Source organism: Grampus griseus, assembly GCF_964374135.1.
Source record: "Grampus griseus genome assembly, chromosome: 15".
Taxonomy (NCBI): Eukaryota; Metazoa; Chordata; class Mammalia; order Artiodactyla; family Delphinidae; genus Grampus; species Grampus griseus.
The window spans coordinates 73,441,596-73,513,684 of record NC_139009.1 but is presented as its reverse complement, the minus strand read 5'-3'; the positions used below and the strand labels follow the sequence as shown (position 1 = coordinate 73,513,684).

Below are 72,089 nucleotides of genomic sequence, written 5' to 3'. Positions count from 1 at the left end.
GGTTTACGAGAACTAGATTAAGAAAACAGTAATACTAAGTAAAAATGGTTAAAACTTAGTGAACATGAAGTTAAGATTTATATGCCGGATCCTTTGTGAAGTTTTCTTCACCATTATACTATTCATTGCAACAGCTTCATATTATTTTAGAGGTATTATTGTACCTACTCCACCACTAAGGAAATTGAGGCTTAAAGAGGTTATGTAATTTACCCAAGATCAGTCCAGAAGTGGCAAATGGCAGAGCTAAGATACAAATTGAGATCCATCAACTTTATTTTTTTAAATTAATTAATTAATTAATTTTTGGCTGTGTTGCTGCGCATGGGCTTTCTTTAGTTGCGGAGAGCTGGGCTACTCTTCATTGCGGTGCGCGGGCTTCTCATTGTAGTGGCTTCTCTAGTTGCGGAGCATGGGCACTAGGGTGTGCGGAGGCTCAGTAGTTGTGGCACATGGGCTTAGCTACTCCGTGGCATGTGGGATCTTCCTGGACCGGGGCTAGAACCTGTGTCTCCTGCATTGGAAGGCAGATTCTTAACCACTGCGCCACCAGGGAAGCCCTGAGATCCATCAACTTTAATAGTTAAAATTCCATAATATTAATCATGGAATTCTGCTACTGGATGTACGGTGGACTATATTCTGAAAAATTCCTGAAGCGAAACACCTATATGTTTGGATAAACTCCAAGGCACATTATTTTAACTGTATTGCTGAACTCACAGGAATTAAGAGAATCATAAAAATATAGCACTGTTGATGGGAATGTAAATTGGTGCAGCCGCCATGAAAAATAGTATAGACATTCCTCAAAAAATTGAGAATAAAAATACCATATGATCCAGCTATTCCACTTCTGGTTATTTATCCAAAGAATACAAAAACACTTATTAGAAAAAAATATATGCACCCTTATGTTCATCACAGCATTGTTTACAATAGCCCAAATATGGAAACATCCTAAGTGCCCATCAATAGATGAATGGATAAAGAAGATGTGGTATTTATGCACAATGGAATATTACTCAGCCATATAAAATATAAAATATAAAATCTTTGAGACAACATGGATGGATCTTGAGGGTACTATGCTAAATGAAATGACAGAAAAAGACAAATACCATATTATTTCACTCATATATGGAATATAAAATAGTAATAATAAATGAACAAACCTAACCAAACAAAACCAAAAAGATAGATACAGAGAACAGAGAAGCGATTTTCAGAGGGGACTGGAGATGGTGGGGAGGAGGAAATGGGGGTTAACTCTATGGTGATGGGTGGAAACTAAACTTCTGGTGGTGAGCATGCTGTAGTGTATACAGAAGTTGGAATATAATGTTATACACATGAAATTTCTATGTCATAAACCAATGTTATTGCAATAAATTTAAAAAATGTATACATAAAATGGGTGTAGCTAATTGTATTTAAGTTATACTTTAGTAAAGTTTATCCAAGAAATAATAAAATTGTCTTTATGCACAAACATTTTTTTTAAAGTAACAATCGTACTCCTAGAATTATACTTCAAAATCACGTGAGGCTTTTCTAAACATACAGATTTCTAGGCTCATGTCAGACCTGGTAAATAAGAATCTTTGGAATTGGCATTTAGGCAAATATCTGCTTAAAAATTTCTATAGATGAATCAAATGAACATCTCTGGTTAAGGGCAGGTGAAAATATATGAAGATTAAAAGATGTTAGATTAAGTAGGTCATAAAACAGTTTGCATAACAAAGCACAAGTGTATGTAAACTCAGCAAACTCTATGGAAGAAAAACATAAGTGTTTATGAGATTCATGCGTATTTTATGTTATATCCTTTGTTTTTCTGTATATTTAAAAATAAAAGCCATATACCACTTTTGTATTGAGAAAAGTGAGTTATTTTTAAATTAGCACAAGAAAATATATAAGAGCATAAAATAGAGAGGCCATGAACTTGGTGGAGGCCAGGGTGAAGGGATCAGGAACACGGGTGGAGGATTTAGCCTTCAGTGTAAAGAAGAGCCACCCTGTTCCGTGTGGAGGGAAGGAAGGTCGAAGTGGATTAGGTAAATGGGTAGACTTGGACCAGATTTCTTCTTTCTTCTCTGTGAAGCAGTAGGTAAGGTCAGCTGCTCCTAAGGATGGAGGTGCTCAGGCTCCATATAATTTATACTGGGGTGGGGGGGTAACTCATCTTTAGGCTTGACTGTTCACAGTTTAATTTCAGGGTCTGTGAACTGCTTAAAATTGTATTCATGTTTGTGGGTGTACATTTGTCTATAGCTGTTAAATTCTCAAAGGAGCCTGTGACCAATCACCCCTCAGAGTTGGGAATTATACCTGGTCTGCAAGTGTTCTGGCCTTAAGTATAGGTCACATAGCTCAACTTTCTGGGGTGAAGGTGGTGGTGGTGGATGTGGTTGTGGTATCATGTTTTGTTGCTCTATCACCGCCTTGTGGTCAAATGAATGTACAGTCAAAGGAGGTTTTGAGTCACATATGTTGAATCAGGGCAATAGCTTCTCATCTCAGCTATTTGGAGGGGGCGTGGGACATTCTATGGTCTAATGTCCTACACATTATGAGATTTAATGATGATTACAAAGTTTTCCTCAAAAATGTTGAATCGATGTTAATTATTCATGAATGAGATGACCTGCCCAAGCCCAGATAATTTTATTCCAATTAAAGGTCTTTGCAGAAGTGATCTCTGATCCAGTGTTGAATGTTTTGAAAGACCATAGAGCAGTGCTCCTTAAACTTAACTTTGTGTTAGGGGTAACTTAGAGAGTTTTGAAAACCCTGACACCCAGACCACATACCATGCTAATTAAACTAAGAGTGAGAGACCCAGACATCAGGGTTTTTTCTAGCGTCCCCTTCCCCAGGTGATTCCAATGTCCAACCAAGTCCAAGGGCCTCAGCCACAGGGTCCTGCTATTCAAGATGTGCTGTATAAGCCAGCAGCATTAGCATTCCCTGGGAGCCTGTTAGACTGCAGAATATCAGATCCTGCCCCAGACCTCCTGAATCAGTCTGCATTTTAATAATTCTCAGGTGGCTCATTGCATATTAAATTTAAGAAATGCTATTAAAGAGAACAGAATGGGTGTCCAGTAGGTCTGCTGGATACACAAGGCAGGAATGGTGCTCAAAAGGTAGGCTTCTCATGTTTGATCACTGCCAGTTACAGGAAATGTGTGACTTCTATGCCACTGCTGGACAGTTCTAATTGTCAGAAAGTTCTTTTTTTTGGTAGATGTCAAAATCTACTTTCTTGTCAGTTCTGCAAATTGCCCCCATGATCTCTTTTTAAATATTTGAAGGCAGAAATGTCTTTCCCTTAATCTTCCTTCTTTGAATCCCTCCCTCCCGACATTCCAGTTTCTTTAGTCTATGTATGATAGTTTTGCAGAACTCCTACTAATTCTATGCTAAAATGGCTCTCAGAACTGAAGGTGAGAGTCTAGATGTGGTGTGATGCAATGAGAATAGTAGGAAAATGACTTTCCTTTATTTAGAAATTCTACTAAAGACTCCTTTTTCTTCCTGAAAATATTAGTCAGGATCTCTGTCAAATGCTACATTGTAAAGAACCTGTATCCAGTAAACAAATCAACACTGATGGTCTCAGAGCCTCAGGTCATTCACATGTGACCACTGATGGTCCCCTGAGCTCAGAGAGACCATGGGAACTTCCATTCTATAGCTGATTGGGTTTGTGCCTAGTGTCTAAAGTGGGGGAGAGGGGGAAGTCTTGTGGGACTGAACCCTTAAACTGTGGGATCTGACACAATCTCCAGGTAAATCCTTGTCAGAATTGAGTTGAATTGTAGACACTTTGCTGGTGTCTGAGAATTTCGTGTTGGGATGAGAACCACCCTTCCCTCTGCCACAGGTTGGAACTGGGATCAGAATCTTAATAGCATAGAGTAGGAGTTAGTGAATACTATCCTATGGGTCAAATCCAGACTGCTGCCTGTTTTTTTAAATAAAGCTTTATTGGGATACAGCCATGACCATTTCTTTAGATATTTTCTATAGCTGTTTTTTGCACCAAATAGAGTTGTGTAGTTTTGATAGAGACTATTCAACCCAGGATATTTACTATCTGGTCTTTAAGGAAAAAGTTTGCTGACTCCTGTGATAGTAAATATATATAATGTGGTAAATATAAAAAGTAGTCACTGACAGAGGGCCCTCAAATGACCGAGAAGTAAGACGTGGAGATCACCTTCCTCCCCACAAATACATCAAAAATATATCTACATGTGGAACAACTCCTACAGAACACCTACTAAATGCTGGCAGAAGACCTCAGACTTCCCAAAAGGCAAGAAACTCCCCACGTAACTGGGTAGGGTAAAAGGAAAAAGCAGAGACAAAACATAGGGAAGGGACCTACACCTCTGGGAGGGAGCTGTGAAGGAGGAAAAGTTTCCACACACTAGGAAGACCCTTCACTGGCAGAGACGGGGGAGGGGTGGGGGGAAAACTTTGGGGCCACGGAGGAGAGCACGGCAAGAGGGGTGCAGAGGGCAAAGTGGAGAGATTCCCGCACAGAGGATCGGTGCCAACCAGCACCCACCTGCCTGAGAGGCTTGTCTACTCAACTGTCGGGGAGGGTGGGGGCTGGGAGCTGAGGCTTCGGCTGGCTTCGGATGTCAGATCCCAGGGAGAGGACTGGGGTTGGCTGTGTGAACACAGCCTGAAGGGGGCTAGTGCACCACAGCTAGCCGGAAGCGGGTCCGGGAAAAAGTCTGGAACTGCCTAAGAGGCAAGAGAAAATTGTTTTGGGGTGCGCGAGGAGAGGGGATCCAGAGCACCACCTAAATGAGCTCCAGAAATGGGCACAAGCTGCAGCTATCAGCACAGACCCCAGAGACGGGCATGAGACGCTAAGGCTGCTGCTGCAGCCACCAAGAAGACTGTGTGCGAGCACAGGTCACTATCCACACCTCCCCACCCGCCTGTGCAGCCTGGCACTACTAGGGTCCCATGATCCAGGGACAACTTCCCTGGGACAACACACGGTGCACCTCAGGCTGTTGCAATGTCACACCAGCCTCTGCCACCACAGGCTTGCTCCGCATCCCGTACCCGACCCACCCCTGAGCCTGAGTGAGCCAGAGCCCCCTAATCAGCTGCTACTTTAACCCCATCCTATCTGAGCAGGAACAGACGCCTTCAGGCGACCTACATGCAGAGGCGGTGCCAAATCCAAAGCTGAACCCCAGGAGCTGTGCGAACAAAGAAGAGAAAGGGAAATCTCTCCCAGCAGCCTCAGGAGCAGCAGATTAAAGCTCCACAATCAACCTGATGTACCCTGCATCTTTGGAATACATGAATAGACAACAAATCATCCCAAAACTGAGGCTGTGGATGGTGGGAGCAACAGTAGACTTGGGGTTTGCTCTATGTGACTGAATACTTTCTGATTCTTATGTGTATCTTAGTATACTTTTTAGTGCTTGTTATCATTGATGGATTTGTTTATTGGTTTGGTCGCTCTCTTCTTTTATTTTATTACTTTTAAATTATTTATTTTAATAATTTTTTATTTTAATAACTTTATTTTACTTTATTACTATTTTCTTTCTTTTCTCCCTTTTCTTCTGAACAGTGTGGCTGACAGGGTCTTTGTGCTCCAACTTGGTGTAAGGCCTGAGCCTCTGAGTTGGGAGAGCCGAGTTCAGGACACTGGACCGCCAGAGACCTCCTGGACCCATGTAATATCAAGCAGCAAGAGCTCTCCCAGAGATCTCCATGTCAATGCTAAGACCCAGCACCAATAAATGACCAGCAAGCTCCAGTGCTGGACATCCCATGCCAGACAACAAGCAAGATAGGAACACAACCCCACCCACAAGCAGAGAGGCTGCTTAAAATCATTTTAAGTTCACAGACACCAAAAAACACAACACTGGATGCAGTCCTGCCCACCAGAAAGACAAGATACAGCCTCATCCACCAGAACACAGGCACCAGTACCCTCCACCAGGAAGCCTACACAACCCACTGAACCAACCTTACCCAATGGGGGCACACACCAAAAACAATGGGAACTATGAACCTGCAGCCTGTGAAAAGGAGACCCCAAACACAGCAAGTTAGGCAAAATGAGAAGACAGAGAAATACACAGCCAAATAAGGAGCAAAGTAAAAACCCACGAGACCAAAAAAATGAAGAGGAAAGAGGCAGTCTACCTGAAAAATAATTCAGAGTAATGATAGTAAAGATGATCCAAAATCTTGGAAATAGAATGGAGAAAAAACAAGAAACGTTTAACAAGGACCTAGAAGAACAATAAAGAAAACAAACAGAGATGAACAACACAATAAATGAAATTTAAAATTCTCTAAAAGGGATCAATAGCAGAATAATTAAGGCAGAAGAACGGAAAAATGACCTGGAAGATAAAATAGTGGAAATAACTACTGTAGAGCAGAATAAAGAAAAAAGGATGAAAAGAATTGAGGAGAGTCTCAGAGACTTCTGGGACAACACTAAATGCATCAACATTCGAATTATAGGGGTCTCAGAAGAAGAAGAGAAAAAGAAAAGGAATGAGAAAATATTTGAAGAGATTATAGTTGAAAACTTCCCTAATATGGGAAAGAAAATAGTCAATCAAGTCCAGGAAGTGCAGAGAGTCCCATACAGGACAAATCCAAGGAGAAACACTTCAAGACACATATTAATCAAACTATCAAAAATTAAATACAAAGAAAAAATATTAAAAGCAGCAAGCAAAAAGCAACAAATAACATAAAAGGGAATGCCCATTAGGTTAACAGATGATCTTTCAGCAGAAAATCTGCAAGCCAGAAGGGAGTGGAAGGACATATTTAAAGTGATGAAAGGGAAAAACCTAAAAAGAAGATTACTCTACCCAGCAAGGAACTCATTCAGATTCGACGGAGAAATTAAAGTCTTTACAGACAGATGGAGAGATATACCATGTTCTTGGATTGGAAGAATCAACATTGTGAAAATGATTATACTACCCAAAGCGATCTACAGATTCAATGCAATCCCTATCAAACAACCAACGGAATTGTTCACAGACCTAGAACAAAACATTTCACAATTTGTATGGAAACACAAAAGACCATGAATAGCCAAATCAATCTTGAGAAAGAAAAGTGGAGCTGGAGGAATCAGGCTCCTTGACTTCAGACTATACTACAAAGCTACAGTAATCAGGACAGTATGGTACTGGCACAAAAACAGAAATATAGATCAATGGAACAGGATAGAAAGCCCAGAGATAAACCCACGCACATATGGTCACCTTATCTTTGATAAAGAGGAGAGAAAGACAGCTTCTTCAATAAGTGGTGCCTGGAAAACTGGACAGCTACAGATAAAAGGATGAAATTAGAACATTCACTAACACCATGCACAAAAATAAACTCAAAATAGATTTAAAACCTAAATGTAAGGCTAGACAGTAAAAAACTCTTAGAGGAAACATAGGGAGAACACTCTATGACATAAATCACAGCAAGATTCTTTTTGACCCACCTCCTAGAGAAATGGAAATAAAACCAAAAATACACAAATGGAACCTAAGGAAACTTAAAAGCTTTTGCACAGCAAAAGAAACCATAAAGACAAAAAGACAACCCTCAGTGGGAGAAAATATTTGCAAATGAAGCAACTGACAAAGGATTAATCTCCAAAATATCTCCAAGCAGCTCATGCAGCTCAATATCACAAAAACAACCCAATCCAAAAATGGGCAGAAGACCTAAATAGACATTTCTCCAAAGAAGATATACAGATTGCCAACAAACACATGAAAGAATGCTCAACATCACTAATTATTAGAGAAAGGCAAATCAAAACTACAATGAAGTATCACCTCACAGCAGTCAGAATGGCCATCATCAAAAAATCTACAAACAGTAAATGCTGGAGAGGGTGTGGAAGAAAGGGAACCCTCTTGCACTGTTGGTGGGAATATAAATTGACACAGCCACTATGGAGAACAGTACGGAGATTCCTCAAAAAACTAAAAATAGAACTACCATATGACCCAGCAATCCCACTCCTGGGCATATACCCTGAGAAAACCATAATTCAAAAAGAGTCATGTACCACAATGTTCAATGCATTTCAATGTTCAATGTTCAATGTTCTATTTACAATAGCCAGGACATGGAAGCAACCTAAGTGTCCATCAACAGATGAATGGATAAAGAAGATGTGGCACATATATACAATGGAATATTAGCCATAAAAGAAAGAAAATTGAGTTATTTGTAGGGAGGTGGATGGACCTAGAGTCTGTCCTACAGAGTGAAGTAAGTCAGAAAGAGAAAAACAAACACCGTATGCTAACACATATATATGGAATAAAACAAAATGGTTTTGAAGAACCTAGGGGCAGGACAGGAATAAAGACGCAGATGTAGAGAATGGACTTGAGGACACGGGGAGGGGGAAGGGTAAGATGGGACGAAGTGAGAGAGTGGCATTGACATATATACATTACCAAATATAAAATAGATAGCTAGTGGGAAGCTGCTGCATCACACAGGGAAATCAGCTCAGTGTTTAGTGACCACCTAGAGGGGTGGGATAGGGAGGGTGGGAGGGAGATGCAAGAGGGAGGAGATATGGGGATATATGTATATGTATAGCCGATTCACTTTGTTATACAGCTGAAACGTACACATCATTGTAAAGTAATTATACTCTAATAAAGATGTAAAAAAAAATGTAGTCACCAAGTCAAGATAAATTAAAATTCTAACTTCAGTAGATTGTCTCCTAGGAAATTTCTTACTGCTGTCAATTTTTGCCTCTGTCGAGATTTTGTAGTCTATGTCATTATTTTTTGTTGTCTTAAGACATGTTGTAAATCAATAAACTAATACCAGAATGTAGAAATTGTTTTCAAATGGTAAGAAGATAGTGCCACACAGTGGACAACAGCAGGAAGTTCTGAAACTTACATTGCCCAAAGCACTGAGGTATTTGAATAAAAAGTGTTTGAATAGATTATTTCTGTAGACTCTTGGGCAAGTGTGGCATTTTTAATATGCCAAACTACTTTTATTCCTCCCTACAACCCTACAGAAGGGATTTTTTTTTAAGTTATAAACTCAGAGACATTAGGAGAATGGGAGAAGAGACAATAGCTATAAAAATGTGGATTCAGGAAGGCGGAAATATAAGTGGTAAGTGATTAAACAGACACAAAAAAGAGTCTAAGCAATGGTGGGGAAGGATAATATCCAACCTGATATACACTACAGAATCCCCAAAGACTCTGGTGTCAGTGGTATCAGACATCTCTTGAATAAGGGTTTAAATAAGGAGCATGGCTCTCTGTCCAAGAAGTGGTCAGGTCTTCACATCTGGTCCATCCTCCCCAATCGTAGTAGAAGACTGGAAACTTATACTCTGGTGTGAGTAAAACAGTCTCTAGACTGATGGATGCTAAGCGCATTTGAGGGTGGATCACCATACTGAAAACAGTGGGATGACCTGAATGTGTGCATAAAAGATTATGAGATCACCTAACCATCTTTCTCTACTTAGCTTCCAGAATAGTAGCATAGGGTGTCCTACCATCTCAATTTTCCTGGAACTGTAGGTGTTCCCAGGATGGAGACTTGCAGTTTTAAAACTGGGACAGTCTTGATCAAACGAGGATGAGTTAGTCGCCCTAGTCTCAAAACATTGGCAGTTAGACCCTTCTGTGCAGGAGACTGGGAGAATCTTCTCTGGGGAATCTGACCAGCCCAAGGGGAACAATCTGAATGTATGGATGACAGAGGTTCTAAAACTAAGTGGTCCAGCCAGATCAACCTTGTAGAGATTCTCATTGAAGAAGCTCCATCTGGGTGCGTGGAGGTTCCAGTAGAGTTTTTAGATCCTCTCTCTCAAAAATAAGCAGACAACTAAGAATTACTAGACAATTCAAGGAAAGATTCACACGAAAGACAGATACTAAAACATTCAAACAGGATAAACAACTTGAGAGGTAAGAATGTGATTCAAGTTGGGATGATCAGAGACTTTCTCTTAGATTTCAAAAAGTGGATCTGGGAGGGAGAATCCTCTCTTCCTCACTAGTCATGGTGGTTTTAGAATGTATCTGGAGCTCCTGGAAGACCTGTCCTCTTCTGTAAAGGGAAGACCACAGCTGGCCACATAGAGATGCATTAATGGGAAATGGACTCAGTCTAGAGTCCCCATGGCTTTTCATGCCAAGATCCATTACCTCTAAAGCTATTTGTGTTTTCCAAAGTTTGGTTGTGTGAGCCAAAAAATGCCAACACTTTTTCAAAAAGGCATAAGTTTGAACAGATTTTTGTCATTTGAAATCAACTTGTCCTGGTATGCCTCATGAATGACATTGCCTCTTCTACATGTCTGCCTTTTAAATCCATACTCTATATCCAGAAAGTTTTTAAGTCAGCTTTTTCCCCTGTTTAAAATAGGGATTGCCCAACTCATGGAGGTAAAAATACATGAGATTTCAATGAGCATTGGGTGCTTTCAGCAGACCCAACACACACTAACTTTTCTTGGCCTCTCACAATGGCATCCTCCCCAAAATAAAATCTAGACGAATATGTCTGAAATACAAATATCTGGGCATAAAGCAAAGATGAAGAAAAGAAAGAAAAATCCTGTGCATTAACTAACAGCAGTAGCCTTCCAAGCAGTAGGGAGGAAAAAGACTGTATCCATTAGCGTTGTGTTCGATATCAAGTAACAGAACACCCAATTAACAGTGGCTTAATTAAACAGGGTTGTTGGTGTTTTTATGATTCTCTTGGCCTTTTCATTATGATGGCAATAGGGTTGTTGCAGTCCCAGCCATCATGTCATTCAAGCGAGAAATAAGGGAATAAGGACAAAGGATATATTTGCCTCTTTATAGCAGAAAAGCAAAAGCTCTCTCAGAAGCCTCTACAACAGATTAGATTTCTTCTTATGTCTCATTGGCCAGAATAGGGTCCAAAGGTTACATCTAGCTGAAAGGAAGGCTGAAGAGGTAGGGAACAGGATTGTCATAAATGACTAGGAACCATCATGATCCATTACCTAGGACTAGACACATATGCCTACCCCCACCCCCGCCAAATTAAGGCTCTATTGACCAAGAGGGATAGGCAAAAAGATGCTGTGTGGGAAAGTATGCCCGGCACAGGAACCAAAGTAAGCAGGTTACGATGTTAAAAATACAGCTGAAACTGGAACTTTCACACATTGCTGATGGGACTCCAAAAAGGTACAGTCACTTTGAAAAATAGTTTGGCAGTTTTTTACACGTCTAAATGGATTTCACAGATGTGATTAAGGATCTTGAGATGGGGGGAGATTATCCTGGATTATCCAGATGGGCCCTATGTAATCGTAAGCATCCTTATAAGAGGGAGGCAGGAGAATTAAAGAAAAAGAAGTGAGATGAAGGAGGCAGAGGTTGGAGTGATGCACTTTGAAGATGAGGGAAGGGTCCATGAGCCCAGGAACGTGGGCGGCCTCTAGAAGTTGGAAAAGAAAATGATTCTCTTCTAGAGCCTCTAGTAGGGATGCAGCGGTACCAACACCTTGCTGTTAGACTTCTGACCATGTAGTTCAAGAGTCAACCATGTAAATATAAAAAGTAGCTCCTGTCCTATGACTAGTTGGGGAAGGCAGACTAAGCTTTTAAGAACTATTTAAATAACTAATTGTAATCATCTGAATTATTTTCTTAGGACAAGTTTCTTTTCATGTCTAAGAACGAAGTACCCAATTTATATTCCCGAATCTGAGTATAAAAGTGGGCTGGTGTCTTTAGAGTATGTCAATGAACATAGAACACAAGAGACAGAACCCTTTAAAAAGACAGCTTTGACCCATACAAATATCCCACGGGATCATGATGTCCTAGAGTAGGGTGTCTGTCTCCAGAGATGTACTTTCCTGTCTTTACAGCTTTCCTTATAGACAGGGACTGGGTACCAGGTCCAAAGAGTGTTGTCAGCAACAGGCTGGCAGCGCTGACTTTGTTCCCTTGCTGACCTGGGAAAGGGGTCCAGTCCTTGCCCTCTGGCTGCTTCTTTCAGTGGGACCCAAATCACGTTTGTGAAAGTCTAGCAGGAATTCATCAAGGGCAGACCCTGAAGGCCTCTAATCCATACCCAGCATCGTTACCATCATTTGGTGAGTGTTGGCAAGAGCTTGGGATTTAGCAACAAATCTTTCCTATGTTGTCTATGGCTGTAATGCAGGAAATAAACTTTGGTTCTGTCTCCTTCATTTCAAGAACAGAGGCGACGGCTCATTGGTGTTGCAGGAATTACTTTTTGTCATCCAGGGATACAATCTGAGCCAGACGCTGTGTGGCTACGGGGCACTGAACAACACTGCAGTTTCTCAAGCTGTCAGGGATAAGCTGGGTTTTCATTCATTCATTTTCCAGCCCAGCCCTTGCCACTTATAATTTGGATGCTGGAATTTGAGGCATTCAGATAATATGATCATAACCTACATTTACAGAGCACCTTCTATTATTGTCCACATTTGATCCTCAAAATAGTTCTGGACAACAGGAGGGGCAGGAATGCATGTTGCCATTTGAGAGACAGGGAAATTTAATACATAAAGTAGTTGTACCTTTAAAAGTCTTAATCAGTACCAGGACCAAAATCCCGGGCCTCCTGACTTCCAGACCATATCCACCACTTCTGTCCATGGTGATCAAGTAATAAAGAGAAGTAAATACCTGGGTGACACTAAACGTCAGACCTGTGGCCTGGCTGTTCTCTGGTGCCCCCAGCTGGAGGCCTCTCAGTATCAGGAAGCCTCGTTTGCTCACCATCATGGGCTGGTCCAGACCCACAGGTGATCCTGAATCAGTATTTGTTGAGTGAACGAGTGATTCATTGGTTCTAGTCATTAAATTCCTTCTTAACCACTGGGTCCAGGGAACACTGCAGATAGTTTTGTAGAGCAGGTTTCCTTTAGTATCTTTGTCTCCTGTCTGTTCAATGTTTTGTTCTTCTACTGCCTTTGCAGTGAAAGGAAACTCCTCCTTTCTTGACATGGGAAAGGCTAACAGTCAGGCAAACCTGGAAGATAGCTGAGTCTGTACCGGTAATAAAGGAGGCAGGCCAGTTAGCTATTAACCAGCAGAAAAGATAATTCAGCTCCTTATCAAGCTCTAGGCACCTCCCTTTGGAGGCAGTTTCCTGACTTTTTCCAGGCCTAGGTGGAAAAGCAGATTAGGGCCTTGGGCAATCACAGTGTCCATTTGCTCTCCCACCCCTCCCCCAGCTATATCCAGGTGGCAGCAGGTCAGAATAAACAGCAGGCAGCTTGAGGTGGATGGAGGACGGCACAGATTGGCAGGAAGTCTGCGGGCTGAAGGGTGAGTGAAGCTGGAAAGGGGCAGACAGACTCAGGAGTTGATGATGGGGAGGGGCTTTTTATATTTTCCCGGAACTTCGAATTTACTTTGGCACCATTTAAGTCTTATTCCCCACTGGTGGCCCCTCAAGGCATTGGGATCCTTATATTTTATGATTAAAGTAGAGGTACAAAATGGTGGAAAATGTTAAGCTATGTTTGAGAAAGAAGTAGTGTAAGGATGTGTGTAGGATAAACTAATATCACAGAAGACTTCAGAGATAAGTATTAGTAGCCATTAAAATAAAATGTTTTCCACCTTATCTCACAAAGTTAATATCATTGTATAAAGTCACAGTTTTAACCTCCTTTTTAAAACTTAGTATCTCACAAACATTTATCCTATGGTGATGGAGCATTTTTGAACATGAAGACACATGAGTCTGTGAACCAGGAAGTGACCCCTCATCAAATACTGAATCTGTTAGCGCCTTGATCTCGGACTTCCCAGCCTCCAGAACTGTGAGAAGTAAATTTCTCTTGTTTATAAGCCACGCTGTCTATGGTATTCTTTTATAGCAGCCTGAATGGACTAAGACACCACCCTACTCCAGTCAAACACCATGGAAAAAACATGACCCCAGCCCCACGCCTGTCAACAAAGGTCAAGTGGGTAGCCTAAATTTCCATCCTTGCTCAAGGTGCCCCCTATCCTCAAAGAAGACCTGTGGGGAGTTGGCATTTCCATCCCTACTCATTAATAATAAAGCCCTCCCGCAAGGGTATCAGTGGAGGCCACGTGGGATGCTGAACTTCCACCCCCACCCAGCAGTAATGAGGCACCCTTCCTCCTTTCTTCCTGGGTGGTGTCAGAGTTGGCCAAATGGGAAGCAGAACTTTCACCATCATTCAATGTAACAAGGCATCCTCCACCTCCCGAATGATCATTGCATTTCCTATAAATCTATCATTCTTAAAAAAAAACCCAAAACTAAAAACTTTGTTTTCTTTCTCATCTTCTCATGGTTATGCTAGGTGATTGTATATTCTCAACCTGGGGGGCAGGGTGGAGGGGGCGGATAAAAACAGAGAGAACCACCCAACATGACTGAGCTCATTTCTAATTGTTTCCCAATTGGTAAATAGTGTGAAACACTGTCTCTTTGCAACATTCTGTCAATACCTGCTGGCAGGGCTGGCATGTATGTAACAGGCATTCAGAGGATAAGCAATTGTGAACTCCTAAGTACTACTGGCCAAAGGCAGGGAGTCGCCAAATGCCAGGGCTACATGAGGATCAGCTGCGGAGCTTTTTAAAAATACAAATTCCTGAGATGCTTCCCTTGGGAGGTTCTGATTGCTTAGATCCTGCAGAAGCATCACTGAGCCAATGCTGCAGTGGTTCCTACTGGCTCCAACTGTTGCTCTGACTCAGCGCTGAGCCTAGGTGTCAAGGGATGCGGGTGATAATCTTTGATTTGTTTCATTCTAAATATATGACCTAGGGCGTGTCAGTTTTCTTTTCTCTCATTAGTATATTGGTTTGGATGACAGAGGGGTTTTGCTTCCCCAGTTTGGGGATTAATTATCGGAGTAAAATAAAATGCAAGAAAAACCTGGAGTTAAATAAAACGTGCTGCCCTCATTGCCATCTCCCACTTGTGTGACACCTGGGTTTTTAACTGCCTCCTTCTGGGGGCCTGAGTCCTGCTGGCAGGAAAGCAAGCCCGGGAGGCTTGGAAAGTCTCCCAGGCCCCCTCTACAGAAACTGTGCTCAGAACATTACGATTGCCTCTGACAATGAGAACAAACTGATTGCAAAACCTGGAGTGTCATTCAGAGCCACGTCTGCCAGGCCCTGATAAGTGAGGTTCAAGTCTGCCTCAAGGAGCTATCTCCTGAATAGTGGTGGTGGTGAAAACAGAGCCGTGAATCTGGGGTTGCTGCCTCTCATGAGTGAGATGGTGAATACTGGGCTTGACAGAGCCCAGGTTGGTTTACAGGTCTGGGAAAACAACCTGCTCTCAACTCCTCACTTGAGGTGATGCTATTCAGTAGCTTGATACATTAAGTGCCTGTCTGGTTCTATTTCACTTTCAGGAAGATTCAAAACTTTTGGCCATCTATTTTACCTGGAGGCATTCCTTAAATGTCAGTTCCAATACCAATAGGTATTGGACTAACGTTGACCAAGGACCTTCCACGTGCCAGGAAGTATGCAATGTACTTTTTGTGTGCAGTTGTTCTTTCTATTCCTTATAATAACCCTGTGAGGTAGGTGTTATGATCCATATTTTATATATAGTTATAAAAAGTATATGGTTTGTGAAAGCCATACAAGAGGGATACTCTCTGGAGATTAAATTTGTGAAGGTATATGTGTCTGTGTGTTGGAGGGGGGTTCCCTTTTCTTTAGGAAAAGAAATTGCCACCTATGTCACAGTACAGGAAATCCCCTGGGATCCTTTGAAAACAGCTGGGACAGAGATCTGAGCTCCAGGTGAGACAGTCTGGGACCTGGGACCCTTTGCTACAGTGTTTGCACCTGGACAAATGTCTCCACAAGCAACAAAATACAAAGAAACTATAAGGGACTAAAAATAACTGTGTGCATACGCAGTTGGGGCAAATATGGACAATAAGATACAAAAAGACCAAAAAAAACCTCAACTGCCACTTCTGAAGAGCTGGGAGCAAAAGCAGGGTACTGTGCATGCCCCCTGCACACAACACCATCAAAGGGGTGGGCAAATCACCTAAGCCACCCCTCTGGCCTGACCCCTGGACCCGCCCCTACCCTCACCCATATAAGGAACCAGCTCCCCCTTCCTCAGTGAGCCAGAAAGCAAGCGAACATGTTATTCGTTCTCATTGCCCCCTGCTGCAGGAGGGCCCCCAATAAAGCCTTGCCTGAATTTCTAGTCTGGCCTCTGATAAATTTCTATTGATTAAGGAGACCAAGAACCCTGTTTGGTAACATGGGTTTTCTGATGGTGAAATCCATGTATATTCTGTTCCATATATTTGTGAGCTGTGTCCCTTTCACCAGCACTGGGTGGACAAGCAGAGGATATTTTCATTTGTTTTTCAATTTAAATATTGCCTCTTTCCTATTTACCATTTCATCCTGTGTCTCTTAGGGCTAAATTCATAGGGAATCATTTTTAAGGAAAGATACCATGTTAATTGTTACTAGTTAAGCATTTGAAAGTCACAGGCTAAAATTACAAAGTAGGCATAAGCAGAGATATTGGGGTTGGTGCATGACTTTAGGGCCTTGAGCCATGACAGCAGGACACAGATTCCAGGGCGCAGAGTCACTTCTGTGGCCTTGCCTCTGCCAGGGATGCCTGCTGCCCATCTCTGCCCACCCCACTGACACCTGCACCTACAAGTGCATGCAAGTCTTTCCAATCAGTTAGTCCCAATGCGCTTGCTAGAGGAACCAAGATGGAAGCATTCTCTCAGTGAAGGATTTTATTGGAGTTGTGAGGAGGTAAGTTTGGAGTGAGACAAGTCCTCATGACTTATTTGAGTTATGCCTGAAGGATATGCCCTGGATTTTTCAGTTAAATGAGCCTGTGATAATAATGGGTAACATTTACTGAGTGTTTACTATCTACTATTCTCTTTTCTTAGTGTTTTACATGGAATATCTCATTTCATCCACACAACAACCCTACTTATAAGTGAGGAAACTGAGGCACAGATATTTCCAAGTGACATATAAAACTGGGAATTATCCAGCAGGGCAATAAAACTTGAGGCGGAGGGGGTTCAAAACTTTGGAGTTACTTTTTCTGCTGGATAGAAACAATTTGCATCTCTGCCAGACAAAAATCTATAAGCTAACATAGAGCGTCACAGAGCCTGGGTCCTAATCACATCATTTCATCCATAAAAACCCAAACTATTGATTATTCTTTCTGGTTAGAAAAGTAATGTGTTAACCTTGGAAGGTATGTGGAAGATATTGAAAAGCATAAATCCAAAAGTAGAAATTATCTGTGAAATGTAATATAATGAACAAGTATATTACCTTTGTATGAAACATGAAGCAAAGCTAAATATAGGTTCATCCTTCTAGAGAATGAAGTAACAATCTGGTGGGCATGTTAGACAGTGTTCCAGAATGGAATTGGAAGGGTGTGCATCCTCTTGGGTACATGCAGAGCCTTTCAACTTCTGTCAGGTGATATCGTTCTTCAAAGCCCGACACTCTCATTCACTTCACAAATATATAAAGCCTCAGTGAAAAGGCCATTTTCAGAGCCCTGGGCTATGAAAATGCTGCATACAGATGAGTGATGAGCCTGAGCCAGAGCCTCCATGACCTAGTAGCCTTTGGAGTCGTTTTCTGTGGAATCCTTTGTCTTCCAAGAATATGGGTCATTCTCCTCCAGGTTGGGGTCCTCTCTCAGGCTATAACCAGCTTCTCAAGAACTCTCTTCTTCCCTCTGCAAGGCCTCAGGGCCTTGCTTTTCTCTCCTTTTAGTACTAATTCTTGCAGGCTCTTCTTGCCCCTCCACTAGGCTGCAGAGTAGGACACAATGTTACGTCTTGAGCTACATCCTAGATTCTCAAGGAAACTTGCTCTTTCCTTGTGTCTTGGATTTTCATCTACTACAAAAAAAATAAATAAATGAGAAAGTAAACACAGACACACATGTACAGACATACACACACATATATATATACACATATATATGCATACACACATACACATACATATGGAGAAAGAGAGAGAGAGAAAGAGAGAAAACTTTTAAAGATGTTTTCTTGATGAAGACAGAAAGTTATCCTAGAAGAATCAGAGAGTTGTGAGAAAACAGCTTTCCCAGCTATAATTCCAGAAATTCTCAACATGAATCACTCATTTGTGTGAAGACATTGGCGATCTTTGTTAAAATGCGAATGTATAATTTGGGAGGGACTATCTATTAAACTAGGCCATAGTCCTAGAGTATCTAATACCTAGGAGACAGCATTGCTGCGCTTCTCAAGGCGATGAGAAACCTTGTGATGGAATGGCTGGCCCAGTGCTGGATAGTACAGGAGAGTGCTGGTTATCTTGGGAAAAGGAAAGGAGTCCCCCTTCAGTAGGAGATCGTCACAGAGTGGGCAAAGGAGTGACACCCAAACCAAGCTGTCTTCTTTATGGTTTTGCTGAGGATCCTTGCTTTTTCACCGGGCTTTCTCCTGGAAGGGACATCTGGTTGATACCGTGATGGGCCACCCAGATGCCCCTTCACTGGAGGACGTGCTGACCCCCTCCTACTGGGAGTGCTGTCGGTAGAGAGACTTCAGCTGTCTCCCCGGCCACCACCGCCCTTTTGAGAATTTCCTGGATCCACGATCATGCCCCTCCCAGGGCTGCTCACACGTGGTGATGACGCATGTGGTGGGTATAGAGGCCTGACCATCTTGCCCAGTTCAGGGCAGTTCTGAAGTCCACTGGTCAAGACTGGCATTGGGCCTGCACTGCAGCTGGACCTCTCCCTCTCTGCCCAGTCTTTCTCTCTTCTCTTCCCTTCCATAAGACCTGGTCCCCAGGGTACTCTTGCACAGGGTATTCAGAGTCTCCTTCCTAAGGGACCAAATTTGCAACAGGGCTCAAGTACGGGGAAAAGAAATTATATTTGGAAACCATTTCTTCTAAAGAAGAGGTCAAAGCTCTTGACATTTCTGTAAGTGTACAATGCAGATGAAACCTCCACTTCAGAGGTGCTATAACCCTTCAAGGAACTATAACAGGCTTTGAGGAGGGTCCTGTGAGTGCATGTCAGAAAGATCTTTGTCCTCATTCTTAGGCAAAGGCAGCTGAGTTAGCTGTACCAGTCCCTGCAAGGAGAGAGGGGAAAGAGCCTGCCTTTGCTCACATCAGCCAGTGATGTTAGCTGGTTATTTCTTAAAATTGTGCTGTGTGATTATGTCCCTGTTTTGAAGCTGTACTTGAGAGAAAAATAATCCCCAGCCCTTCTCCCAATTTTCCAAAAGCTGAAGCTTTCTCTGAGGCTAAGGGTTTCTGATTTGTGTCTCCCATAAACAAGACCAGGGATACAAGCTCCCTATTCTCAACATTGTTTTATGAAAGGATTAGTGATACTTACAATGGGACCTGAGGGTTTAGGCTGGCTCATCAGCCCCAGAGGCACTAGCTTCTCTTGGCTACAATACAGTTCTAAGTGTACATTTATCACTAGAGATAAAGCAGTCATTTTTCCCTTTAGAGGGTAGTTTTCTTTCCAGGAAGAAGTTGGCAGAATTGGGACTAGATGCAATGTTTTGAATGTCTGGGTCTCCCCAAAATTCATATGTTGAAAACTTAAACTCCAGTGTGATGGTATTAGGAGGTGGGGGCCTTTGGGAAGTGATTAGGTCACAAGGATGATACTCTCATGAATGGGATTAGTGCCCTCATAGAGGGGACTCCAGAGAGCTCTCTCATCCTCTTACTGCCATGTGAGGCTATAAGAACTGGGTGGTGGGGAGACAAGTGGAAGGAAGATTTATCATTATATAAATTTTTGTACCTTTTGAATTTTGATCCATGGGGATAAATAACCTATTTTAAAAATGAATAATGATAAGTCCCATTCAATCCAATTTTAAACTTCAATAGTATACCTAATTCAAAGCTCTTTCCCCCCTTACAGGTCTGGCATGATCTATGGCTCCCCAATCTGCAGCTAAAAGGAGTAAGGTCTCTTTTCTTCTCTTTTTACTCCTCCTCCCCTTTACTCCCTTGCTCTTGGCCTGCAGGGGTGGGGTGATGTTTGGATAAAATCTCTTTGATGGCACTATTTGTGGTTCTATCCTGAGGGTCCACATGCTCTAGGTTTCTGGCTCTTTGTGGATTTTTCAATAGCTCCTCTCCTCCTTCCCTGACTAGGGAACTCCATCTGCATAGTATCCTGATGTGAGTTGTGTGCTCTTTGGCTGACCTCTTGTAACTCCCTCTGTGCCCTCCTGCTCCAGGTGGTGAGGGTCTTCCATGGTCTTTTATTCTAGAGTTCATTGTCTCAGCAGATGATCCTCTTAGAGGGAAGCTCAGCTTTCTTTCCTAACATCCATTTCAGCCACAGGAATATTACACACCTTGCCACACCAAATACTGCCCTGCCTGTCAATGAAGGCTGCTCCACCAGCCTCCTGCCTAGAGTTCTCCAGGCAGGAAGCAGACAATAATCTCTGGGTTAGGTTGGCCAACCAAACTCAAGTTTTTTGAGCATTCTTTGACCTGATCTACTCTAGGGCACAATGGTGCGCTCATAAATTTCTTCAAGGAGTTAGCCTGGGATTTAACGTCTGTTATTTTTTGTTGTTGTTGTTGTTAGGAGCCCTTTCCCACCAACTTGCCTGGAAGTGGGAAAAAAGAATATTAAATTGACAACTCATGACTCAGAAGAACTCCCTTTTGATAACTACCTTAATGTAAATGGATTAAATGCTCCAACAAAAAGACATAGACTATCTGAATGGATAAAAAAACAAGACGTATATATATATGCTGTCTACAAAAGACCCACTTCAGACCTAGGGACACGTACAGACTGACAGTGAGGGGATGGAAAAACATATTCCATGCAAATGGAAATCAAAAGAAAGCTGGGGTAGCAATTCTCATATCAGACAAAATAGACTTTAAAACAAAGACTATTACAAGAGACAAAGAAGGACACTATATAATGATCAAGGGATCAATCCAAGAAGAAGATATAACAATTGTAAATATTTATGCACCCAACATATGAGCACCTCAATACATAAGGCAACTGCTAACAGCTATAAAAGAGGAAATCGACAGTAACACAATAATAGTGGGGGGGGGGCTTCCCTGGTGGCACAGTGGTTGAGAGTCCGCCTGCCGATGCAGGGGATGTGGGTTTGTGCCCCGGTCCGGGAAGATCCCACAGCCATAAAAGGAAAAATCGACAGTAACACAGTCATAGTAGGAGACTTTAACACCGCACTTTCACCAATGGACAGATCATTCAAAATGAAAATAAATAAGGAAACACAAGCTTTAAATGATACATTAAACAAGATAGACTTAATTGATATTTATAGGACATTCCATGCAAAAAAAAGAGAATACACATTCTTCTCAAGTACTCATGGAACATTCTCTAGGATAGATCATATCTTGGGTCACAAATCAAGACTTGGTAAACTTAAGAAAATTGAAATCATATGAAGTATCTTTTCTGACCACAACGCTATGAGACTAGATATCAATTACAGGAAAAAATATGTAAGAAATACAAACACATGGAGGCTAAACAACACACTACTTAATAACGAAGAGATCACTGAAGAAATCAAAGAGGAAATCAAAAAATACCTAGAAACAAATGACAATGAAAACACGACTACCCAAAACCTATGGGATGCAGCAAAAGCCGTTCTAAGAGGGAAGTTTATAGCAATACAATCCTACCTTAAAGAACAAGAAACATCTCAAATAAACAACCTAACCTTACACCTAAAGCAATTAGAGAAAGAAGAACAAAAATACCCCAAAGTTAGCAGAAGGAAAGAAATGATAAAGATCAGATCAGAAATAAATGAAAAAGAAATGAAGGCAATGATAGCAAAGATCAATAAAACTAAAAGCTGGTTCTTTGAGAAGATAAACAAAATTGATAAACCATTAGTCAGAATTATCAAGAAAAAAAGGGAGAAGACTCAAATCAATAGAATTAGAAATGAAAAAGGAGAAGTAACAACGGACACAGCAGAAATACAAAGGATCATGAAAATTTACTACAAGCGACTATATGCCACTAAAACGGACAACCTGGAAGAAATGGACAAGTTCTTAGAAATGCACAACCTTCCAAGACTGAACCAGGAAGAAATAGAAAATATGAACAAGCCAATCACAAACACTGAAATTGAAACTGTGATTAAAAATCTTCCAACAAACAAAAGCCCAGGAACAGATGGCTTCACAGGCGAATTCTATCAAACATTTACAGAAGAGCTAACACCTATCCTTCTCAAACTCTTCCAAAATATAGCAGAGGGAGGAACACTCCCAAACTCATTCTATGAGGCCACCATCACTTTGTGACACAAAGGTGTCACAAAGAAAGAAAACTACAGGCCAATATCACTGATGAACATAGATGTAAAAATCCTCAACAAAATACTAGCAAAGAGAATCCAACAGCACATTAAAACGGATCATACACTATGATCAAGTGGGGTTTATCCCAGGAATGCAAGGATTCTTCAATATATGCAAATCAATCAACGTGATACACCATATCAACAGACTGAAGAATAAAAAGCACATGATGATCTCAATAGATGTAGAAAAAGCTTTTGACAAAATTTAAGACCCATTTATGAAAAAAACTCTCCAGAAGTGGGCATAGAGGGAACCACCTCAATATATACAACATTTGGCCATATATGACAAACCCACAGCAAACATCATTCTCAATGGTGAAAAACTAAAAGCATTGTCTCTAAGATCAGGAACAAGACAAGGGTGTCCACTGTTGCCATTATTATTCAACATAGTTTTGGAAGTCCTAGCCACAGCAATCAGAGAAGAAAAAGAAATAAAAGGAATCCAATAGGAAAAAAAGAAGTAAAGCAGTCACTGTTTACAGATGACATGATACTATACATAGAGAATCCTAAAGATGCGACCAGAAGACTACTAGAGCTAATCAATGAATTTAGTAAAGTAGCAGGATACCAAATTAATGCACAGAAATTTCTTGCATTCCTATACACTAATGATGAAAAATCTGAAAGTGAAATTAAGAAAACACTCCCATTTACCATTGCAACAAAAAGATTAAAATATCTAGGAATAAACCTACCTAAGAAGACAAAAGACCTCTATACAGAAAATTATAAGACACTGATGAAAGAAATTAAAGATGACACAAATAGATGGAGAGATATACCATGTTCTTGGACTGGAAGAATCAACATTGTGAAAATGACTCTACTACCCAAAGCAATCTACAGATTCAATGCAATCCCTATCAAACTACCACTGGAATTTTTCACAGAACTAGAGCAAAAAAATTCACAATTTGTATGGAAACACAAAGGATCCCAAATAGCCAAAGCAATCTTGAGAAAGAAAAACGGAGCTAGAGGAATCAGGCTCCCTGACTTCAGACTATACTACAAAGCTACAGTAAACAAGACAGTACGGTACTGGCACAAAAACAGAAATATAGATCAATGGAACAGGATATAAAGCCCAGAGATAAACCCACACACATATGGTCACCTTATCTGTGATAAAGGAGGCAAAAATATACAGTGGAGAAAAGACAGCCTCTTCAATAAGTGGTGTTGGGAAAACTGGACAGCTACATGTAAAAGTATGAAATTAGAACACTCCCTAACACCATACTAAAAAATAAACTCAAAATGGGTTAAAGACCTAAATGTAAGGTCAGACACCATCAAACTCTTAGAGGAAAACATAGGCAGAACACTGTATGACATAAATCACAGCAAGATCCTTTTTGACCCACCTCCTGGAGAAATGGAAATAAAACCAAAAATAAACAAATGGGACCAAATGAAACATAAAAGCTTTTGCACAGCAAAGGAAACCATATAAACCAGATGAAAAGACAACACTCAGAATGGGAGAAACTATTGGCAAATGAAACAAATAACAAAGGATTAATCTCCAAAACATACAAGCAACTCATGCAGCTCAATATCACAAAAACAAACAACCCAATCCAAAAATGGGCAGAAGACCTAAATAGACATCTCTCCAAGGAAGATATACAGATTGCTAACAAACACATGAAAGAATGCTCAACATCATTAATCATTACAGAAATTCAAATCAAAACTCCAATGAGATATCATCTCACACCGGTTAGAATGGCCATCATCGAAAAATCTACAAGCAATAAATGCTGGAGAGGGTGTGGAGAAAAGGGAACCCTCTTGCACTGTTGGTGGGAATGTAAATTGATACAGCCACTATGGAGAACAGTATGGAGGTTCCTTAAAAAACTAAAAATAGAACTACAATACGACCCAGCAATCCCACTACAGGGCATATACCCTGAGAAAACCATAATTCAAAAAGAGTCATGTACCAAAATATTCATTGCAGCTCTATTTACAATAGCCAGGACATGGAAGCAACCTAGGTGTCCATCAACAGATGAATGGATAAAGAAGATGTGGCACATATATACAATGGAATATTACTCAGCCATAAAAGGAACAAAACTGAGTTATTTGTCGTGAGGTGGATGGACCTAGAGATTGTCATACAGAGTGAAGTAAGTCAGAAAGGGAAAAACAAATACCGTATGCTAACATATATATGGAATCTAAAAGAAAAAAAAAAGAAAAAAAAATGTCAGAAGAACCTAGGGGCAAGAGGGGAATAAAGATGCAGACCTACTAGAGAATGCGCTTGAGGATATGGGGAGGGGGAAGTGTAAGCTGGGAGAAAGTGAGAGCATGGCATGGACATATATACAGTACCAAACATAAAATAGATAGCTAGTGGGAAGCAGCCACATAGCACAGGGAGATCAGCTCGGTGCTTTGTGACCACCTAGAGTGGTGGGATAGAGAGGGTGGGAGGGAGATGCAAGAGGGAGGAGATATGGGGATATATGTATATGTGTAGCTGATTCACTTCGTTATAAAGCAGAAACTAAGACACCATTGTAAAGCAATTATACTCCAATAAAGATGTTAAAAAAAAAAAGAAGTCTCTTATTCAATGAATTCCAGTCTTTTTCTTATTAGAGGTGCCAAGGAGTGAGAATGAGAATCCAAAGAGAAGTCTGGGCACCTCTTAAGGAAATTTGGAGAGAGGTAGCTTCTAGGCTCCTTTTCATAGGATGTGGAGGTAATTATGGCTTGTTGCCAAATGGAAATATCCTATTCCACATCTGGTTACTGACATCAGTAAAAACTTCAAAATATCATCCTGTCATGTGAAGAAGAAAGTTCTTATCTTTAATAGCTACTACTATTTATTGAATGCTTACAAGGTACTAAAAACTTTACATATTAATGCATTAATTGGTCATAAACCTATTATGAGTTAGAGAGTTTCATCCCCATCTCAGTGAGAAAACCTGAGACCCAGAGGTCACATAGCCAGTGGCAGAGCTGGAATTTGAATCCAGACCTGTCTGACTCCAAAATCAATCTGCATATAAAGATAAATGGTATAGTTAGTGTCTAGTGCAATAGCCTCCCACCAATGAGCTATGGAATTGGGGTGGAGGTGTAGTTATTACAAGGGATTGAAATATCCTTAGGTCCATCAAACATTGTGTGTAGATTCTATACATAATGTATATGGTATTTCTTTTATATGTCAATTCAGTTCAATTCAATAAATACTGAGTTCTCTCTTTGTACCAGGCATTGTTCTAGGTGCTGATGATACCGTCAGTGTACAAAACAAACTAAAATCCTGGTCCTTGCGGAAGTAAAAATTCATTAAAATCATGCCAAAATTATATATTTTTTGTCATCATGCATTTAATTAATGAAATGAAATAAAAAATATAACTATTATCATGTGAAAGCTCAGAAGAACATTGCTATTTAAAATAATTCTTCATACCGGACATATCTGGAAACCACTGAGAGTATTTAAATGATAGCAAGGACATGATCCCTTAGATGAGGGAGGGATTTTGTGCGCAGTCAAGTCCAAGCAGGGATGGCAATATCTGGGTCATAGAGGAAATACTGGGCAATCTCCCTGGGTAATCCCACTCCTACACCACGTATCTCCGTGTAAATTATCATGACTAAAGTGAGTTAGAATCATAACTTCATTGATGATAATGATGAGGACTCTCAGAAGCATGGCTGGAGGCAGGGAGTTGGATTCCTTTATCTCTTGTTAACCCTTTGACTCTAGAACTCTCGGAGGCTCCTTCCGAACAAGGAGCGGTCACGCTTGACCTGTAACTTCAGTCCTCCAGGATCCCCAGGGAAGAGGCACTCACTCGCTTAGTGCTAGCCGAAGGCTGCGTGATAGCTTGTTTAACCAAAAGATCCATATTCCAAGAAGTTAGGTGCCAGGAAAGTAGCTTTTGGTCTTTCTCTTCACATCCTCATCTTCACTGCGCGAGTTCAGAGTCACTGTTCCCTTTGGTAATTCTTCCCGGTCCTCGCAAGGGTAGGGGGTGAGGAGTATGATCCTCTCTATATGGTAGACGGGGAAATGAAGAAAGGTCGGCACCTTGGCTTTGGAAGGGCCTTGGAAAGTTCTGCATTGCTCTTTGCACCTCGCCTCACTGTTTCCTCACTCCTTTTGACACCGCATCCCCTGGGTTTGACTCTCCCTTTTCTCCTTCTATTCCCTTCCCGCAGGCCCCCGTTTAAACTACTAACAAATTGAGGCCATCGAACTACATTTCCCACAATACCCCGCGCCGGCCGGCCTCAGTGGGGTTTCCCTTGAGCTGCCGTTGTTATTAATGTTGAATCAAATCCACGTTTCCGGGGAAGAGACGAGCTATTGTCTACTTCTTCGTTAAGATGCCCTTTTTCTCCTCCACCTGCAAGAACCAGTGTTGGGTGAAGACGTCTCTGCGGAGGGACATTCGTTCCGGCGAACGCTCTGGCTACCCACTTCCTCCTCGCGCCTCGGCTCCTGTCTGGTTTCCAGGGGGCCTGGGAGTGTCATTGGTGGATGACCGCAGCCCTAGCTGCTGCCCCTGCTGCTGCGACCATGACTTCTGGCAGCAGCGGCCTCGCCGCCGCCCGCCTCCTGTCCCGCGCTTTCCTCCGTGAGTCCGATCGGGGCTCTCTCCTCCAAGCCTCCGCGAGTTCCCGACCCCCTGGGCCCGGCGTCCTAGTCTAGGACGCGGCTGGGCCCTCCGGGGCCGGACCTCGGCGGGGGTCCCAAGTCGGGGACCCTCTGGGATGGAGGGAGCTTTGCTGGATATGTGGGGCGGGGGCCTGGCTTAGGCAGCTGGCGGGCAGGGACCTTGAGTGGCTGAACCAGGATTCGGGTCTGGAGTCCTGCAGATCCGGGGGCACACCTTTGATCCCACGGTGATGAGTGGCGGCGGGATGGGGGCGGCATCTAGACAGGCTCTTTTGGGGCGTGAGAGGTGAGGTGGTCCAGGATGAACTAAGCTGGGAGGGTGAGTGGGTTGAGAGGTAGGGGGAGGATATCAGTAGGAAATTTGAGGATGAGGCTGAGCCTTGAACAGGACTGTCGTACACTTTTAATTGTCTTTTCTGTAGACTGTAGGGTGATTCTCCAGAAGGGTGCACAGCCCAGAAAACTCCTAGAAGCTTAGGGTTGGCTGAGACCTTAACCAACTTATTTGTAATGTCTCCATCAGGCGGTGTGAATTCTTCAGTTCCTGAAAACTTAACACCCAAGGTTGCTAGTAACGCTGACTGCTGAAAATTCTTGCTGTGTTCAAAGTCTCTGTGTTTGTTAGGTAGGTTGTGTAGGAAAAGACTTTGGAACCAGCCACATCAGGGTTTGAAGTCTGGCTAGTCCTGTACAGTCTATGTAATAACTCTGGGGGATGTTTCTAAATCTATTTCTCAATTTCTGTTTCACGTACCATGAAAACATTACCATATTTTAATGAATCTGAGACACCATCACGTGTAAGATGCACTGCTGTTTGGTCTACCACTAAAAGTGGGAAATGATTGCTAATTAAAATTATGACACACACCATTGGTTATCAGTTGCATCCAGATTTAAGAAATGTTTACAAAAATGAAACAAATGTGCATCCTAGAAATGATGAAGTACAGGATGATCTGGGTTCACCATGCAGAATAAGTGAAACAATTTATATAAAGCACCTGGAATGCGATAGACGCTCAACCGAAGTTAGTTTTCTTCTCTCTCCCTTTCTTCTGCTTTGCTTCTAATTCTACTGCTGCTACTGAATATTGGATGAGACTTAGTTCATTTCTTGAGAAGATTACATTTTGAAAGTGTACAATGATGACTGTACACTCTGTAGCTACACTTAGTTACCAGATCACTTGAGGACAAACCTTAGCAAGTAGGAAGAAGTTGGGTTTATTTGGGAATGTTTTCTGGAGATTTTTATTATATAATTTAAAGGATAATTTAGTAGGCAGAAGGCGAAAAGGGATTTGTTATACCCATGTCTTTTTCTTCTGGGGTCTTGCTTGTCTGAATTTCTGAAAAATCCTTTGCTGTCTTAGGAGCAGAGTCTAGAGAAGAAAGAGTGTCTAAAAGATCAGGATCTTGAATCCACCCTTAGCGATACTTAACAGTCCTGTTCTCACATAGCTGGAACTTCTTTATTCCTAGACTCTCAGGATCCTGAGGGCTTAAGAGGTTATCTAGTTTAGCTTCTCTTGCTGCAGTGGCCTTGAATTATCCTAGTCACGTGATTACTCTGTCACTAATGGTTTGAGAGGTCTGAGATCTAAAACCAAGGTATCTCTTATATTAGAGAGGTTACAAACTCTAGGGTTAATGTTTAAAAACCTTTAATCTCCCAAATCTTTTTCCCATGCCACATTTCTAAGCCCATTTCCACTCACACTAGAAAAACCGCAGCCACAACAGTATCACATTGCAAACTTCTTTTAAAGGCAGTCACAAATTATTTAGGCTCTGAGGTTAGTAATAGAACTAGAGCTGCTAGGGAGTGCTGAAGGTCTTGAGTGTTGCAATGTTGATTTGAGTTAGGAAAAAACCCCAAACACTTGTAGATGCCTTCCAGAGACCTGTTGGGGGGCAGCTTAGAATATTTATCAATAGAAATTACTGAGCCAAAAAAAAAACAGTTCTTAGGAAAAAAGAGAAAGAACCCAGTTGAAGTGGGGAGAGAAAAAAAATGAAAAATAAGAAAGATTTCTTCCATGAGAAAGCTTAAGGATTTTATAAGCACCTTTGAAACTGAAATAGTGAAACTTTTCAAGAAGTATGAGGTAGTGCAAGGTTGCTTTAAACATAAGCCAGTAGTTCCTGTAGGTTGGATCTTTGAGAATAGGGAACAAGAGCTAGTGTTTTTTATTTTTATTGAGGTATAATTGATGTAAAACATTATATTAGTTTTAGGTGTATAACCTAATATTTTGATATTTGTATATATTGTAATGTCTCTCTGTCTATTGTGATATCTATCACCATACATAATTATACATTTTTACTTCTTGTGATGAGAACTTTTAAGATCTGCTCTCTTTTAGCTACTTTCAAATGTGCAATATAGTATTATTAACTATAGTCTCCATGCTGTACATTACATCCTTATGACTTATTTTATAAGTGGAAGTTTGTACCTTTTGACCCCCTTTAGCACTTGTCCCCTCCCCCTCAACTTTGGCACCACCAATCTGTTTTCTTTACATGTGAGCTCAGGTTTCTGTTTTTCTTTCTTTCTTTCTTTTTTTAGATTCCACATATAAGTGAGATCATACAGTATTTGTCTTTCTCTGCCTGACTTATTTTACTTTGGGTAATGCCCCCAAGGTCCATGTGTGTTGTCACAAATGGCAAGATTTTCTCTTTTTATGGCTGAATAATATTCCATATTGTGTGCCCATGTGTGCATATTAATAAATATACCACGTTTTCTTTATCCATTCTTCTATCGATGGACACTTAGGTTGTTTCCATATCTTGGCTATTGTAAATAGTGCTGCAATGAACGTGGCTTCTTTTCAAGTTAGGGTTTTCATTTCCTTCAGATAAATACTTGGAAGTGGAATTGCTGGATCATATGACAGTTTTATTTTTAGTATTTTGAGGAACCTCAGTACTGTTTTCCATAGTGACTGCACCAATAACATTCCTACTAAAGGCGCACAGGGGTTTCCTTTCTCCATATCCTCACCAACACTTATTATTTCTCGTCTTTTTGATAATAGCCATTCTAACAGGTGTGAAGTGAAATCTCAGTGTGGTTTTGATTTGTGTTTCCCTGATGATTAGTGATGTTGAGCACCTCTTCATGTACCTGTTGGCCATCTGTATGTATTCTTTGGGAAAATGTCTATTCAAGAGCCAGTATTTTTTTTTTTTTTTTGTGGTACGCGGGCCTCTCACTGTTGTGGCCTCTCCCGTTGCGGAGCACAGGCTCCACACGCGCAGGCTCAGCGGCCATGGCTTACGAGCCCAGCCGCTCCACGGCATGTGGGATCCTCCCGGACCGGGGCACGAACCCGTGTCCCCTGCATCGGCAGGCGGACTCTCAACCACTGCGCCACCAGGGAAGCCATGAGCGTTCTTTTTTTGAAGCTCTGATTTTTCTTTTTCTTTGGCAACTTCACTGGTTCGTTGAGAAGGTTACTACTCCGCTCAAAGGTGTCACCTGCCTTTTCCATGTGTTTGCCAAGTTGTGTAAGACTGTTTTTGGAATCTGGAAGACATTTAGAAGTGTAGCTTGGAAAAGGGGACCCTCAATAGTGATGTTTCTGATACCTAGTGTCTCTTGTCATTGCATCCAAGAACCAAATCTTTATTTCAGAAGTACAAAATGGCCTCGATCTAAATGTATCAATGTAGCCATGAGAAAGTGACTTGATTTTCTGACCTCAAACTTGTTTTTCCATAAAAACTTAATTGAGGATGTTAAAAATAATTTCTCTAAGTATAGGGGAAGAATCTCATTTCACCAAAGGACAGGCATTTTGTTGCCATAGACCCACATTTTTGTACATTATAACATTTCTAAAATTGGGATGTATCTTATAATTGATAGTATCTTACAGTAAATTGGCAGCATTTTTTTCATACTGGTGCTTAATAGTGCTTCTTAAAATCAGTGGTGTTTTAGATTTGATGAAATATGATACTTAGAGCCAATTACACTTCATTTGTAAGTAAATACTGAATGAATATATAATTTCGCATCTGAACGGTGGATTGTTTGGGGTTTGGAAGTAAGCGGCTGCTGAGCTACTCTGCTATACTTTAAGGTCCTGTAGGTAGGGACCCCAATAGCCTGCAGATTATATATGCATAATACATATGATTAATAAATATACATTTGTTAAAATCAGGAATACATGCAGGAATAAATGAGTAACAAGGACATAGTTTGAGAGGGGAGTTGGAGGAGTATTTTCATCAACAGTCTCGGGTTACTGGTTAGGAGCACAGTACTGGTCACACAATGCCATCTGTGGTTTGAGTCCCATTGGGCAGGTGGTTTTTGGCCGCAGCTTGCATCCACCCTGCAGCCATCTTGTAAATGATGTGGTTGCTCTCTGCAGGGGAGAGGACTCTGCATGTGACTGACCGATACAGATTTCTCTCTCAGATTACTCAGTCCCATTACTTCACAGCCTTTATTACAGTGGGCACTTTTGTGGTTTTGTGTTTCTTTGTTTAATGTTTAGCTGTCTTACAGGGCAGGAAGCTTCACGTGGTCCTCAGTCCATCTTGTTTACCCCTGAGCCCCTTGTGTCTGGCAGACATCCTGGCACAGTGAACATCTCAAAGCAGTTTGGTCTTTTCATTCTGTGTCAGTAATAAATAGCTAATAGTGAAATAGCTAATTATTATTCTGCATGCTCTATATATTATTAACTCATCTAATTCTCATATTGCCTGTGAGGTACATAATATTATTATCCCCATTTTTACAGTGAGGATGCACCTTTAAAAATGTTTTAGATGGTAAAAATTTACTAATATACGTGTACCTACTATATGTTATATGTAGACATGGATTAGTATATTTATACATAAACATGTATAGGATATGCATGAGACATAAAACACTTCTGATTGGACTTATGTGATTTTAAAATATGAATTATATATTCTCTTTTTAGAAATGATTGACTTTTGTGCTTAGGTAGGATGTGAACCCAGTTTAGGGAGTGTACCAGACCCTTTGTTACCCAATTGACAGGTGTCATCTCATATCAACATCACAGCCTCCTCGTGAGCAGCTGTTATTCCACTTACAGAAGGGAAGACTAAGGCCAAGGGAGATCACAAGACCTTCCCCGTAAACTCGAGCCCAGGCCTGTCTGGTTCCTGGGCTATGCTTTCAGCTGCTTGGGATGCAGTCCCAAGGTTAGGCTAGCTTATTTCTAAGAACCTGAAGAGAAAGCGACTCCACCCACATTCTCTGGAGATGACCTAAGGCCTTCACCACTGGGAAATTCTGCCTGGTGGCCGACTTCAGGCCTCTCCGCTGCCCTAATATTTAATTAACAATACTCATTTTCTTAATATTAGTGAAGTCAGATATCACATCATATGTCGATTTACCATTTATCCGTCACCAATTGTGTTTCTTGTTTATGGCCTTTGTCCATTTTTCTGTTCGACTTTGGTCCCCTCCATCCTGTTGGCCCCTGGTGTTGCTCAGGTTGCTAAGGTTGTCCTCCTTGCCTGTTAGGTGTTATGAAACCACTCTCCTGGTCTGTCACTGCCTTTACCTCTGACTATGCTGTGTTTTGCTTTAGGTTCTTTTCTTCTGTAGTGAAATAGTCCATTTGTATTACATTACTGCTTCCTGGATTTCATTTGTTGAAAAAAAAAAAAGCTTAGCATGGAATTTGTACTACATTGATACAACTTTGAGGATTGCTAGTAGCATTTAGGGCTGGACTCTTTGTATGAATTTTTGGGAAACCAAGAATCTCTGCATGTACAAAAATAGACGTAGGTTTTGTTCCCCTTTCCTGGTAATGGGAGTTCAAGATGGACATTTTTCCAGTTCACACAGAAAGAGATGGAACTTCTGATATTTATATGTGTTTCTTCTCATAGATCCTATCTTGTCCTGAAATTCAGTCAAACATTTCCTGTGCACGTACTCTGTAAGGCACTGTACCGTATGCCATGGGAGGCACCAAGGTGTACAAGACATGGTCCTTACACTCATGGAATTTATAGTTAGAAGTTCTGAAAGTATTTAAATGAGACTTAAAATAATCTTGAAAGAAAACTTAGCCTGAAAAAATTTTACTTAGAAATAACGCAGTAAAGAATGTAACAGAATGTGTGCGCTCTCCAGTGGGCAGGTGTGGTGCTTATGATTAGATACCGCATGAAAGTGTTCACAGTTTCCATTCTTCTTAATCTCAGATCCCCTACAAACCCCCCATTATATTCACAAGTCATGAATGTGATGTGGAGATTTAAAGATTCCTCACTGTGCAATGTTTTATTTAAATGTGAACTTATATGAATTAATGCAAGAGAAATTCTCAGGAGATTGAGTACATTGACTCTGATTGAAAGGTGAGAAATATTTATAAGATGGTTTGGCCACTAACGTATGTCCTGTGTTCAAGGTTTTTTTTAGGAAATAGCTTACTGTAGTTACTTGGTGGTTTTGTCATAGAGATCAGGTTTGTGTTTAAAACCAAAATATGATTGGGCTTCTTTAAGCAGTGGACGGACAATTGAAGATTTGTACTTAAACCTCTTTACATTCTTCAGCAGAGGTAGAATAGGCTTTTTGTTTTTTTAAATTAAGGCATTTAATTGATAATTTGGATGGAGAAGAAATCAAACAGGGAAAGAAAGTGACCAGTCTGACAGATTTAATATTTATAGCAGCTGGTAGTTTGCTAGATTAGAGAGTGGTGGGATTGTGGGAGGGAAGGTGAAGCGGTGCAGAGGTGGAGATGAGGAGAGGCTGCTTTCGCTGGGGAGCCTCCAACCTGTGATTCTGGGCTTGGATTGTCTGTGGTGGGGAAGAATAAGGAAAATGACATAAGTGACTTAAAATTTGGTGAGTTTTACTTGGAGTATAAACATATTTTGCATTATTTCTGTCTGAATGGAAACAAATGGCAAAAGAGAAAGAATTTCCTTGATTCTCTGATGTCACCAATGGTAAGACTTATCATTGATTTGATAACAGTATTACCTTAAATAGGGCCACCAGTTGTTACCTGTGTCATGGTGGCATGGAGTGGCAGGTATCTGGGGTCCTCCTCACAGCCATGGCAACTGGGAGAGTGTGCATGGTGTAAAGGGCCAGAGATCGGGCAGATTCGTCTTCCAGTGTCTGGAATTAAAAAGGCATGTATGGTGATTATGGAGCACCGCGGCTTGCTGGGCGCCTCAGGTTTTTCTCTGGGTTTCGTAAGTGCTTGATTCTAGCATCCCCTCATTTCGGTACCAGTGTTACCTTGTCTGGCATTGTACAGGTTTCTTGTTGGGACAGAATGTGGTCAGGAATTTCATTTCCTTATCTTTGAACATGTATTTTGGGGTTGGCTCAAAGGTGATGATAGTCTATTAGTTCTAGCTTACCTGAAGCCTAGGTATGGGCTCATACCGTAGATGGGAAGATCACATGCACACACATATGCACGATAAATCTCCCAAGATCCATTTCACTAGATGCTGTAGAACAGCAGGGTCATTGCACAAGTTGACAAAGGGCCACAAGGGTGTGGCCCTTTGTCAACTTGGGCCACAAGGCTGTCTGGTAGGTGAGCTGCTCTTCATCGTACTTGGTGGATGTAGTTTTTGTGAGCACCAGAATTCTGGCGCTGTGAAGTCTTGAGCTCCATAGAGTTGATCCAGGAGGTCTGGAGTAGGGGAAGGAATAGGAGAAGGTAGTGATAGGAGTTGTTTGGGTATTGAGACGATGCTTTATGAATGTAGACAGACCTGTGCTTTCTCAGGGTGACAGGGCCACTTCTGCCCCATGGAAGGAGACTTGAACTGTCTGATGTCTCCTTTGTTAAGGTAGAGTGTAAGAGTACTTGTGGAGGACTAAACTTTACCTTCAAAAAGCAAGTATTTCCTTTTATCAAGTATGGGCTCCAGATGTCCTGATCTTATTTGCTCTTGTAATCATATCTTGTACCTTTCCTGTCTGGAAACTCCTGATAGATGGGCTGTTTACTGAATATTCCAGGAGTGGGAGGGACTGTTGGGCAAGTCCTGCCAAGAATAGCAGAGGGGAGTAAAGCTCTTCCATAGGTATCGTGGTTCTGTGTCTCCAGCTGGGAGAACTGGGAACCAAGGGCAAGCCCTGGCTAGGGTGGGCTCTCAGGCCACAGTTCCTGTCGTAGTGTTCACTGGCCCAGGTTAAGGTGCTTAGCTGCGTACACCGAGCCAGGACTTGGCCCTCAGTGCCCCCTCAGGGTCCCTTGTTCAGCATAGTCTAGGCCAAGAATGCATCTGATCTGTGTGCACACAGAATACGTCTCTCCTGGTTGGTCAGGGCAGATTCCGGGCCTGTCTCTTCCTTAGAGGTACAGGGGACTACAGAATTCAAAGTTGTTGGAAGCTGAGGTCAGTACGTGAGCTGAAGATGAATCAAGGGATGTTCAAAGGGCCAGAAGCAGATCAGTTACGGAATCTGAGATCTGAGGATTTAGGAGGGTATGAGCAGTGATTCAGGAGAAACAGCACTGAGTGGACCCTGGACAAGTTTATGATGAGATGTTCTTTTCTGGGCCTATTAGCTTTCATGGGCTACCTTAGTGATAGATGCTGGCATTTTGAAAGGGCCAGGAATGGACCACAGAGACAGCAGGTTGGGGTTCTAATGGGGGTTTAGAAGGCAGCCCACGTAAATCATCTGTGCTCTACTTTCTACTGATTTTTGAAATATGGGGAGCTGGCTTTAGGAGCTACTTAAGATTTCTCAGTTTCCACTGAGGTAGTTTGCTGACAGTAACTTAGATATTTTTTACATGTTTCTCCCTCATCTACTTTTCCTATTTATTTTATTTTCCCTACTTCCTTTATATGTGAGGTCTTGAGACTTACATCAGAAGAGACCAAATTAAGTAATTTTGGATTATACTTTAGATAAGTTTTATTCTATGACTTAACATTTAATGTTAATATTATTACTGGGGAATGAATTGCAAAGTAGTTCTTAGTAATTGTGACAAAGTTTGCCTCTTAGCTCGTCTTTTGCTTATTGATGTTGGGCTTAAAAATGTTGGGTCAAATGGGGAAAGCATGTGGCTGTTTAGTAAACATTATTAGTAAGAGTGATACCTAGTTTTTAGTTCCTGGATTTAATTTGAGCTGTTTATGTGAGCCCCTGGTTTCTTGCTGAGGAATAAAAATTATAAACGTAACCTCGTCTTTCTCAGTTCAGAAAAAGCAACAAAATTGTGGTTCTCAGTAAAGAGGGGATTCTGGAGAATAGAACAGTGTCTTTTCTTGTTTGTTTCTTTAATTAGTTTTTGTATTTAATACATCTTATTTAAAAAGTGACATTTAAAGTTGCCATTATCACAAGATAGCTCCTGAATTAGAGGATTTTTTTTTTTGTCACCAGGTTAAATTCATAGTCCAAAAGTTTGGAAAAATTATAATGTGTCATATTTTCTTTACTTTTCAGTGCAACAGAATGGAATTCGGCATTGCTCCTATACAGCTTCCAGGAAGCATCTCTATGTGGATAAAGATACGAAGGTTATTTGCCAGGGTTTCACTGGTAAGCAGGTATGTGTTTCAAGACTTTTTAAAAGATGTATATTAGAGATACAAAAACATTGAATTATTTTCTATTGTTTTAAAGTCACAAAAGTTATAATACAGTTTGTAGCACAAGAGTATACAGTACAGCAGTGGAGTTGTATCTCAGGAGGGGGTTAGGTGCTATAGTCAGCCTCTAAGATGAAAATTGTATTTAATGTTACCTTGAAAATCCCTCCCTAGGAGTACAGTATTATGTTGGAAACCCACATATTTTCTTTCAGCAAGTATAACACAACAGGTTTTTCTCCAACATTGGAACAGATCACTGTTTCTTTAATTAAGGTCTAGGTAAGGCAGATGGCTTGTGTTTAGGCCTTGTACAAAAAAAATTCTCAGCTAAGCACATATCAGTGTGGGGAAATGCTCAAACCCAGAGAGGCTCATGGGAACTGTGATGGGAAGAGGAAGTAGTACATTGATTTTTCCCGTCTTGTACTCTCTGGGCAAATGGTCTTCAGGGGAATAGCGGGCAAAATAGCCTGAAGTATTTCATTTATATTCATTCTCTGTCCCTATCCTCTGCCTACATCATAGAACTTATGTAAGTTTAAATATAACTGTGACGTGATTCCACAAAAAAATGCAACATAAGAATCTCCTTTCCTTCCTTCCTACCATTCTACTGCTCTGGAATTCCTTCTGATAACAAGTTGACATGTATCCTTCCAGATATTTTTCTTGCTCATACAAACATATGTACACTTATATAATGGGCATTCTACAGAGTTTGTTCTACAGAACACTCTCTCTTTCATTCTCTGTGTGTGTGTGTGTGTGTGTGTGTGTGTATATATATATATACACACACACACATATATAAACAAATTATACAGTATATAATATATATCATACATATATGTCTGTTAAATTGATTCCTAAAAGTAAAAATGTCAAAGTGTCAAAGGTTCTGTGTATTTAAAATTTTAACAGCTATTGCTAAGTTGCCCTTTAAAACATTTGTACACATTTATGGTTTCACCATAGTAGATGCACAGATTTTTTTGTTTTAAACGAGGGAATACTACCAAATCAATTGGAAGATAGCCATCAGCCTTAACCCAAAGTATCCCTTCCTTCATTATTAAAGGAGATATGGCAAAATAAAAGCGATTAATGATTTTTGTGTAATTTAAAAGTTAATGATTTTTCTATGATTAAAAGAATTATCACGTCCATTCTGCAGGGTTTTGGTGATCTAGAGCAAGAGTTGGCAAGCGTATTCTGTAAAGACAAGATTGTGAGCATTTCAGGCTTAATAGGCCATGCAGTCTCTGTTACAGCTACTTGGTAGTATTGGAACAGCAAAAGCAGCCATAGGTAATATGTCAGTGAATGGGTATGCCAGTAAAACTTAATTCACGAAACCAGTGGCAAGTCAAGTCCTTCAGGCCATATTTTACTAACCCCTGATCTAGAGGATGATACCTAAATATCCAGAATTCTATAACTTTTGTTTTTAAAGTACTTAGGAATTGCTTTAAAATTTTGTAGTTCTTTTTTTAAAAATGAATTAGATTAGAAGGTTGTTCATGTGAAATGTCCTTTTGCTTTCTGACTTTTTTTTGAAATAATTGGGCACAAAAATGTGAATTGCAGTGGACCTTGCTTCTTTTTCTCCCATTCCTCTACTGTCTTAAAAAAAACAATCCACTGTCAATGAAAAAAGAAACACCCCAAACTTAGAAATTTTGTTCATAGGTAAAATTGGTTTACTTATTCTGATAGCCGTATGTTTTATGAATATCATTTCCACATATATACATTCTAAAGAAAGTTGATGCTCATCTAAGATATGAAGTACACTTTATCATTCCTCTGCCAATTAAAATCATATTTAGTCCCTTTTTGGATAGATGTTAATTTTATTAGCATATAATCAAATGTTTGATTAACCCAAATTCTCTACCTAAGTTTATTATGTATGATTTTGTTTTTCTGTTTACTAAGCTTTATACAATCCTGCAACATTTTAACCTCTGACCTTTTTTTTAAGAACCATTGTCCATGCTATAAGCACTATTTGGAACTGTCTTTGATTCATAAATTAGATAATGATTTGCCTACATATTGAAATCCAGGGTTGGTTTCAGTGTCTCTGAGTTACCGGCAAATACACTGTTTCTCATTCACTTTTTTTTTTAGAGTAATTGGGAGCCTTAAGATTTGTTGGTTTTAAGTTTCTGTTTATAGACGTAACGATGAGGTCTGAAATTTAGAGTTTATCTCTGTAGAGAATCTGCGTTTTGTCTCATTAGTTCTTTTTTTTTTCAGTGTACACATTGTTCCACATATGAGTGAGGAATATTTGTATTTCAGAGCAAATCCCAAAAATGCAGATTTCCAGTGGGTGGTATTTCTTGAACTGGCTGTTATGAGCTGCTAAAAGCTATTACTATTCTTAACTCTGCACTGGATGGTGATAATGGGAAAATTACGGGAAAGAAGCTTATTAACGGGAAATGTTATCCCTGTTTAGCACTACATTAGGACTAAAAATTTGTCCATTGGAATTTATGTAACAGTGTGGTAGTCTAGGGTAGTGCTTCTCTAACTATCTGGAATGAAAGACCAGTTTGGGTGTGTCTTTGCTTTATCACTAATCTAATGCAGATGAATATTTTTTACAAAATACTGTAAAAGTCATAGGAATATTATATTGCTATAAAAGTCTGCAAACATTCTCACTTATTTTTGTTTTCTTTATTAGATTTTTCTTTATTATTTTTGCCATTCTTTTTTCGTTTTGTGTTTATCTCACTGTAGACCGTTAGCGTATACAGATGACACTTTGAATGGCATTTCTCTAAAGAGAGAGCACTGGTCTGAGGTCCTTTCCAAAACTCCATCACTGACTTAAGATAAGTCAGTTAACATGCTCGGGACTAAGTTTCCTGTTTTGAAAGATGAAGACGTTGAATTAAGAAATAGAACTTGAGTAGTGAGTCATCATTTTCTGGTCCCTGTAGAATGACCGCATAGATCCACTCAGTTTTCAACAACTACTTATTGAGTGCCTACTGTATGGAATGTGTTGCTTTAGGTGCCATCTCTCAGTGAACAAAGTAGATAGAAATCATTGCCTTCATGGAGTGGCGGGGGAGAGAAACAAAATCAATGAGTAAATTATGTGGTACGTTAGAAAGTATAAGTGCTGTGGAAAAACTAAACCAGAGAAAGGAGGTGTCTGTATGTGTGTGGGGTTGTGGTGGCAGTTGGGGTGGGTGCTCAGGGGAAGCCTGACCTCTGAGTCAAGTTCTAAAGGAGCTTTGGGGGTGAGTCAAGTGGATGTCTAGGGGAAGGGTGTTCCAGCCAGAGGGGACAGTGAGGCCAGGCAGGACTGGAGTAGGATGAGTGATGGGAGAACAGTGGGTGAAGCGAGGTTGGGCAGTTGAGGGGTTCTGATGTGAGGAGGCAGCTTGAATACTGACTTGGTGGCCAGTGTGATGCTTTTGCTTTTGCTTTTGCTGTGAATGAGACGGAAAACTATTGCAGAGTTTGATCAGAGAAGTGACATGTAACAGGATCAGTCTGGCTGCCGTGTTGAGAATAGGTTGAAAGGGAGCAAGGGCAGTACTCTGTCAAGAGTTGATGGTGACTTAGACCAAGACGGTAGCAGTAGAAGGGGTGAGATGTTGTCGGTTGCGTTCTGAAGGCAGGGCAGTAAGATTGACTAATGTATCCTGATTTGAGATATAAGAGGAAGAGAGAAATCAAGAATGACTTCAGTAGTTTTGGTCTGAACATCTGTTAGGAGTGGAGTTCTCATTAATTGAGATGGGGTAAACCATGGTGGGGAGTGATCAGGAACTCGGTTTTGGGCACATTAAGTTTGGGATGCCTACTGGTTCTCCAAGTGGAGATGTCAGGTAGGCAGTTGGCAGTGTGAGCATGGAGTTCAAGGCAAAGGTCTCGGCTAGGTATCTGGGAGGTGTGTGTGTCTGTGTGTTTGGGAGAGGTCACCATATGGGTGATACTTATTGCCATGATAAGGGGTAAACTCACCAAGGGCACACATTTAAATGAAAAAGAGAAGTCTAGGAAGGGGAAGAAAGAGAAGAGGAAAAAAAAGGAGGCGGAGCGCCAGAAGCTTAGTCAAAAAGAATCTTTCAATCCCTGGAGGTGTTTTTGGTCATCACAGCTGAGTGGGGTAGGGAGGAGGGCATTGTACTGGCATCTACTGAGTAGAGGTAAACATTGTACAAATCACAGGACAGCCTCTCATAACAGGGAATCAGTGTGTCCAGAGTGTCAGTAGTGCCGAGGTGGAGGTGGGAGAGTAAATGGATAGGGACATCCAGGATGCTGGCTGGGCAGCGTTAAAGGCTCACTTAAGGTTTGGGATCATTAATTTAAAGTGAGACCAGTTAGCATGGTTTTATTTTATTTTTCCTCCAGCTACTGTTTAGTGGCGCATGTGCAGTCTCAGAGTAGGTGGAGAATTGGATTTAACCAAGATTGTGATTTTGCCAGATGTGTAAATTGAAGTGAGAGAGAGCCAAGGTGGTGTGTGACTGTAGTGACTGGCCATGGATTTTACACTGAGTAGAAGAGGGATGTGAGGACACCAGGAGTCGAGGAACAGTGAAAAAGAGGTGTTCTTTTCAGGTTAAACACCAGGGGGTTTTTGATCATCAGCCAAATTTGGAAACAGGGAAAAGAGACCCCCCCCCCTTAAAAAAAACAGTGATTTTGGCCCCGCAGAGGCCCGCTTTGCTTCAAGGGTGAAAGCTGTGTTCAATAAGGTGATGAGAATGCTTGGATATGTGTCACGGCTGTTTGCTGGGAAATACTTAACCTATTTGTTTTTCTTTTCCAAGTTGCTGAAGATTGCCTTTAGGCTCCCCAGCCTGCCTTTTCTCATTAGTCTTTCGCTTTTTCCCCTCAGGGCACCTTTCATAGCCAGCAGGCATTGGAATACGGCACCAAATTAGTTGGAGGAACCACTCCAGGGAAAGGAGGCACGACGCATCTGGGCTTACCGGTCTTCAGTACTGTGAAGGAGGTAACTAATGGCACCTGAGTTTGGCAAGAAAAGAAAAGCAGGGGAAGAGCTAGTACGCCTTGGTTCAAGATCTTAATTGTGCCCCTTTGGGGAGAGTCAGTTGCTTTTTAAAATTCTAGTAACCTAGAGGAATTTGAATCGCGGTAAAAACCAGTGTGTTCACTTTAGTCAGGTAGGCTCAGGATGTTTTCTCCGCAGCCTGGGTCATTTTTATTTATTTATTTATTTTGCGGTACGCGGGCCTCTCACTGCTGTGGCCTCTCCCGCTGCGGAGCACAGGCTCCGGACGCGCAGGCTCAGCGGCCATGGCTCACGGGCCCAGCCGCTCCGCGGCATGTGGGATCCTCCCAGACCAGGGCACGAACCCGTGTCCCCTGCACCGGCAGGCGGACTCTCAACCACTGCGCCACCAGGGAAGCCCCCCGGGTCATTTTTGTCTGTAGGTATATATCGGCTCTTTAGGGAAGAAGTGCTGTGGCTTGGCTTCTGTTTGGCTTATTTTCCTTCCTTCCCATTTCTTCTTCTGGGGTGTTAGAAGTGCACATGTCAGCATCCACCCCCTACCCTAACACTTCGAGTGGGTGCTTTGCCAAGGCACTGTGCCAGGTGCTTCATATTCATGGCCTCATTCAGGCCGAACCACAAGCCCGAGGTAGGTGCTGTTATCATCCCCATTTTAAAGACAAGGATGCTCTTACAAAGAGCTTTCTGAGTGAGTAGGATGGATACCTTTCATGCAGTATTATTTGCCAGCACAGACCCTGTTGTCACAGTCCAGCTGCTGACAGGAGCAGACAGGTTGAGGGTCCTGCACATAGTGTCATGACCGATAAGTGGCAGACTTAGCCTGGCTCAGAGTAAGTAAGTAGTGTATGGTGTTCCTGTGTGGAGAAACCTGACTGTAGAGTCTGATGGACAAATCACAGAGTTCTAGTCTCTTCCCCAATTTGCTGATTTCTTAATACTTTTTAAATTGATTTTAAACTAAACTTTAATTCTTCGCTACAAAGCTAATTGCTTATTGTAAAATTTCAGATGATATAAAAGTATGTAAAGTTGTTTTATATAGTGTTTTCCATTTCTCAGGTTTTGCTTTTATAGAGAGCTAATTTAAGCTCAATGTGTATTCTTTCATTCTCTTTCTACACTTAAATGAATTTGTACAATACTAGTAGTATTATAAAAGAAACCATAGTACAAATTCTTGGCTGTTTAATTTAAAAAATCAAGGAAATAAACTTAGTACTTGGGATTGATGTATTGATGTTAAAAAATGTACCCCTCCTCTTTATAAACATACTTCTCAGGCATGTTTTAAAGAATTGCACTTTTTACAGTACACATTTATAGATGTACTCTCTTTATGGAATACTAACTTCTTTTTTTTTTTTTTGCGGTACACGGGCCTCTCACTGTTGTGGCCTCTCCTGTTGCGGAGCGCAGGCTCCGGACACGCAGGCTCAGCGGCCATGGCTCACGGGCCCAGCCGCTCCGTGGCATGTGGGATCTTCCCGGACCGGGGCACGAACCCGTGTCCCCTGCATCGGCAGGTGGACTCTCAACCACTGCGCCACCAGAGAAGCCCCTAACTTCTAATTGAAGTTAATTTGTATTCTTAATCCTAAAATGTAGAAAAAAACAAATATTCAAATTTGGAATTTTCACTTTACTTTAAACTTGAAAATAGGGTGTACTGTATACGTGTATGTGTGTTTTGAGTGTATTGTATTTTAAAGAGTAAAAAAAATCGTATATTCTGTAGAATAATCATTTAGTTTTTTTTTTTTGATTTGCATTTTTAGAAAAAAATCTCTCTAGGCAGATTTCTTTTGTCATGAGCTGTTTTTGCTTTCTTTTGAAAACAGTTTTCATTGCTAAGCAATTCATTTATTATTAATTTTGATACAAATAGATATGACATTTGGAATATAATGTAAGTTCTTTGACAGATACTCTCTCTCACCCATTCTGCTCTTTCAAAGAGCTTTCTGAGTGAGTAGGACGGACACCTTTCATACAGTATTATTTGCCAGCACAGACCCTGTTGTCACAGTCCAGCTGCTGAAAGTGTTTGTAGCCTTAAGGGGTAGGCACCCATGGGATATATTGATATTTTCCATAAAATACCTACACTTGGTTCCAACCTAGCTCTTTTCCTTTGGTTCCCACTTCTCTGTTATCATCTTGAACATAGTTTTTAAAAACATTGTTTTGAATTATTTTTAACCCCTGTCAAGTCAGCATCCTTTGACTTGTTCTTCTGTCGCTGTCAAGATACCTATTTTTATTCGGGGTGCTGTAGAGAAAGCCCCTAAGTTGCTGGGAACATGGGGAGTCATTTGGGGATGATTCTCAAAGACACTGTCTTTTACTTCTGTCCCTTCTAGTTGTACCTGTGTGTTCCGTAACTTGGTTTTTGCATCCATTATGAATCCCATGGCACAGCCTTCTAAAAAGTTTTGATTTGCATCTTGGTTAAGTTACATTTTCACATTTATAGGGAGGCAGCCTGCTGTAGCTGAAAAGAACTGACGCTTTGGAATCAGATATACTTATTGTTGAATCTTGCCTGTACCACTTCCTAGCTATGTGACCTTGTGCAAGTTATTTAATATTTCTTGGCCTCAGCATCTTGATTTGTAGCTGGGGATGCTAAGCATGCAGGGTTGTGGTGAAGCCTTATCCGAGGCCTGTATAGAGTCTCTCTCAGGGCCTCTCACGGAATAGATGCTGCCACTCTTGGAGAGCCAGAGATCACTGACAGTCTCTGTCTTCAAGGAGCTTCCTTTCAGGAGAAGAGACGTGGCTACCGTGGAGGTGGATAGAAGGCTACATGTGTATTGATACATGTAGAGAGTATGTAGAAACCACTGAGAGAGAAGCGTGGTCAAATTGATGGTCTTTCAGTGCTTTGCATCGTGCGGGGTGATGTAGAGTAGACTAACCTTATTTGACCCATTCTTATTTCGTGGCCATTTATGCGTGTGTATTTTAGTTTATTTCTAATCAGCATGCATTTAGAGTAAAAATTGACAGCTAGGAAAAAAACCACTTCATTTTGCTGCCTCTTGATATTATTTATTAAGTGGGATGTATTTTTAAACAGATGGTTGAGAGCTGGGTTCTGGAGCTTGGGGCTCACCAGTCCTTTTCTCCTGGGGAGGTGCAGGGTCTTTGGTACTGAACAGGTGGTAAGTGCCTTGTAGAACAACAGAAATAAACATGGCCCAGGAATGAGGGGACACAGATGCAAATCAGGCAGTGCTTGCAGGTGTACTGACATGCTGTCACCTGAGGGAATGGGAGGTCACAGAAACTTTCAATGCAGAAGGGTTTCCCAAGGGGGCAGAAAGGAGGCCGTGCTTACTCTGCTGTTTTCTGACAGCAAAGTGAACTTGTTAATGGGAAGAATGAAGACATCCGATGTCTCCTGGTGATGTCCTTTCCTGACCCCAAGACATCATTAAAATCATGGTATTGAATTTCTTTTACAATGTTTCTGACTTAACCAATAATAAAGTGCTTCGTGGTTAATGTTTCAGGCCAAAGAACAGACCGGAGCAACAGCATCTGTCATTTATGTCCCTCCTCCTTTTGCTGCTGCTGCCATTAATGAAGCTATCGAGGCGGAAGTGTCCTTGGTCGTGTGCATCACTGAAGGTATCCCACAGCAGGACATGGTGCGGGTCAAGCACAAACTGCTGCGCCAGGAAAAGACCAGGCTGATTGGTCCAAACTGCCCTGGAGTTATCAATGTGAGTGTACAAAACAAAAATAAGCCCTCTGAAGGCTAACTAGCTTTGAATCAGTCCAAGTATATTTGTGTGTATGACCTAGGAAGTTACAATTTTTTTTTCACTTTTCTGAAACCATGAATTACTTTCCTTCAGCCTGGAGAATGCAAAATTGGCATCATGCCTGGCCATATTCACAAGAAAGGAAGAATTGGTGAGTATATATTTCTTATAGATTAAAAACAAAATTCCTTGCCCTGAGCTCAAAACTCACAAAGAGAATTTGACTCTGCAAATCAAATTCATTTTAATTAATTCAACTTTAAGAGAATTTACCAGGGAAGTTTTATAGTGAATTGATTCTATGTCCTGAATTGATGCTTGAGAAACTCTAATTCTCTAGAATCAGTGAAGATGTTTTTGGGGTTTTTTTAAAGATTCTTTTCCTGCTCAGCACACTATGGATTCTTCCATGTGTTTGCGTGTATCAATAGTTTATTTTATCGGTAAGTAATATTTTATTGAATACCACAATTTGTCCATTCTCCTACTGACAAATGTTTCTGTCGTTTTCAGGTTTGATTCATTATGAATAAATTTAAGGTGAACTTTTGTGTACAGGTCTTTTTGTGGGTATTTCTCTTGGGTTAAATGCCTACGAATGGAATTGCTAAGTCATAGAGTCAAAGCATGTTCAACTTTTTAAGAAGTTGCCAAATAGTTCTGTAAAGTGACTGTGCGTTCTTGACCCTCACCCTCGGTGTATGAATGTTCCAGTCACTCCACATCTTCACAGACATTTAGTACTGTTAGTCTGTAATTTTAGCCATTCTACCGGGAGTAAAATGATGTCTCATTATGGTTTTGAGTTTCCCCCATGACTAATGATGTCATGTCCTCATTGGCCATTTATAAATCTTCTGTTGTGAAATATCTGTTCAAGTGTTTTACACATTATTTTTTATTGGGTAGTCTTTTTTATATAATTTTTATATAATTGTTGATTATAGGGGGTGCTGTAAATATTCCGGCTCTTAAGTTCTTTGTCAGATACACATGCTGTGAATATTTTTATTGTTAGTCTTTCTGTGTCCTGTCAGAATTACTTTGCCTCAGTGGATATTATGGGCTTTCTCAAAATGTTTTGGGAAAATTGTACTGCTACTTGTTTAGTTCCTCAAGGAAATAACCAAATTAACGTTTCAGAATTAGCCCATTATGGCGGTTTTTAGACTCTTCACACCTAACTCTCACTAAGCTATACTGTTTCTCCACCGTAATAGAGTTTACAGTACTTTATCTATAAACCGTGACTGTAAATACTAAGTAAGAATAGTTAAACATAGTCAGTAAATGTCAGTTGTGTAGTTTACAGGACTGGGTTAATGGTCATGATTTTTCTTTATTACTAATGGCTCTTAGAGCTGTCAGCCGTGCTGCCAGTCGAGAACTTACCAAGTTCTCTTACGAGGGAGGATGCAGGGAGTTCCATAGGCCATCTGATTTCTAGTCGGGGCCTGATCCACATAGCCACTGATGCTTTTGCACATATTTGAATACTCTTTACACTCTGCAGTCTGCTTGGAATGGCTACTACTGTAGACTTAGGTGAGCATGGAATAAGGTGTGTCCTGTACTGAGTTGCCTTTCTGATCACTACCCTGCTTTCTAAGGTGCCCATGAACCTCAAAAACAAGTAAGAAAAGTTCAGGGAAGTCCTTTAGACCTTGGTTCTCCAGATGGCCGTAGCACATTGATGAGGAAGTCCTCTGGGAGACTGCCTTTAATTCAGAGGATTTAGAAAAAAATTCACCTAAAAGAAAATATATGACACTACAAGATTTTCAAGGAGGTGAAGGAGAAAAGATAATTTTTTGTACTAACTATTCCTATTTTGATACTAGTACTAATGTTCTCAGAAGCCTCATTGACTTCCAGTCCTTAAGCTAAGAGTTTAGGGAAAGGAAGGATTTTTCAGTCCCTTGGGTATTTCTGAATGGGATGTAATGTAATATGACAGCAGTACAATAGTATAGTGGCTTTCTCGTTTGTGTTAATGATAGCTAATGAAACTGTATAACAGCTAATTGAATGTTATTGAAGAGAGATTGAATTCCAAATAGATATTTAACTATACAATATTTTTTTCACTTATGTTAGACGTTTTTTTACTCTCAACCACATGTGACATGCTTGACTTCTACATCCTTTTTAAAAATTTTATTTTAATTAAACTTTTTATATTCAGATAATTGTAAATTCACATGTAATTGTAAGAAATAATACAGACAGATTTCTGTGTACCCTTTATCCAGTGTCCCCCAATGGTAACATCTTGCAAAACTATAATGCAATGTCACATCTAGTATATTGACATTGATACAGACATAAGGAATTTTTCCATCACTCCAGGGATCCCTCATCTTGCCCTTTTATAGATACACCCACTTCCCTCCTACTCCCACTCCCTTCTTAATCCTTGGAAACTAATAATTCTCCATTTCTAAAATTTTAAATTTCAGGAGTGCTGTATAAATAATATCAGGTAGTATGTAGCGTTTTGGGATTGGCTGTTTACACTCGGTACAATTCTCTGGAGATTCACCAGATTGTTGTGTCAGTAGTTCATTCATTTTTATTACTGAGTAGTATTCCAGGGTACGAATATGCCATAGTGTGTTTAATGATTCATCTGTTGAAAGACATTGGGATTGTTTCCAGTTTGGGGCTGTTACAAGTAAGGCTGCTATAAACATTTGTGTACTCGTTTTTATATAATCCAAGTCTTCGTTTCTTTGGGATGAATGCCCAGCAGGGCAGTTGCTAGGTTGGATGATAGTTGCATGTTTTTAAAGAAATTGCCAAATTGTTACCCATTTTACATTTCCGTCACCAACGTATGTGTGATCCGGTTTTTCTGCATCCTTGCCAGCATTGGTAGTATCACAGTTTTTTATGTTAGCCATTCTGATAAGTGTACAGTGATATCTCATTGTAATAGTTTTAATTTACATTCCCCTGACGGCTAATGATATTGAACGTCTTTTCAGGTGCTTGTCCGTCATCTGTATATCTTCTTCAGTGAAGTGTTTCTTCATGTTTTTTTGCCCATGGTCTAATTGGGTTGTTTGCTTTTTTACTGTTGAGTTTTGAGAGTTCTTTATATACTCTAGATACTAGCACATTGTTGGATATGTGGCTTACAAATATTTTCTCCCACTCTGTATTCATGCTCTTAACAGGATCTTTTGGAGAGCAAGAGTTTTTCATTTTGATGAAGTCTAACTTACTAATTTTTTTCTCCTGTGAAGTATGCTTTGGACCTCAAGTCTAATAAGTCTTTGCCTAGCCTTAAATACCTTTCTTGTTCCTGAAAGTTTTGTAGTTTTACATTTAAATCCCATGATCCAATTTCAGTTAATTTTTCTAGGTGTGAGACGTAGATCAAAGTTCTTTTTCGTCTACTTGTGTTCAGTTGCTTCAGCACCATTTATTGAAAAGATCATCTTTCTTCCATTGAGTTGCTTTTGCATTTTTGTCAGAAAAACAGTTGGCATATTTGTGTTGGTCTATTTCTGGATTTCACCAGTACCACACAATCTTGATACTATAGCTAAGAGATAAGTCTTGAAATTTTAGGTAGATCACTTCCTTGCACTTTATTCTTTTTTAAATTATTTTAGTTCTTCTAGTTCCTTTACTTCATATAATTTTTAAGATGATCTTGTCTCTATCTACAGAAACTGTTGCTGGGATTTTGATGGGAATTGTGTTAAATCTTTATGTCAATCTGGGGGGAATAGACATGTTGACTATTTCAATCCATGAATGCAGTATATTTTCATTTATTTAGATTGTCTTTGATTTCTTTCACAAGCATTTTGTAGTTTTTAGCATATAAGTCCTGTATATGTTTTGTTAGATTTACACCTATTTCTTTTTTTTAAGAAAGCAATTGTAAATTTTATTGTATTTTAATTTTGGTGTCCATGTGCTCATGGCTAATGTATAGAAATACAATTGATTTTTGTTTATCTTGTATCTTGCAACGTTGCTGTAATCTAATGGGTTTTCTTGGTAGATTCCTTAGCATCTTCTTTGTAGACAAACATGTTATCTACAAATAGGGACAGTTTTATTTCTTCCTTTTAGGACACTCAAGAGAAAGTCTTTCTATCTATCCATGTTTTGCTTATTGCTGTGTTCTTCCTTCTTGGTATCATTTACCTTCTTTCTAGAGAATTTCCATTAGCCATTCTTTTATGATGGAACTGTTGGTGACAGATTATTTTTCCCTCATCTGAGAATGTCTTTATTTCTCCTTCATCCTTAAAGGATAATTTCACTGGGTATAGGATTTAGGGTTGACAGTTCTTTTAGCACTTAAAAAATGTTGTTCCACTTCTTGCTTCCATGGGTTCTGATGAGAAAGCTGATGTCATTTGAGTTGTTTTTCCTGTTTAGGTAAGGTGTTACTTTTCTCTTGCTGCTTTCAAGATTTTTTTTTTTTTGTCTTTGTGTTTTCTGAAGTTTATTTATTAGGAGTTTTGGTGGGAATTTCTTTGGATTTATCCTCTTTGTGGTTTGTTCACCATTGTGTCACTGCTTGAGTCTTGAGGTCCCTAGTGACTCTGTCTTCTCTCCATCTTTCAGAGATTTCTTTTTTTTTTTTTTTTTTTTTTTTGTGGTACGCGGGCCTCTCACCATTGTGGCCTATCCCTTTGCGGAGCACAGGCTCCGGACGTGCAGGCTCAGCAGCCATGGCTCACGGGCCCAGCCACTCTGCGGCACGTGGGATCTTCCCGGACCGAGGCACAAACCCGCGTCCCCTGCATCGGCAGGCAGACTCTCAACCACTGCGCCACCAGGGAAGCCCATCAGAGATTTCTTATATTTGTTTTATATATGATGTCCAGGGTTTTTACTTGTACTTAGCAGGAAAAATACAGGAAAATACCCCTGTTTTTGGAAGCAGAAGTATCCTTATGATAGATTTTTTTTTTTTTGCGGTACATGGGCCTCTCACTGTTGTGGCCTCTCCCGTTGCAGAGCACAGGCTCCGGACGCGCAGGCCCAGCGGCCATGGCTCACGGGCCCAGCCACTCCGCGGCATGTGGGATCTTCCCGGACCGGGGCACGAACCCGTGTCCCCTGCATTGGCAGGCGGACTCTCAACTGCGCCACCAGGGAAGCCCTATGATAGATATTTTTAAGTGATAGTCTCTTTTACTATATATGTATTTTAAGGATGGCAGGAGTAATTTACCCTAAAAACATTGCTTTCATTACCTTAAATGTATGCAGTTTGCATTTATATAAATTATGTATCATTTATATAATTAGATGAAAGCCCCTTAAAAGAATTACAAAATCCTTGTGCTACTGTTCACTATTATACTGATCCATTAAAAGACTAGAATAAATAGAACAGTTGTACTGCCCAGTAATCTAGGGTGTTGCCTGAACAAGAACATAATTCTATCATAAAAATCAATTAATCAATCATAATTCTATTCATAAGAATCAGGAGTGGAAAGGAGACTAGGTAATTCACACAAAGATATACAATTAAGTTACTGATTGTACTTTACTTAAAAGCTAAATGCATCAAATGCATATGTACGTAGGCATGACCTACCTAACCTTCTCAGTTATGAAAGGTCCCACAGAGGAGAGACTGTGTTAAGAAGAGAGAATGTAGATAGAAAGAAAGCTCTAAGAATAGGGAAAAACTGACGGATGAGACAGATGGGGGTTGGTGTTAGTGGTTGTCATTTGTCGTGAAATAGGATCCAGTTAGTGAATGGTCTTAAAACTCTTGGAATTAGATTTTGTTTGAGAGGGTGGTTGTTCTCCATTGATTTTCAGTATTGACCCATTTGGTACATATTTACTGAGCTCCTTCTGTGCCTGAACTGTGCTGGATACTGGGAACGCAGGTGTAGGGAAAACAGTCTTGTTTACTGACCCCCTGGAGGTTCCAGTCCAGCAAGAAAGACAGTCACTGCAGAATCTCCAACAGCATTGGCAGTCTCTTACCGAACCAGCGTAGGAGAACAGGGCTCTGTCTTGAGGAATCTGTGTGGTCAGGAGACAGCAAGCCTAACTATGAATTTATTTTCCTAAATCAGGGTTATTAGCCAAAGATTAATACTTGAAACTTATGCCTTCTTTTTTTTTCTTTATGGACCTTTTTATAGGTTTATTGTTCCATTTTACTGCATGTCTGCAGTCGTTTTACGTGGAAGACTTTAGGTCTCTCTTAACTGCTTTTATGGTCATAAAACAACCCTAACTAATAACACACTTTCTTCTCTATATAACTTTTAAAATCTCCCTGCTATAATTTAGGTCTTTTCTTCTTATTTCATGACCTGATGTTATCGTTTATTTGGTTGACAAATTGTAAAATGGGTTTTATAGATACCTGTGTTTGTAATTTATTTTACTGTATGATAGTCATATGAACACAACCTAATATTATTGAATTCTCTTTCTTTAAGGTATCGTGTCCAGATCTGGCACCCTGACTTATGAAGCAGTTCATCAAACAACACAAGTTGGGTTGGGGCAGTCTTTGTGCATTGGTGAGGGATTTTTTTGCTAAACTCATTTTATTGGGGTTCACTATCTTCCCTGAATAAGTATAATGATAATTATTGATTTGATTATTTGTGAGAGATTTTGATGCCATTTTATTAAAAAGATGTTGTGATCTTGAATTTAATTTGCTTATACGTGAAGCTGACTGTTATATTTTCAAGATTCATGGTCTGGGATTTGATTTCCGAGCTTCAGAACAAACATCCTGGGACGTGTGTCTCCTGGAGAGCCTTGGGCCTTGAAAACAGCTGTTACTTAGCTTGCTGGGAAGAAAGGGTCCTTCAAAATAGGACTTTCATTACTGTAATTCGCATTTTGTTATCATTACCAGCTGTCACTCAGTGCTTCACAGTCACTGAATTCTCTGCCAATCGTTATCTCACTCTTAAGGCAACCCCCCGAGGCACCGCTGAGCTGGCATGTGGTCCTGTGGCAGCGTTATTGGTGGAGGAGGGTTGAGCTCCCTGGAACCTCTCTCTTTGCCACATCATACTGCCTCCCGCTTACAAATATAAAAAAATTTTTACATTTTGAAATAATCTTGGTATTTGTTGCCAAAAGCCAGGCGAAGTTCTCATTTTATAAATATTCCTTCAAACTTTTAGAATATCTTTTAGAGGCTTATCAAAGGCAGCATTTTATGATAAAAAATTATAAAATATAACCCTGTAGTATTTTTATTAAGACTCAAATTCGTGGGCTTCCCTGGTGGCGCAGTGATTCAGAGTCCGCCTGCCGATGCAGGGGACACGGGTTCGTGCCCCGGTCCGGGAGGGTCCCACATGCCACGGAGCGGCTGGGCCCGTGAGCCATGGCCGCTGAGCCTGCGCGTCCGGAGCCTGTGCTCCGCAACGGGAGAGGCCACAGCAGTGAGAGGCCCGCGTACCGCAAAAAAAAAAAAAAGACTCAAATTCGTAAAATCACTATGAAACATTAATTTAGCTTTTCTATGCGCAGAAGCACAATCTATGATACAAGATAGCGTGATGGAAAATAAGAAAAGATTTTGAAATAGAGTTGGCAGTTCTGTCTTCTGTAGCCTCTGTTTTTAATTTGTGAACGAAGAGTAATAATTGCCATGTCACAGAGAGTTTGGAGGGATGAGGAAATGGCGGGCCTGACGTGTGCTAAGGCACAGGACATGACACGTGGCTGGCACTCAGTGGATGCCGCTTCTCTTCCTCAGTTTCATTCTTGAGTGGTGTGTTGAAGAGTAGGGAGCCAGTCCTGCGTATTTATCTATTATAAAATACATTTTTATAACTTAAAAATTTAAGAGTGTCAGCCAGTCTGTAGGGAATATTGCCTGGAGTCCAAGTACTTGTGCTAAAAAGCCATGTGCCTATAGTGGAGCCTCTGTGTGTGGTCTCTTGTCATCTCTCACTTTGGGTCAGAGGTAAGAGGGATCAAGACACCCCCCCCTCCCCTCACTGGGACTTGTGTCTTAACTTGCAAGTGGTTCCTGTGCAATGTCCCTCATGAAAGAGTTACTTTGTGCAAAGAAATGGGTTAAGTGTTTAATCAGAGAAGATATTCTCACCAATACACATTTTCTTAAATGTTCATTTTTTTTTTTTTTTACTGTAGAAGAAATACAAATGTCCAATATTTATTTCCAATGTGGTATTAAGTCTCCAATATGGTAGTAAAGTTTGCGGTTCATGTGAAAATAACAAATCACAGCGAACTACCACAGTGAAGGTAATGTTAACACGCAGACACACACAGACAGACACACACGCCAGATTAGCTAATCCAGATTATTTTTAATTTCAGAATTTATCGTCTGTTATATACAAGGTACTGATAATGAACTACTCACCAGAAGCCAACAAAGTTAAAAGTTATAACATAGAAAACAGTAATTCATGTCCCTGAAAAAGCTAATGTGTTTTCAGAAGTAAAGTTCTCCTAATTAGGGAAACTATATAGAATGCTCATTTTTAAAGAACTATCTAGGAATAATTTTGTGGGAGGGAGGAGTCTTGATAAGGAGTTAAACAAAAAGAGGGCTGTTTTTGTGACTAACAGGAACCCACCACCACCGTTTAGCATTCATGTGATATTATAAGCAGAAATAAATGTAGCATTTTGTGATTTTTAAATGTTAAATGCAAGAGTGATGACACATTTAAAAATATTGGTAAGAAAGGGGTAGGCAAAATAAGAAACCAGGTAAAACAGCATTTCCTGACCTGAATTATATGATTCATCCAGTTTTCAGCTGGTGATATTCTTTGACTTTTCCAGGCATTGGAGGTGATCCTTTCAATGGAACAGATTTTACTGACTGCCTTGAAATCTTTCTGAACGATCCAGCCACGGAAGGTATCATATTGATTGGCGAAATTGGTGGTAATGCAGAAGAAAATGCTGCAGAATTTTTGAGGCAGCATAATTCAGTAAGTTTGGGTTTGGAAAAAAATATATATAGCTCTTTGCCCTTGAATAATATCACCGGTTTGTTTCAGAAGTTATTTTGTTTTTTTTCAAAGATAAATTTTTTAAGCAAACGTGAAAGATAAAGTTAAACCTTGTTGAGCTGCACCTGGAGTACTGGCCACTCAGGGAACTTGGGACCCTTTCTGGGTGGATTCTCCTCCCCGTTTCCCCTGGGGCCTGTTCTCTGCTTCTCGAATGAATCCTCCCCCCAGGCATCTCCTCACACTTCATGGTAGGTCAGTTGGCCTCCTGCTGAAGGGAGAACTTCCAGGCCATCAGCCTGAAAGCTGTCATTTGACCTGCGTATTTCCATTTTCACCTGTCATTGGTGTCCTTTCTCCTCATCTCAGGGGATGTGTGTTCTTTCTCTGTCAAGGCTGACCTTCTAAAGAACCTGTCCTTTATACCCTTTTCCAGGAGCTTGCCTCCCTCTAGCTTCAGTCTATCCTTGTAGAGTAGCACTTCGCTTCAAAGGTCAAGTAGAAAAGCTTTATTAACTATGTCCTATGAAGGCTTTCCTTGTTGCCTCTCCCTTCGAATGAAAAAGAATAGTGTGGCGTTGTATCATAATTTCACGTAACTTAAGGGAATTAAGCTCTGTGCCTGGGGTGAAGGAGGGTGGTGGGAAGAGAAAGAGAGAGGGCACAGTAACGACGGAAGCAGCCTGGTGCCTGCCAGCCCCCAGTCAGTGAACGTGTGCTCTGGACCACTGCGGCAAAGACCTGGGGAGAGCATTCACATGGTTTCCAGGATGTTCCTGACACTGACGAATGAGTGAAGATGCATCTTCAGGAGGCCGCGCAGGAGGGCGGGAGATAACTTGTGTCTACGCTTGTAAAAGAGATTGAGAGTGAATGCATCAAAATTAAATGCCGCTGAAAAATAATGAGTAACGGAGAGTTAAAGGAACCGATAATATCACCTGTAGGGTAGTGTATACAGAGTGATGCATATGTAATTGAAGGAATTTTCAAGGGCTATTTTGAGTCTACTTGATTTTCTTCTGTGGTAATTTTAAAAGTTCCCGTTACTCTCTGGATCTCTTACTTTTTCTTTTTTCCTTTTTATTCACTCCCTGATCCTCAGCAGTTTGGCTTCTGTCTGCCACTTAGAAACTGTGTGACCTTGGGCATGTTCCTTAACTTCACTGTGCCTCAGTTTCCTCATTGGCAAAATAGGGATACAGTAGTGTCTTGCTCCCAGCATCCTTGTAGGACTCTTATGTTATGGCTCAGTAACATAGAGGAGAGCTGCCCTGGGCACGTGGTAAGCACTCTTAGTAAGCAGCTGTTCGCTGCTGCTGTCGGATCTGCTGTCCACCCTGGCGTTGCTCTCGCGCTAGTCACCAGGGCCTCCATTCATCCTCCTGGCTCTTCTCATCTTTATTCTTCCCCAGATAGTGCCTGTTCCCTAAGTGCGAATGGTCGTTGCATATAATCAGCATCACACTTCATGCAGTTCCCAAGGCAGAAACCTCAGAACCATCGTGTTTTTTTTTTTTTAATAAATTTATGTATTTTATTTTATTTTTGGCTGGTTGGGTCTTCGTTGCTGCACGCGGGCTTTTCTCTGGTTGTGGCGAGCGGGGGCTACTCTTCGTTGCGGTGCGCAGGCTTCTCATTGCAGTGGCTTCTCTTGTTGGGAGCACGGGCTCTAGAGCGCAGGCTAAATAGTTGCGGCACACGGGCTCAGTAGTTGTGGCTCACGGGCTCTAGAGTGCAGGCTCGGTAGTTGTGGTGCACGGGCTTAGTTGCTCCGCGGCATGTGGGATCTTCCCGGACCAGGGCTCGAACCCGTGTCCCCTGCATTGGCAGGCACATTCTCAACCACTGCGCCACCAGGGAAACCCCAGAACCGTCTTTTATTTCTCCCTCAGCTCTTGCTTCCACTCAGTTACCGAGATCTGTCTCTGAGATCTTAGCAGTTTGTGGAGATTGAGAGCATTGTCATCTGTAATTAGTCCCTCTGCTCTGGTGCAGGCTCTCATCTTATCTCACCTGGACCACTTCGGTAATTTTTTTCCTGATATCTCTGCTCCTCTTTCCCTCCACCTCCCCACCCCCCACCCCCACCCCCCCGCCAGCCTGCTTATTGCCATCCATGTAGGACAAAGGGCAGACTTAGCATGGTATTCCAGCCCCTCACACACCACCCTGACCCTCCTTTTCAGATCCGTGTCCCATCTGATGTGCCGGTTGTTTTCATCCTCACTTGCCTTTGCTTGTTCCTTCTGCAAGGCGTGCTTAGTTAATACCTGACTGTCACTCTAGACTGTATTATGGAGAGCAAGGAGCTGGTGTACTTGGTGCCCAGCGCAGTCCTCTGGCATGTTAGGAACCAGTAAATGGCAAATAGTGAAAGAATAAAGTAAATTGTTAGGAGATGGGAGTAAAATGTTATTAGAGTCTCTTGAGCTCAGAAAGTTTGTGAAGTTTAAAATTTAGGTAAAAACTGACTTCTTTTTACAAAAAAAAGTTTAGGTTATATGACATTACAGTCATCCCTTGGTATCTGCATGGGTTTGGTTCCAGTACCCCTGCAGAAATCCATGCATGCTCAGTGCCTTACATAAAATGGCATAGTGTTTGCATATAAGCTACATACATCCTCTCATATACTTTGTCTCTAGATTACTTATAATACCTAATAGAGTGTAAATGCTTCGTTAATAGTTGCTAGCATGGTAGGTTTAAGTTTTACTTTTTGGAACTTTCTGGAATCTTTTTCCCACATACATTTTCTATTCTCTGATGCAGACCCTGTGGGTATGGAGGGCCAACTGTACACCGTAATTTAAAAACGTATATCGAATACATGAATAGCTTGAGTAGCTTAGAATTTAGTGGGAAAAACTAAGCTTTACATTTTGTTTCATTTGGCACATGTATTCCTATTCCTGGTTGGTCTCATGGAACTAAGTTTTATTGAGGGCCTACTGTGTACGAGATTCTAGCTTGAACATTTCAGGTGACATATTCAGCACTTAGCACAGTAACTGACGCAGAGCGAACACTCAGTAATGTCGCCTCCTGCTACAACTACTATTATTATCATCATGATGACAGTAATTATTTGCAGGAGTGGTGTTGTTTAATCTTGACCCTCGGATTAGATGTTTTTGTCCTTTTATGAGTAAGGAAACTGGCAGCTTGCCGATGGCAGGCACACAGCAAACCAGCCAGGGCTGAGGTTCCTACCCAGGTCTGCCTGACTTCTGCTTTACGCTGTGAGGGGTCAGGAGTCAGGTTGCTGGGCTCAAGGACAAGAGTCCACAGTCCGGGGCATCTGCTTGGACTCTAGTCATGCCATCCTAACTTGTCTTCCTGTTTTTAGGCTTCCACGCTTCTCATTTCTGTATCCTGTTCTCAGACTACACTTTTTTTTTTTTTTCTGGTACGTGGGCCTCTCACTGTTGTGGCCTCTCCCGTTGCGGAGCACAGGCTCCGGACGCGCAGGCTCAGCGGCCATGGCTCACAGGCCCAGCCGCTCCGCGGCATGTGGGATCTTCCCGGACCGGGGCATGAACCCATGTCCCCTGCATTGGCAGGTGGACTCTCAACCACTGCGCCACCAGGGAAGCCCCAGACTACGCTTTTTCATAGTCTTTTCAATTCTAGTTTACGCTCCTTAGAAAATCTCAAGTGACTCTTCTTCGTCAATAGGACAGAGTGTACATTTGTTTGACATTCTAGGTTCATCCTAATCTTGTTTCTTTCTAGTGTAATATTCCCACCATTTGAGGATAGGGACAGAGGGATCCAGTGGAAACTGGCGCCACTCGAATACCAGGTGCTCACATCCTTTGCAGAGCCTACAAGTGAATAAGTAAATGACTTACAGAGTCTTTTCATCTCAGTTCTCTACTATGGTAGATGCTGGGCATACAGAAATAAGTGAAAACGTAGTCCCGGCGTTCAGAGATTCATGGTTTAGGAGGGGAGCACGTGGGGAATAAGCTACAGCCAGTGTGCTGTGGGTAACGGCAGAAATGTGTCAGAGGCACAGCAGAGTCTCTGAACAGGAGATGAGCAGCTAACCAGCACTTGTGGAGAGAGCGGGGGGGGGGGAGTTGGAGAGCTTAGGGGTGAAGAAGGGGCTTGAGCCAGGCCTTAAAAATTAAGTCAGAATTTGCCAGGTATCCAAGGAGGATGGAGAACTTTCTCAGCAGAGAGGGGCCCAGAGGCAGAGCCGTCTGGCATTCCTGGAGGGTAAAGAGCAGGGAGGAATGGTGGGGGCAGGACTGGAGTAAAGAGCGTCAGACACGCGGAGCCTGGCGTGCTGGTGCCTTCACGCGAGTCAGCTTAGCCCAAGCGAACTGTGCCAGTGACCTTGCGCTGCCATGCACTTGCACTTTAAAAAAAGCCAGTTTCCTTTAAGAATGTCCTTAATGAAGCAGTAAGAATTATTAATTTTATTAAGTCTCGACCCTGGAGTCAGTATTTTGTGATGAAGTGGGAAGTAAAGCACTTTGCCAGTTGAGTTGTGAGCTGAACTAGCTGCTTTTTTCATGCAACACGTTTTATTTGAAAGAATGTCTGGCAGGCAGACTGGTTGTTCAGACCTTGGTATTTATTTGGCGGATCTTTTCTCAAAAATGAACAAAGCAATCCTGCTGTGTCAAGGAAAACAACTGCTCGTATTCGTTGACAGTGATAAAGTTTGAACTTGCAAATGTATATTTTTGGAAAACTTGTTTCTGCCACCATGAACTTCACCCTACTAAAGACTTTTCTAAGGAGATTGGCGGTGATACTGAAGAGTGATTTGATGATGTTGAATGAGGAAGTGTATCAGCACTTGGAAGAGCTACATAACTCAGTGAATCTGTATTTTCCTTCTGACCAATGGATGTTACAAAATCATTGTAGGCAAAAGATCCAGAATGATGAATGAATTTTGAGGTAACAAAGGACTGTGGTTTCAGGTTACCATTTGAAGAGGTTTGTGTAGTGCCAAGGAATATCCTGTTATCTGACAGATATTAAAATACTTCTCCCTTTTCCAAGTACATATGTGTGTGAGGCCAGATTTTCTCTTGTACTTCAGCCAAACTAACATATTTGCAGTAGATTTAATGCAAAAGCATTAAGACAGAGTTATGTTGAACTAAAACAACCTGATCTGTGTCTTAATTCGTTATCACAAATCACATAACTTATGTATTTTCAAGTGTGCTTTTTTGTTTTTCAAACGAAAGAGTGACATATGTATTTGTAAAACAGCTTGTGGGGGTGAATTTGAAGTTTAATATCTTAACAGGTAACAGTTTTGCTTCAGGATTGTTTTTTTGAGTTTGTAGGAAGAGTCAAGTCATCTCAAAGGAGAATGCAGTGGTTTCAGTCATAGCTCAATATTTGTGTTGTTTTCTTTTTTTATTTTATTTATTTATTATTTTCTGTACACGGGCCTCTCACTGCTGTGGCCTCTCCCGTTGCGGAGCACAGGCTCCGGACGCGCAGGCTCAGCGGCCATGGCTCATGGGCCCAGCCGCTCCACGGCATGTGGGATCTTCCCGGACCGGGGCACAAACCCGCGTCCCCTGCATCGGCAGGCGGACTCTCAACCACTGCGCCACCGGGGAAGCCCGTGTTGTTTTCTTATTGAAGATGAGTGAAGGGCCCCAGCCATTTGCCATTTTCTGGCAGAGTCATGAGTCGGAGGTCCAGTTTCAATCAACTTCTTCATCAGAGTGTCTAAAATCCCATTTTCCAGGGTCCCAAGGCCAAGCCTGTGGTGTCCTTCATTGCTGGTTTAACTGCTCCTCCCGGCAGAAGAATGGGTCACGCGGGGGCAATTATTGCTGGAGGAAAAGGTGGAGCTAAAGAGAAGATCGCAGCCCTGCAGAGTGCGGGAGTTGTGGTCAGCATGTCCCCTGCACAGCTGGGAACCACCATATACAAGGTGAGCTGGAACAGTGGCCTGAGTGCTCGGAAGTTACTGGCCTTAAAGTGGGAGGCCACACAGGGTGCCTGGAAACCATGGTGTTTTCTTCTGGGTCTCTCCTGTTTCTTTCTTTCCGGTGTGCAGCTTAACAGTCTCTAGCAACTCCACCTTTTGGTCCTAATGTTCTAATCGGGCATGACAAGGAATAGTGTTCTGATTCAAAAACTTTATTCTTCAAACATCTAGATTTGCTCTTTTGTGGGTAGTAAGGTATGATATACAAAAAAGCGTTTCAGAGTCCGTAAGTGTCCTGAATTCCATTTTGGGGGTTGTGCAGAGAATTGCCTTGTGTTTTGTTTTTTTCCATCGAGGGCCTTTGGGATATAGCTATGCTAACTCCATAGGTTTTTTTCCCAAGGAGAGAGGTTAAAGACCGACTAAGAAGAAATGAAAACTGGGAGTCAGGATGGAGGGAGATCTAAAGAGGCTGGGGGTTTTCAGATTTTAGTTGGTGTCTTCCATAATCTCTTTGCAGTGATTTTTGGCCTATCTCTTTGAGTGATCATTTAAGGCTCTCTCTCTCTCTCTCTCTTTACTTTTTTGATGATTATGGACTTTACAAAAAAAACCCACAAAAAACAAAACTTTTTGCACATGCTGAAAACAGGCCCCGATTGTCTTCCCAGGAGGGAACAATGTTTTGGCATAATCTTCTTTGGCATTGTCTTAGGGATAATAAAATTAACTCCTTGTTTTATTGACTCCCTGCATGATCTTGTCTTGTGGAATGTGACACAGTGTGCCATAGTGTTTAAAAGAAATCTGGGTGGTTAGGGAGTGTGTGAAGAATTTTGTTTAAAAGAGGGGAAGGAAGAGAAAAAGCAAATAAATGTTTGAATTCACATCAGAGACATGTGTTACCATTTTACTCCAGTAGGTGGCAGCAGGCACCTACACATTTTGCTGCATTCTAATGGTTACAATCTAGAGAAATGTGGTTTTCAGTATTGTTTCCTTTTCATATATTTCTGAGGTTCTTGACGTTTGGTTTAAATCTGAACTGAATCTGTGTTCAGTTTTATTCTCTGAAAAACTAAACAAATCCATTGTTTTATTAAAAGGGCTGGTGTGTGTCACGTGTAGCGTTAAAGGTTTGGATAAGCACAGTCAGGTCTGTCAGCTCCTAATGATAACACTGCCATAGAAAACAAGAGTAATTCAAAGCCTTGCAGCCCCCGCGTTTAGGAGACAAAGTTGAAGCTCCGCATCTAGCTTAGTGAAATTCAGACTGACACGCGCTCATTTGAAAACTGTCATTTTGTGTTCAGTAACCTCATCCTGGTATTTTACTTCTATAATTTTTGGTTGCTCATTGGATCCTAAAAACAAGACGTTTTAAGAATCATTTTGACCGTGAATGTAATTTGGATTTTTAATCTTTAATCCCCTCTCTCTTCTCCCTCTCTCCTGTTCCTGAAGGAGTTTGAAAAGAGGAAGATGCTATGAAAGAAAAACAAACGAAATGTTCCCTAAACCTATGGACGAATCACTGTAGCAATGTGAGCCGGCGGCCGTTTGCTTCTGTCATCCACTGACTGTCCACCCGCGCTCCTGTTGCTGGTCTTGCAGCACAACGGGAAGCCAAAGCGAGGTTTAGAGTGTCCTACGCTGAGACGTTTTAACCTCACTGAATAACAGAGACAGCCAATAAATCTACCACTTGATTTGAAAATGGTTTTGGAGGCTTTTTATTATTCCACCGTGGGGCTGGGGGGGAGTGGGAGAAATGGAGGGTGTGTGTGTGTGTTTGTGCACAAGTGTGTGTGTGTGCACGAGCGTGTGTGCACATGCGTGTGCATATATGTGTGTTTCAGTGGGCTCTGTAGGGGACATTGTAACTAAAACTTTTGAGAGAATGGGTGTAAACATTTCAGTTGGGCTTTTATCAGAGTGATTTTACATCTCTTTGAGTTACATTTTTCTCATGTATACATAGAATCGTCCCCATCTTGTAGGATAGTTTTGAAGATTCGAGATAAATATATTAAGTCCTTGGCACGTGATAAGGCAAACTAATCGTTGTCAGTGCCACCATTATCATCATCATCACCATCACTAGGATTTAGGCAGGAGCTCATCCATGTTTCAGTTTTTGCCTAATTGGGAAATGGAAGGTCTTCAACGATGCTTTGTTTTTCTGTGGTTCTGCGGAGGGCTCTGCCCTTCCCCACCCAGAGCCTCCATTTCTTTGTTTGAGGTTTAAGCCATTCACTGCAAGAAAGCAGGAGACCTATTATCCATCCTTTTGTTTAAAAGGGAGCTTGTTAACAGGAAACAATTCCAGTGGAGAGACAAAATATTCTCACATTGTGTAACTGCCCTGGAAGAAACAAGAGCTTCAAAAAATATTAGGAGGAGCACCTCAAGAAGGCTGTTTGGGGAGCCCTTCCTGGGGAAGGGAGATGAGTAGGTACCTGAGGGGCTGGGGAGGTACCAGCCATGCAAAAAGGAGGACTCACACCCAGGCAAAGGCAGGGAGCCAGGAAGAGCTCATTTTGAGGAGGTGCCTGGGGACAGTGACCCTGGGAGGGGCTGGAGGAGGTCTTGGGGGGCTGGGAAACAGGTGTCTTGGGAGCTCCCATAACCACGCACAGGCTGCTGAGACACAAAGAGCAGGTGTCGGGAGATGTATTTCACAGCCCAAGGATTCTGCCTGGGCCAAGGGCCACGTCGTGATTGGCTTTGGGTCAAGTAGACTTTAGTTCCTGCTCGTAGCTGTTTCCTTGTCTTGAAAGTGGGGATCATGACCCCCCCATCCCACAGGGTACCTGGGTAGAATATACATGATACGTGTGTGACAGTGGACTCGGCCAGGGCTTGGTGTCACTCCATAAAGTCTTGAACTTGCCTCCTGCTTGTGCTCAGGGCGACCCAGGTGACATGATGGCTGAGGAGGAAGGCACTTCGGTCTCTCTGGTTGGCACCTCCAACCCAAGGTTCCTCCAGGGCAAACATATCCTTCTTTTGTCTAACAGGCTTTGTGACAGGGACACAATCCAGATGAGGGGCAGTGACCCTAACATCCTTTTGAGGGTCCACCCCTGATTCCAGGCTGCTCCAGGCCTGGCTCAGCCCCCAGTTCTGTCCCCTAAACGCCCATCCCAAGACAACCCCTCCCTCCTCATGCCTCAGGTCCTAACTAGGAAGCTCAGCACCCTCTTGATTCTTTCTCCCACTTGCCATCTTCCCTTTCCCATCCCCTTTCATCTTCCCTCCCCCACCTTCCCTCTCCACCCGTCCCAGCGTCTTGAGAAGCCACTCTCTCATCTCACTTCTCTCCCTTCCTGCAACCACTGCCGCCTCTGGTCTGAGCAGCTCAAACATATCTGAGCAGGATATTCAGTTCTGGTTTTTCTGATTTCATTTCTACAAATGAAAGGTGAAAGTTCAGCTCACGACCCCAGTGCATTTTAAAAGCTTTTATTACAGAAACTTCCAAACATTTACAAAATGGTTATGATATTATAATAAACTCCCATGTACCCATCACCCAGCTTTGATAATTATCCACATTTTGCTATCATTGTATGATCTGTACCTCCATCCATTCCCCCCAGTGTTTTTGTTGTGATAGCTATTTTGTCGAGGTAAAATTTACATACGCAGAAATGCATGTCTTAACTGTGCACATTTGACAAATGGAGGAAGGTATGTAACCACACCCTCTTGAGGATATAGAACATTTCCTTCATCTCAGGAAGTTCCATCTTATCCCCCCAATAGGTAACCTGTATTTTTATTCATCTTAGACGAGTTTTTGTCTGTTTTAGAAATTTATGTGAAGGTAATGAGACAGTATGTAGTCTTTTATGTTTGGCTTCTTCCACTCAGCATGATTTCTGTGATGTTCATCCAAGTCAGTGCTTGCATCGGTAGTTCATTTCTTTTTATCGCTGAATTCTAGTCCGTTGTGTGGACATAGCACAATGTGTTTACCGATTCTCTGGTTGTTGGCCCTTTTGAGTGGTTTCCAGCTTTTGGCTGTGGTAGATTACGGTGCTATGATCTTTTATGTGCAAGTCTTTTGTGAACATAAACTGTTTTTTCTTAGATACTAGGAGTGCAATTGCTGGATGAAAATTTCTCCCCAGCAAAATATGAGAGTCTGATGTTCTACATCTTCATCAACATTTGGTGTTTTTTATCTTTTAAATTTTAGCCATCCTAGTAAGGGGTGTGAGGCGTATTAATTAACATTTCCCTGGAGAAAAATGATGTTGAACATTTTTCAATGTGTTTATGTTTTTGGTATTTCTTCCCTTGTGAAGTGTCTTTTCAAGTCTTCTGTCTACCTTCTATTTCTTTGGGTTTTTGTTTCTGAGTTCTGACAATTCTTTATATATTCTAGATACAAGACCTTCTCCGATAGATAGTTTATGAATATTTTCTCACACTCTCTGTCTTGCTCACTCGTTTTCTTATTGGTGTCTTGATGAAAAGTTTTTAATTTTGATCATGAGCAACATACCTGTTTTTCTTTTCTGTTTACTACGTTCTGATCCTAAGACATGTTTGTCTACCTCAAATTCATGATGATATTCTGTTTTCCTATAAAAGCTTTATTGTATCAGGTTATACATTTAGTTCATATATCAAGCTCGAATCAATTTTTGTTCATGGTGTGGGGGAGGTAGAGTCAAGACTGAATTTTTTTCCTTATGGATATTCAAGTGGGTCTATCAATATTGTTGAAAAATCCTTTTTTTCTTTTTTTTTTCCTGTTAACTTACTTTCGTGCCTGGGTAGAAGATCAATTGGCCATAAACATATAGGTCTATTTCTGGACTCTCTACTAGGCCTTTTGTAACACCGTATACATTTTAGAATAAACTTGTTCATTTCTATAGGATGATGATTGAGATTAAGTTTTATAGCGTATTTTGAAAATGGTTGCTGGTTGACAGTATTGAGTCTTTCATATTCCAAGTTTTTTCTTGTGAAAATGTATAAGCATAAATTGAGTTTTGTACATTGACCCTCTACCCTAAGACCCTGCCAAAGGAATTTGTTAGACCTAGTGTTTTTTAAAAATAGATTTCTTAGTTTTTTTAATATAAAATTTATGTTAACTATGAATAGAGATTTACTTCTGTTCCAGTCTTCATGCCCTTTTTTTCTTTTCCTTGCTGTATTGTACTTACTCAGCTACAGTGTTGAATAGGTGTGAGAACAGATATCTTTGCCTAGTTTTCAATCTTGAGGATTTTTTTGTGTGTTTTACCATTAAAGATGATGCTAGCTCAAGGATGTTCATAGATGTCCTTCCTTTATCACATAGGGGAAAATTTCCCTTTATTCTAAGTTAGCCGAATGATTTTGTTGTTTGTTTTTTAATTGTGAATAGGTGATGAATTTTGTCCACTGATTCTTCTGAATCTATTGAAATGTCTATATGATTTTTTCCCCCTTTATTTGGTCAATTTAAATGTTTGATTTTTAAACATTAACTTGTATTTCTGTTCACAAATGCTGCTTGGTTATGATCTTACCCTTGCCACATGTTGCTGGAATATTTTGCTGGTATTTTGTTAAGGATATTTGTCAAACCTTTATTTCCTTGTAATGTCTTTGCCAGGTTTGGTATCAGGATAATATCGGCTTTATACAGTAATTGGGAAGTTTTCCTTTTTCCTCAATTTTCTGAAAGAGTTGGTGTAAGATTGCTATTTTTTCTTCCTTAGACTTAACAGGTTTCTTCTTGAACGCTTCACACCCCCTTCAGGAAGCTGTGGTAAGGGATAGGCTCTTTCTGAGAGGAAGAGCAGGGTACTGTCAGCCCAGGAGTAAGAATCAGTCACCCCTTTTTCACTTGAGGGTTGTAAGGAGGGCATGGGAGCTCGTCATCACCAAGCAGTTTAGAGGTGATGGGAGGTGCTTGGAATAGATAGCTTTTTCAGGGATATTGAAGGTACAGAAAACAGTTATTCAAACAATTACCACTGTGATCCACTGCCCACCCCCTGAATTTTACAAACAAGAGGGATAGGCTTGCCCTGACAGGGGGCATGGTCAGAGTAAGATCTATGGCCATGAGACAGAAGAAAGCTGGAGGGCCGGGCACCAGTTAGAACCTTGTTTTTGGCTTCTGTGGCACAGAGCTTGACTCTTCTCACTCATGCGCTGACTACAGACAGTTGAGATGGATGGTTCAAGGTGGTCTCTGCAGCCTGGAAAAGGAACTGTGGTTCCTTATCATTTTCTTTACCAGGAATTCCATCAAAGCTCTATCAGGCTGGGCATCTGTTATCAGCTCTGTCAGATCTGGAATTGCTCAAGATCAAAAGCCTGGTTAGGTATGCTGTAATTCGAGAGAAATTTGATCTGACAGTGTGGAGGTCAGCATTCCTGGCTTTTACTCCAATAAATGCGTTCTATCTTTGAATAACTTTTTAGCTCATTAGGATTCTGATCTGGAAAGGAAAACATCTCAGCTGCTGAGTTAATGATGATTCACTGTGCGAGAACTTTAATTTTGACACCGGCGTGGGTAGGGAGGCCTCTGCTGTGTGATCTGGTTGGTCTTTGGTGAGTCCCAGCAACTGGAGAAAGAATAAGCAGTAATCCAGAGAAGACTGTGTCACTTCAGCAAGGCACCTGCAGGTGACAGGTTTCCAGGGTTGGGGTGAAGAGGAGGAGATGCTGAGCCCAGAAAAGTCCCCTGGGGAACAAGAGTCATCCTCAAACATCATCCCAGACTGGACAGTGCACAGTCAGTGTATGATGGTGTTGGCCAAGTAAGAAGTTTTCTGCTCTCCTGTTCCAACCCCAGAAGGGTTATAACAGCAGCTGTTAAGTGAGGAAAATGGGGATGGTGAGGCCAACTCCGCCTCCTCCGGGACAGCGGACTTCCTGCCTGGAGCAGGCCCTGGGCCTGGTGGGGGAGGGGGTGGGGATGGTGAAGATCAGAGTAGTCAGCTGCCTTACCTCTGAGTGGAAATGATTGATTATTACTTGGAATTACTAAATTCTGAAGCAATTCCGTAATTTAAATGAGTATTAGGGTTCTGAATCTTTTAATTGGGAACCAAAAAGTCATTGGGGCAGGATAAAAAAAATAGCCCCCTGTTAGTTTTCTGCCATAACCAACTACCACAGACTGGGTAATAAAACAACAGGAGTTTCTTCTTTCATGGGTCTGGAGGCCAGAGTCTGAAATCAAGAGGTCGGCATATCTTCTCTCCCTCTGGAGGCTCTGGGGGAAGCTCGCCAGCTTCTGGCACTGTTGGAATTCCTTGGAGTTCCTAGGCTTGTAGCTGCATGCTCTGATCTCTGCCTCTGTCTTCACATCTTCTCCTCTTCTGTCTCGTGTCCCCTGGGTCTCTTATAAACATACTTATCATTGGACTTAGGCCCCTGGATAATCCAGGTTGATCTCTTCATCTCAAGAGACTTAATTACATCTGCAAGACCCTTTTTCTAAATAGCATTCACATATTCCTGGAACTAGGCTGCTGAGCTCTTTGTTTTTTTTGGGGGGGGGTACCATTCAGTCCATGACACTTCCTAAAGTCATCTTGGGAGTGCATCCTGTGAGCCATGCTTATTCAATCCAATGGGACTTGGGAATAGATAGAGGAGCAGGGCCTGATGTTGTTCCCAAACCAAACTTGGGTCCCCTCGCCTGCATACAGTAGAGCCAATCTACTGATACTGAGTTGTGGTGAAGGAAAGTGCAGACTTTATTGCAGGCACCAAGCAAGGAGTCCAGGTAGCTAGTGTTCAAAAGACCCAAATTCCCCTATGGCTTTCAGGGAAAGGTTTTTAAAGATAGGGTAAGGGAGGGAGGTTGTGGGGTGCATGACCAACTCGTGGACATTCTTCTGATTGATTGGTGGTGAGATAATTGGGAGTCAAGATCATCAACCTCTGGCTCCTTCCATCTGGGGTCTACATGCTTGTGGGCAGCATACAGTTAACTTCTTCCACCTGGTGGGGGTTTCAGTATCTGCAAAACAACTCAAAGAACACGGCTCAGAATATTATCTATGGTCCTTGAGGAGGAACTAAAGGTCCTTGACTTTGTTTAATGGCTAAACTATTATTATTTTCTCTTGCTGGACTGTTCTCCTTTATTTCTGCATGTTCTCACTTCTCTGATTAAATTTCTCTGATTTATTTTTTGGAAATTGGGGAAGGCCTAGGAGGCTAAATTTTTTCTACAAATAAGAGGCAGGTGGAGGACTCTGTCCCAGGAAGGCCCCATAGGTTCCTGCTTGCTTACAAGGTCTGGGTTTGCACCTTATTCTGAAAGCCTCAGGGAGGCACTGCAGGTCAGGTATCTTTTCAGTGTAGCAGAAGGGGGACAAAACTCTGGGTCAATGGACTCCACGGGGGAGGTTGAGGGAGTTGTTGTTTGTTTGCTCCATCTTCCTTTTTAATATTTCTCAGTGAAATGTAGATAAGGTCATCAGCTGAAAGTGAAAGTGGGGGAGGGTTAAGAGGAAGGAGAATGTGAAAATGTCCTTAGGAGAACAGAGAAGGGAACCAGGTCATGTCTGTATTGGTCACACCTCCACTAAGTACTCACAATTGTTTCCCTGTCTTGATCTTCACACCTCTCCCCATTCTCTGTTCTTGCTCAAGAACCTTCAATGAGTCCCTATTAAGAGAATGAAGGGCTTCCCTGGTGGCTCAGTGGTTAAGAATCCTTCTGCCAGTGCAGGGGACATGGGTTCGAGCCCTGGTCCCGGAAGATCCCACATGCCGTGGAGCAACTAAGCCCATGCACCACAACTACCGAGCCTGTACTCTAGAGCCCGTGAGCCATAACTACTGAGCCTGCATGCCACAACTACTGAAGCCCATGAACCTAGAGCCCGTGCTCCACAACAAGAGAAGCCAGAGCAATGAGAAGCCAGCACACTGCAATGAAGAGTAGCCCCTGCTCACCACAACCAGAGAAAAGCCCGCACGTAGCAACGAAGACCCAACACAGCCAAAAATAAAATAAATAAAATTTATTTAAAGAAAAAAAAAAAAGAGAGTGACGTTGACACTCCAAAGCCTAATAAGACTCACCAGGATCTGGGCCCCGATAGTTCCCCTGCCTTTTGGTCTGTTCAAGGGATTGCTCGTCAGAGAAACAAGGGGTGGCAATTTTCTCCATAAAGAACCAGATAATAAATATTTTAGGCTTTGCCAGTTGTAACTCTCTGTGGTGACCACTTAATTCTGGTGCTGTAGTGAGAAAGCTGCCAGGGACAATTTTAAACAAGTAGGCATGGCTGTGCTCCCGTCAAACTTGGTCTGCTCAGAAGTTTGAACGTCCTATAATTTTCACGTGTCACAAAATATTTTTTGATGGTTTTCAACCATGAAAAAATGTAGAAACCATTCTGAGCTTGCAGGCATTACAAACACATGGCAGGCTGGATGCGGCCCTTGAGCCATCGTTGTCTGAACCCTGAGACAAACCACATGTGTTTCACTCTGACCACCCTGCCTGCCTAAGATCCATCTTCTTGTAAGTTAAATCTGTCCTGCACTTTAACCTAAATGCTTGCTCCTCCTTCTCATCAATATTCTCAATCCCCCATCTGCCCCAGATCTCATGGGTTCTATGCTGGCATTTGACTTCCTGGAGCCCAAATTGTCTGTGCTTCTCTTTCTGTTCAGCTGGGCCTCTTCTTTTTTTTTTTTTTTTTTTTTTTCCAGTCTTTTCTATCTTGTGCCTCCTGAGCAGACTGTCTATTCTGAAGAGCAGAGCTTGCATTTTATGTCTCTGTGTGTCTCCTGCAGTCATGCCCCACACTTACTTGGTGCTCAATAAATATTCAAGAGAAAAAAAAGTACTTCTAAGACCCTATTCTGCAAGGCTCAGAGGGATTATTTTATGTGCAAAGTTCAGAAATAAAAAAGCCAAACCCCAGCAAAACTGCTTCCTTCTGCATTTTGATGATGTCTCTAAGGTGTGGTTTTCTATATTCTTTATGCTCCCAATATACTCCGAATTACCTTACATTTCTCTTGTATCTGATAGAAAGGAGGTGACATGTAAGGGTACAAGACCCCCAGTCACCTAGACTCATACACCGAAACCTGTCTGAGTGATCTCCAAAAGAGACCATGCCAGACATTTTATTAAAGGCTTTTACCTTGTACTAGACAAGTATGCACCATAAAGTTAATTCACACCGGAAGGAAGCAACAGGAATTTTGAGTGTGTTGAATGTAATTCAGCCAACTGGGACAGTGGTGATTAGGACTACTGTGGGTGAAACTACAGTATGTTATTCTGATCCAGGCACTGTTTGGAGGTCATTGAACAGATGTTATTTGAGATACTGTTGTACTCTGGGAAGGAAGGAAATGGAGGAAAGAGAGAAAATAGCAGATGATTTTGAATGTTCTAAATTCTGTGCCGGAGGTATTTAAACCTATAACCTCTCCACCCCACATCCACGTCAGAGACATCCAAAGTCAAACTGTTGAAACTTCAACTTGAACTCGATTTAGCCTAAGCACTATTTTTGCACAGTAGATAATAATACTAGTTGAGGATGTGTCTCTCTCTAAAAGCATTTTTTAAAAAAATGAGTGTTGACCCAATATTTTCCCTTTTCTCTCAGAGTCATTATTGCCTGAGTTACTTCAGGGCAGTGGCTTACTCAGGATCACCCCATGGGAATCCAGCCTTCAGTGCCACAGCCAAATCCTGCTCTTAGTCTTCTGCTGGAAAAGACAAACATCACACACCTGGAAACCCACGTGCAGAAATTCTGCCCCTCTTTTCTCACCAGGCTTTATCTGCCTTCAAAATCTAAATAGTTACTAAGTACTAAGATGTCTTACACAGAGGAGCAATATATATATATGCATAATACATACTACATAATAAACTATAATATATAATAAACTATATAATATGTGTATATATATTATCTGCAAAATGCAGCAAGTAGCAGAATGCTAGAGATCACACCATTTCTCTCACAAGGCAGTCTTTCTATGAGATTGCTGAACAGTCTTTGAGACTGTTCTGCTTTTATAGGATTCTTGAGCAGTCTTCAAGATTGTTCTACTTTTTTTTTTTTTGGCGGTACGCGGGCTTCTCACTGTTGTAGCCTCTCCCGTTGCGGAGCACAGGCTACGGATGCGCAGGCTCAGCGGCCATGGCTCACGGGCCCAGCTGCTCCGCAGCATGTGGGATCTTCCCGGACCGGGGCACGAACCCGTGTCCCCTGCATCAGCAGGCGGACTCTCAACCACTGTGTCAACAGGGAAGCCCAAGATTGTTCTACTTTTATAGGACTTCATCCTCTCTGGGAGGTCATTAATTGTGGTGACCAGGTCACTGGCCTAGACTTACTAAGGGTACCTAAAACCTTCTCGTACTCGAAAATTGCTAAGGCAAATTTAAGGTGCTCAATCCATGAGGTGAACAAGTGTATCTATCTAATTCACAGCTGTAGCCCTGGAGTCTAGTATAGTACCTGGTACACACTAGATGTGAAATACATATGTCTCTTTGGGTCATGCTCATAGCCTATTAAGTACTCTATAATTTTCAATGAAAACTAATACATTTTAGACTTAACCTAGCAAATACATGCATATTTGTTCAATGGGCAAACGAATCCTGATATTAGT

General features: G+C 41.4%; 1 protein-coding gene across 1 annotated transcript; it reads left to right on the top strand.

The window, feature by feature from the left end:
• Window positions 1–26,968: 26,968 nt before the first annotated feature.
• Window positions 26,969–62,166, top strand: SUCLG1 (succinate-CoA ligase GDP/ADP-forming subunit alpha). Its single transcript, XM_082672594.1, has 9 exons — window positions 26,969–27,126; window positions 36,637–36,740; window positions 41,662–41,778; window positions 45,321–45,533; window positions 45,669–45,726; window positions 52,016–52,099; window positions 54,366–54,517; window positions 60,270–60,458; window positions 61,920–62,166. Exons 1-9 carry the CDS (start codon window positions 27,030–27,032, stop codon window positions 61,944–61,946), a joined length of 1,041 nt encoding a protein of 346 aa, XP_082528720.1. The 5' UTR covers window positions 26,969–27,029; the 3' UTR covers window positions 61,947–62,166.
• The last annotated feature ends 9,923 nt before the right edge of the window (window positions 62,167–72,089 follow it).

What these genes read in the sequence shown, in the direction of transcription:
- SUCLG1 (XM_082672594.1), top strand. Translation starts at nt 27,030, where the DNA reads ATGACCGCAGCCCTAGCTGCTGCCCCTGCTGCTGCGACCATGACTTCT. An exon ending in AGGGTTTCACTGGTAAGCAG is followed by an intron (nt 36,741 to 41,661) that starts GTATGTGTTTCA and finishes TTTTCCCCTCAG; the next exon opens with GGCACCTTTCATAGCCAGCA. An exon ending in TCACAAGAAAGGAAGAATTG is followed by an intron (nt 45,727 to 52,015) that starts GTGAGTATATAT and finishes TCTTTCTTTAAG; the next exon opens with GTATCGTGTCCAGATCTGGC.